This window comes from Malus sylvestris, chromosome 7 (genome assembly GCF_916048215.2).
Source record: "Malus sylvestris chromosome 7, drMalSylv7.2, whole genome shotgun sequence".
In the NCBI taxonomy this organism is placed as follows: domain Eukaryota; kingdom Viridiplantae; phylum Streptophyta; class Magnoliopsida; order Rosales; family Rosaceae; genus Malus; species Malus sylvestris.
The window spans coordinates 14,541,320-14,613,408 of record NC_062266.1 but is presented as its reverse complement, the minus strand read 5'-3'; the positions used below and the strand labels follow the sequence as shown (position 1 = coordinate 14,613,408).

At 37.4% G+C, this 72,089-nt stretch overlaps 4 protein-coding genes and 1 long non-coding RNA gene across 7 annotated transcripts; 1 reads left to right on the top strand and 4 right to left on the bottom strand.

Annotated features, from left to right (window-relative positions):
• Positions 1–1,983: 1,983 nt before the first annotated feature.
• Positions 1,984–3,921, bottom strand: LOC126629320 (uncharacterized). The gene is made up of 2 exons (XM_050299336.1): positions 3,849–3,921; positions 1,984–2,759 (listed from the first exon to the last, which is right to left on the bottom strand). Exons 1-2 carry the CDS (start codon positions 3,906–3,908, stop codon positions 2,166–2,168), a joined length of 654 nt encoding a protein of 217 aa, XP_050155293.1. The 5' UTR covers positions 3,909–3,921; the 3' UTR covers positions 1,984–2,165.
• Positions 3,922–7,840: 3,919 nt separating this feature from the next.
• On the bottom strand, positions 7,841–14,841 carry LOC126629323 (uncharacterized). 3 transcript variants are annotated; one of them, XR_007625724.1, is made up of 6 exons: positions 14,014–14,839; positions 10,670–10,762; positions 10,407–10,544; positions 9,426–10,280; positions 9,235–9,307; positions 7,841–9,126 (listed from the first exon to the last, which is right to left on the bottom strand). It is a non-coding gene; the product is annotated as an uncharacterized LOC126629323 (long non-coding RNA). The 3 variants fall into 3 exon arrangements; XR_007625725.1 differs by having other exon boundaries at positions 9,548–10,280; positions 14,014–14,837; XR_007625723.1 differs by having other exon boundaries at positions 9,235–10,280; positions 14,014–14,841.
• A 32,777-nt stretch (positions 14,842–47,618) lies between these two features.
• On the bottom strand, positions 47,619–51,627 carry LOC126630532 (probable leucine-rich repeat receptor-like protein kinase At5g63930). Its single transcript, XM_050300648.1, has 4 exons — positions 50,800–51,627; positions 49,429–49,689; positions 48,448–49,332; positions 47,619–48,223 (listed from the first exon to the last, which is right to left on the bottom strand). The coding sequence occupies exons 1-4, from the start codon at positions 51,221–51,223 to the stop codon at positions 47,745–47,747; spliced, it is 2,049 nt and encodes a 682-aa protein (XP_050156605.1). The 5' UTR covers positions 51,224–51,627; the 3' UTR covers positions 47,619–47,744.
• A 10,437-nt stretch (positions 51,628–62,064) lies between these two features.
• LOC126629970 (40S ribosomal protein S13) lies at positions 62,065–64,616 on the top strand. Its single transcript, XM_050300141.1, has 5 exons — positions 62,065–62,223; positions 62,329–62,401; positions 63,273–63,411; positions 63,506–63,692; positions 64,394–64,616. Exons 1-5 carry the CDS (start codon positions 62,201–62,203, stop codon positions 64,425–64,427), a joined length of 456 nt encoding a protein of 151 aa, XP_050156098.1. The 5' UTR covers positions 62,065–62,200; the 3' UTR covers positions 64,428–64,616.
• A 2,509-nt stretch (positions 64,617–67,125) lies between these two features.
• LOC126630122 (uncharacterized) lies at positions 67,126–67,509 on the bottom strand. The gene has a single exon (XM_050300266.1). The coding sequence runs from the start codon at positions 67,507–67,509 to the stop codon at positions 67,126–67,128; it is 384 nt and encodes a 127-aa protein (XP_050156223.1).
• Positions 67,510–72,089: the final 4,580 nt, after the last annotated feature.

Genomic DNA, 72,089 nt, shown 5'->3' with positions numbered 1-72,089 from the left:
AACGGGAAACAGTTTGCCGTTAGGGGCAAAACTGGAATCTCATTCATTGGACTAATCTTATTGGGCTGGTTTGATGTTGGGTTTTGTCAAAGCCATTAAATAAACTTATTACCTAATTTTTGTTAAGATGTAATGTTTTAAAGTCTTTTTCATAAGTTTTCCTTATAATAACACAAAGTAGCATTTATTAGCGACCGTATGGAACTACAAAATCTTGGTTGAGAACAATAGATTATTAAGGGAATGCTATTATTAACTAAGATACTAAGTTGCATATATAATTAATACCAAGCATTGTTGCATGCATATAGGTTGCAACCAAGGGTGGAGCCAGGAGATTTTATTTATTTATTTTTTTTGGTGGGTTAGCTAAAATTAGTACCATAAAATTATATGATTATTTTTTTTATATATAAAATTATATAATAATCAATATAAAATAACAACAATAGAACATGCACAATTCTTGAAATCATAACCCTAACCGACAACTTCAAGGATCATATAAATATTTAACCTATTAAATAAATCAAGAATAAGTAAATAAAACGATTTTGGTACATTCATGGGAAAATCGTAACAAAAAGTAAGGAATTGCGGAGATAGGGATTTAATTGTGAACTAAAAAAAAATTATTTTTCTTATATTGAGTATGAAGTACAGAGAATATAACTAATTTATTTTTTTTTTAACATAAAAAGTATTATTTATTACCTATCCTCTACTAAATATACATGAAATAATAACATGTATTGGAATAGAGTGAGCTATATAGGCTACATGCATTAACATAAGCCATTAAGCATGAGCTTGAAAAAAAGATAGTGCTATTCACACACCCTTAAAAAAAAGTTGTCATCAATCTTCATCATTTCATTCGATCCGAAGGTCGAAAACTGATAGGGATGTATAAGAAATAATAATGGGTGTGTAGATAGCACTACACAGTCTACACTTACAAAAAACATCCCTGGGCTACAGTTCACCTTAGCCTTGTGAGTGGCTCCGCCCGTGGTTGCAACTTAGTCAAATCTTTCAACCAACTTGTAAATTGGTACAATTTCTATAAGATAACTGTTATTGACACTCCAAAAATCTGATTCTACAGGCCTCACAAGTGTATTTTTCTTTCTAAATATAGTAAGTTTAGAATGCAAAATGAAAATTTTGGAATGCCAATAACAACTCTCATTCCATAAATGATCAGCATGCAAGTTGGATGAGGCGAAATTAACATTCTGCTCTTGCAATATCTTGAGGCACGCGATACAAAGTGTACTTTAATGTTTTTTGTTAATTTTCCCGCAATATGTGTACACCAACGTCTAAAATATCGATATTATCTCGATATTTTCATCGAAATTTCCGTGTTTTTGGACTACCGATATTTCCGATATCATCGATATTTTAGACATTGATAGGAACTCTATGTGGTACTAAGTCACTCATGTATCTTACCATGCAATGTATAAAGTGTAAAATATTGTACTAATTCATTATATATAAATGATTATGGTGTGTTTAAACTTCTTTTATTAATTACTACATATTTTTTACACTCACAATGTTTGTTAGCTCGCTATATAATCAACTTAAATCAGTTAAATCCATCATGCAATGCATTTCCTTCCAATTTTTTGTGATAAACTAAAAGATAATTGACTAAATAAACATCATGCAAAGTTTCAATAAAAATTTCCAAGTTTTTCTTACAGTTCCTTGATTTTTATTCAATTTTTATCGATATCGATAATATCCCGATATTTCCATCGAAATTTCCGTGTTTTTGGACTACCGATATTTCCGATATCATCGATATTTTAGACCTTGGTGTACACCTATGTGTGAGGCATATCTCTTTAATCACGTGATATGTATACACTGTACATAATTATCATGAAATATATATACTTCCGATTACACTTCAAACTTTCCCGTGTTTGAGGCATACTCTCGTTGAACAAATAGCATTTGGATTATTAATTTGAATTAGTATTTAGTCTCTTGTTTCGTTTCTTTTCTTTTTCTTCTTATGAAAGAACATATACATATATGACTTTGATATGATAATACATATGTTCAACTTATTACATTTATACACAAACTAGCTGGCTAGTGATCATCTCTATCTAGACATCTCTTTTAAAAATCTTAGCATGAAACTCTCACTCCCAAAACAAGTGCTCCTCCCCTGATCGATGATCAATATGCTTGATCCAACGGCTAGGACCCTTCTTATTTGACTCCACAACATTTCCACCTCCAGCTCCATAGCCTATATGAGCAATATCCAACCCCTTCCCAACAGGCAAAAACACTGTCCTCACAACTCGTGTCCCCTTCTCAACCGCACCATGCCATTTGAACCCAGAAACGTTCCTTTGACACGCATTTTTGCATGCAAATACTGCCCCTTTAGGACTCACCTTAGCCCTCATCAAAACCCTAGAAAAGTCCCTCCCCTTGCAATCCACCACCAGAAAATCCACACCTGCCCCTGTTGCCGCCTCAGCCTCCCCGACCACCACCTCTGGCATAACCCCCGCGTTTCTTGTGGCATTTACGTACTCCGATCTTGAAATTTCGTCTGGGACTATGCACACATGCCGTCCGCGCGTGTGGCGGGCTGCCATGGCGAGGCCGATACTCGTGGCTATTGGATCACCCTGGGACCACGACTCCACGATTAGCTTCGCATCCCAGTCGGCTGCCATGGCAGACAGAAGCTCCGGAACCCCAGATTGTCTCAACTTCTCACACTGAAAGATTCATAAACAAGAAAGTAAAGTAATTAATTAATAAGGTATTCATCAATTCCCCCTGAACTTGTGACCATTGGCCAATTTCCCCCCTCAACTTTAATTTTGGTTAATTTCCCCCCTCAACTCTCATAATTAGTCAATTTCCCCCCTCAACTTTAATTTGGCCAATTTCCCCCCTCAACTCTCATAATTAGCCAATTTGCACCCTACTGTTAATTTTTTTTAATTTTCCATCTATTCTTTTTTTTTTCTTTAAATTTTTCTAATAACTTCCAACAAAGTACTAAAATTAACATAAACTCACTTGCATAATATAGGGTAAAATGTACAAAAACATAATACAATTAGTATGTGATATGGGTTGATTATAAGAAAAAGTTATGAATCGGATTTAAAGCATATAGAAGAAGAAATAATAATCCTAAACTCATGGATCAGACCTATTTCAATAAAATGGGTTATTCTTAATAAGGAGTCGAAAATTATGAATTGACTAGCCATTTTTGCACTAAAGCTCGATTCTCCGCAATTTACTTGAACTTAACTTTCACTTTTATAAAGAAAATTGTATTCACATACAAAAATGTGCACATCAATCCTTTTCGTTATCAATTTTGTATAGTAAAAAATCAAATAAAATTACTCCATACTGATTTATTATGATTAATAATATTATCTATGATAAATTGTAAAATTCTAAATTTTAATCTATTTGTAATAGGATAAAGACATAGGAAAATGATTAACATACATCTTATTTAGTTTCTTACACACACTTGTTTAATTATGATCAAATTAAAAAATTAACAGTAGGGTGCAAATTGACTAATTATGAGAGTTGATGGGGGAAATTGGCCACATTAAAGTTGAGGGGGGAAATTGACTAATTATGAGAGTTGAGGGGGGAAATTGGCCAAAATTAAAGTTGAGGGGGGAAATTGGCCAATAGTCACAAGTTCATGGGGGAAATTGATGAATACCTCTTAATTAATAATATTAATGAGATGAAAATTATACAATAATAACATAATCACAAGATCTTGTTGATAATTAGGCTTTTGGTTAAGATTGTAGATATTTACTTACTGATTTTACAGTGTCTATGTAAGCCTTTGAAGCAGTTTCTGGAGACCAAATGAGCTTCATTTCCTCTCTCTCTCTCTCTGTGTGGATGGTTTTAGAGAGAGAATGATGATAGGAGGAGGGAGACTAAATTCTAATGGGAATACATAGGGAATATATAGTCAAGGTGTTTGAGTTATATAAGTAAAATGGTTTTGTCTACAAAGCTAAGCGTTGACATTTGAGCACATATGCATGGCATTAAATACAAATGAACTGTTGTAGAGAGTCATCAGGACGTGTATTCATCTTTAGCCCACCAAGACTATAAATTCTTTTGTTTTTTGGTCGAAGAAAGTAGAAATTCATTGATAATCACTTTAGCAAAAAGTTGGTATCAGCTGATGCTCTTATCTCTTTCTCTCTCCCCTTCCCGCACGCTATACGGCATGACAGTCATGTGTCAAGTGCCACCGTTTGAGTTGACAATTGTACGGTATTAGTTAACAACGTCTCTTAATTAATTATATATGCATTGTGTAATAACATAACATTAATTAGTAAGAAATTTAGTGTCAAAATTTTTCAAAGAGATTTCAAAATTGCCATATTGACATACAACAGTAAAAAAAAAAGCCAAATCGAATAAATGATCCATGTGGTCATAAAGTATTCAAAAGATAGCCTCTGTGCTAAAAAAAACTCGGATTTAAATCCCTGTTGTGCACTCCGTTCGTAAATTTAGTCCAAAAGTGATTTTCCGTTAACTATATGTTAATATATGGGTAAAATTGTACTAAGTTGTAAATAACAAGATGCCTTTTAACTACACTAGATATGATTGCAGTGGTTTGAACTCTTTGATTAAACAGATCATGGAGATGGACCACATCAAGCTATCAGAGGAGGCACGGGCATATAAGAAGTGCCTTGAAGATATGAATGAAATGAGGTTTACCATTCATTCCACTTGTAAGTTAGACACGCTAAACGCTTTCCAGGTGACGACATTTTTGAATTTCAAGATAAGATATTCGTTTTTCTTTATCTGATCCTGGCTGTTTTATTTTTGCAATAGTAAATCAGCAAGTAAATTTTCATAATGATCTGAAGACTAAGTTTATTGAAGGGGCCAAAGAATGGAAAGAGCTCTACAACAAGGTGTTAGAGTTGAAAGGTTAGGAATTTGCTATTTTTGAATTGAAGAGGGCCAAGAGTGTATGAGACAGAAGGGCGTTTCTGACATTAATTTTTCTCCCTTGTAGGAAACATACAGGTCTTTTGCTGGTGCAAGCCTCTAAATACTGATGAAGTTGCAGCAGGAGCTTCAATGGCTATTGATTTTGAATCTACTAAAGATGGTGAGCTCACTGTCAAATCAAATGGGGTCACCAGAAAGACCTTCAAGTTTAATGCTGTATTTGGCCCTCAAGCAGAACAAGGTATGCAGACAATGATAGATGAGCTTTTTCTTTGGACAATATAAAGACGAGGAAGAAGAAGGTCCACACGTCAAAGTACAATTTTACCCATATATTAACAGATAGTAAACGGAAAAATCACTTTTGGACTAAATTTGCTAACGAAGTACACCACAGGGGTTTAAATCCGAGTTTTTTTTAGCACAGGGGCTATCTTTCAAATACCTTATGACCACAGGGATCATTTATCCGATTTGGCCTTTAAAAAATGGCAATAAACTCTCTCCAATTGAGCCTTCAATTTTTTACATGGCGCTGAGTCAATTGAAGGCAAAACATTTTGCTGTCAAATTTTGTTAAATGAGTTTTTAATAAATGAATAATAGGTTTTTCCAGTATTTGATTGGTTGCTTCAATCATTTGATCCCACAAAAAGATAAAAAATTTATTAAATGACATTATTATTTAACATATCTAATGGAGCAAAATATTGTACAAAATGTTAAATTGCCACATAAGCCATCAAATATAATTTTAATGTTTAAAATTTGACATCTCCTTTGAAGATATTCTAACTTAATCTGCACATACTAGTGGGTGTAGGGTTATATTTCAATATAAATCTTCTTTTTTTTTTTTTTTTGTAATTTTTTCACTACTCAACCAACTTGCTATGATATTAGGTTAAAATTTGAGATATTGTTCTTAATTTAACCACTTAAAAAATTCGGCAAGTGTAAAAATTTATAAAAATGGCCTCGATGCATGTAAAAGTGAAACCGTTAAATATCAAATCATTTATAGTTTTATCAAATTTTTAATGTGAGATTCTTAATTATATGTCATTCAAGATGCATAAATCAAAAGGAGTACTAGTTCTAATCAGGGATAAGCTTAACTACGGCTAGATTGCTTTGGGCGGCATAAACATGCATTATAATTAGATATTTGTACTTCTTTAAGCAAGCAAGTTGCAACAACTGAGGATTTATATACAAGTTTTCTTAGGTTTTATCCGCAAGTACCATCGATATTTAAAGTTTTCTTAATAAAGGTCAAAATATACATGCATTTGTTTAGGTCAACGAAGGAGTTAATCATGGAAAATGATTTGTTAATATATAAACATATAGCATATGCTAACTATAGCTAGTTACACGAATAAATAATCTCAAGCTTCCAAGTAGCCCATCAAATTTGAATTGTTTCGACATTTCTTGAGCAATCATCCATTTATTATATATGTTAATTTCACCCTATATTTAAACATCATTAACCTTAAAAACTTTTTTTGTTACTCTTTTGTATAACCGGTATATAGACAAACTAAGTAATTCAAGCACCCCTTTTATATAGGTATTAAGGTGGAGAAGAATTCGAGTTCCATTAGTTAAGAATTTTTTATTGATCATATAATTTTGGATGATATTAAGTTCCATTAGATAAGAATTCGAGTTCAGATATTTTGAGGTGTAAGTCTAATCATAAAATATAATTATACGTAAATAATTATAATTACTTGTTTACCCTTATTATATATGTTTCTTTTTTCTTTCCTTTTACTAATTAAGGATAAATAGCTAATGAAACATGGACATATAAGATAACTTCACATAGGGCATAATATAATTAAGGAATTTGTTTGTTACAATTCGAATCTTTGAAATAAAAAGTCCATTGGTATGTTTTCATCTAATGAGATCACGAACGATTGTTATAATCAAGATCCCTTGTCTCACACTGCTAATTGATTTGTTTTGTGAAACAACAGTACTACCGTGCTTGTTGTTTAAGAAGAAGTATACCTCAAATTATCATCCAGACATATCATATATATATGTGTGTGTGTATAGATATATTTCGTCGATATATACGTATAGAGTAAATACATGTCACATCCCATATGTAATTAATTAGATAGATATTCTTACTTCTACGAGAGAGATGTAGAAAATATACAATCGGTTTGCCTTTTGTGATCATACCATGACTAAGCCTAATTGTTTTAGATTATTAATTTTGATGCAACTGCGATTTTTTAATACATAACAACGCAACTTGCTTGATAAAAAATTAAAATTAAAAAAAAAAAAACAAGGCAACTTGCATAAATTTGTCGAGGGGGACAGATTCATCTCATAAGTCAGGACTTTCAACTTGCCATAGAAAAAAACTGTGCGACGACGAAGAATATTTTTTTTTTATCCAAATATAGTGTTGAAGATAACAAAATCATTGATATGTATAAAATTGGTGATGTAAATGATAAGATGGTATATGTTATTTTATCTTAAGTTTAGTACATACTAGAAAGTTGATCTGCGTGTTGCTGCGGGATTAAAAATTGTATAAATAAATATGTTTGAAAAAATTGTAAACTGGAATTTAGTGTAATGAACAGATGTCTAAGTTTACAATGACATTTAAATTTGAACCAATAAATATGTAAAATGGAAAATTGAAAATCCATTTAGGTATATTTATGCTTAGAACCAATAAGGCGTGACCGGTCGATCATCTCAATAAAGTAAACAACTTGATTTCATCAAGAAATATTTTTGTTTTGTTACTTTATAAAGAGAATTTGTTCCGAAAGATCGAAAGCAAACGGATTCAACTTTGAAATCCCATAGTATAAGTAGATTAAAGAAACAATTTCTCCAATTACATTTAATAAATAGTCAAAAACAATATAATTGCAAATGTAAAGGCACGTGATCTAATGGTCAAAAACCATGTCAACCACTTAGATGTCAAAAAATAAAAAGCATATGGAGCTGAGGACTTACTTGAGTTGAGAGTTTAGTTAATGTGAGTTGATGCTCTCACTTTCATCAACATAATAAAGTCTGCATTTGATGCAATTTTAGTACATGGAAACACCTGGCATCAACAAAAGAAAAATAAATAAAGAATAAAGAAATTCAAATTAAAGTTTTAGAACAATTTATAGACAAAATGAGAATGTAGGTATTAAAATTAGGAAAAATTTATGGACAAACATGAGTTAAATTACTATAACAACAATATTAAGACAGTGAAGATGGAAATTGATGTACTATTTGACAAAATGAAATGAAGTGATGATCAAAGATGAGGAAGGCATGCTGAAAAGTAGAAATTGTGTCTCATATGCCTTTAAAATGATTGACAAATTCTAATTGACTTATCACAAAATGAGTACAATCGAGATTGAAGAATGTAATCAAATTTGATGACCCCAACTGAAGCAAAATTAATGAACAACATGCAAAATGCATTAAAAAGTTGAGAATATGCTGCAATAAGGCATTAAGTTTGTATTTACCTGTAGCACGATGCTGTAGCATTAGAAATTGAATATTCTAACTTGCAACCGATTGATGGGAAAATTATTATGGGATTGTAAAGAGAGTGTAATATCTTGAAATAAAAGTAACTGGAAAGTAAGTTAAGAGATTGTATCGTTGAATCAAACTGAAAACACCGGAATGTGATTAGGTATTCCTTTTCAAAGTTTCATATCATTGTTTACATGTTTTATAGTAGAATTTAGTTAAATAGTTTCAATATGAGCAATAGTTGAAATCATCTAAATGATAACATCATCAATTAGCAGTTAGTTTCATAGCATTTCTATTGTAAAAATGTAAAAATAAAATGAAATGGTGTATAAAGATGGATCAGATACCCCTAGTTTGGTGTCTCTGTATAATCAAAATTTAGTATGAAAAGTTAATTAGAAATGTGTTAAAATGGAAGTAAAAAAGATTGAAACTTGCCTAATGTGATGGGTACAATTTTACCATTTGTTTGTGGAAAATATACTGCTGTGACATGCCATATGTTGATCTTGCCTTGTTGGAAGTAATATTAGTCGTTGATTGCCAGGTAGCATAAATCTATACAATATTTATAATTTATGAGACAAATTATTATGTCAAAGTTGTGTGCTAAAAATAATTTATACTTCTATATTGAAGCAAGTTATGATTTTAATTTGTATATACCTTGGTGGAGTCATTCTGTGGATCAGTTTCTTATATTCATCATCCATGCTATGTGAAAAACTAATTCCAAGTTCTGCAGAAAGTTACAAAGAAATGAAATATAAAATTGGAGCGAAGATTCAATTATGCAAATTTACACTTCTACACACATAATATTCAAATAAAGAAAATTTGAATAAAAAGGCACTAACATTCCAACGCCCATTGTTTGGATGAAATGAAATTCTCATAAATTCGTGGCAAATCCTCGATGACATACTCCTAAAAGATGAACAACATATAATTTTAAACAAAAAAAGGGTACAAAAACTACCTTTACAAATTGATTGAGGTGGATGATCGCAACATTTTTTCTTCCCTTTATCCTCGTACTCTTTACCCACGTTCATGCATGTACAATGCTCAAACACAACCCAAATTAATTCAAATGAAATATGCACAACCCAAGAGAAATTAATTAATTCAAATAATTATTCACTTCCTCATAACCCAAATTAATTCAAACGAAATCTGCACAACCCAAAGTAAGAGATCAAACGAAATATGCACAACCCAAATGAAGAGATCAAACTCTAATTCCATCAAAAAGCCATTATTCCTAATGCCATCTTTCTTTTTGGCACCCTATCCATTATGTCAGCAACAGATACAGAAACAAATAAGTCCATAAAACATAAATTAACCCAAGAAGTATATGTACACAACACAAATCAACCCAATAAGCGAACTTTATTTAAATAGACGAAAATGAGTAATAAGTCATTGAACCCTTACTTCACCATTCTAAGCTTTTACATATCTCTCTATGTATATATGAGGGTAGACATTCAACCCTCACTTCTTTCTTTTTTGAGAGTTTTGTATACTAATTAGAGAAACCAAGGAATTCGAAGCTTTTCCATACCTCGGCTTATATTTTGAGGGAATTTAATGTGTTCTTGGAAATTGGTAAAAGTGAATGTGGAGGAATAAGGGAAGAGTCCACTATCTCTCAAGCTCTTCCCTTTGAATTGTTGTAAAAGAAACTCTTACATCCACCATTCCCCCTATTCCAATTCAAAAAATTTAAATTAAAAATTTTAAGAAGAAACTCAACAGAAAATCACTAAATAGTTCAATAAATTTGGAATCTTTGTTATTTTCCTGGAAAAAATAAAAGGTGGAAACTTTACCTGAGGAACTGAAAGCCAAGCTGTGATGAGAGCAAGGCATATGGTGTTGCAAATGCTATAAAGGGACAGAATCAGAACTGATAGGATTGAATAAATCAGTTGGAAAACTCATGATGTGATCAACATATTCATTGCCAACTTGCATCCACACAAAAACCATACAAAAAAATCGCCAATTAGATTCGATAGCATACCACAATGTCATGACACAAAATTAACTGTAATCACGAAATTAGCGACCTGAAATCTGCCAGACAACTCACCAGGAAACCAAACTTTTTCTGGGTTTAAATTTTCTTCCAATCTGAAACAGATTCATCGAAAACATAACCTCCAGGGCAAAGACTATAATCGACCTACAAAAGTTCGCTTAACATTGAATAGGGATAGTAAGGTTGTAAACAATATATATGGTGTCACATCTCGGCCCGGGGCGAACCACTTCCCGGGCCCGCTCCACCACCGTAGCACGATATTGTCCGCTTTGGGCCCCGACCATGCCCTCACGGTTTTGTTTTTGAGAACTCACGAGCAACTTCCCAGTGGGTCACCCATCATGGGAGTGCTCTGGCCTTCTTCTCGCTTAACTTTGAAGTTCCTATGGAACCTGAAGCCAGTGAGCTCCCAAAAAGCCTCGTGCTAGGTAGGGATGGGAATATACATTTAAGGATCACTCCCCTGGGCGATGTGGGATGTTACAATCCACCCCCCTTAGGGGCCCGACGTCCTCGTCGGCACACTTCTGGCCAGGGATTGGCTCTGATACCAATTGTCACATCCCGGCCCGGGGCGGACCACTTCCCGGGCCCGCTCCACCACCGTAGCACGATATTGTCCGCTTTGGGCCCCGACCATGCCCTCACGGTTTTGTTTCTGGGAACTCACGAGCAACTTCCCAATGGGTCACCCATCATGGGAGTGCTCTGGCCTTCTTCTCGCTTAACTTCGAAGTTCCTATGGAACCCGAAGCCAGTGAGCTCTCAAAAGGCCTCGTGCTAGGTAGGGATGGGAATATACATTTAAGGATCACTCCCCTGGGCGATGTGGGATGTTACAATCCACCCCCCTTAGGGGCCCGACGTCCTCGTCGGCACACTTCTGGCCAGGGATTGGCTCTGATACCAATTGTCACATCTGATATGATATTAACTAGCACTCAAATTAACCCTCTTTTTATCAATTGTAGTAAGTATGTAAGTAGGGATCGTTCTAGGCCGGGGATTAGGAGGGATTGCTAAATCACTTGAAAACTGACTCAAAAACGTAAAAACAAAGTTTAAAACACTAAACTAGACTCAAAGAATGTAAAACTATAACTTAAAACACCAAAACAAACCAAAAGACTCAAAATAACAAAAAAAAACACTTAAAACTGCCTTAAAACCACTTTCTGGGCAGTTTTGAACTCTAAACAAGATTTTGACGAAAATAGGTTTTAACTTGACTCAAAACACTTAAAAACACAAACTAACACACTCTCTAACTAATTTGACACTTGAAAACAAAGGGGGATTTGGTTTTTACGAAATTGAAAACAAAACATAAACTTGTAAATCAAAACAGATTTTAAAACGAATTTGATTGAATTGAATGGATAGAAAGCTAGCTAAGGGGTTCATCTCCACACATGTTATACTTGCATTCAAAACGATTTCCAATTGCTTTTCAATAACCCATGAATTCTCAATTAGAAGTAATCAAATCATATAGCAAGCATAAACATGGTTTCGAATCCCCCCTAGCCAAGGGGGGTTTAGTTCCTCATACTCGCAAAGCAAAGATACATAAATTTAGAAATTAAAATCCAAAGAAAGAAAACACCTAGAACGCTCCAACTTGGCAGCAAGCGCATCCAAGAATTCTCCTTCCTCATTGCTACGGCAGAGAACTTTAGAACAAGTTTTGGGTGGTATTTATGGTGTAGAATGGATGGGGAATGGTATGGAAAGGTGTAGGGTTGATGGGTGGTGCGGCTAGGGATGATTTTGGGCAGAAAATATGGAATATGGTGGTGGAAAGGTGCGGCAAAGAGAGCCTCTTTGTTTCTGACGTGAATGATGTATATGGGAGGTGATATCTCCAGCCAAAAGGGTTTAATGAGTATATATAGGCACTTCAAAACCCTAGCAATCAGATTAGGGTTTCTAGAAGCCCAACTCCACCAGAAATTAGGTTAAAACAATCAGATTTTTAGTGGGAATAAGGCCTAGGGTTAGGGTTTAGAGATGGGCCTTCTAGAATGCCTTGCAAGGCAAGGAAATCAGATATTCTAGAGGCCTAGGTGCGGCTAGGGTTAGGGTTTACAAGGAATTAGGGTTTAGGTCATCTAAAAGCCCAAAGCCAAGAATAGAAACTCTCGAAAATGGAAACCTCCAAGAATAGAAACTTCCAACTTTAGAAACTTTGGTTTCCAAATCTGAATTCTTTGTTCTTCACTTTCATTTCTTCATTTCTTAAGCTCCTCTGACCTTCAAACTCGTCCATTCCTTATGCTCCATTAGCATACACTCCATTCCAGCTCAATTTTGCTCTAAAATGCTCCATTTTGCACTTCTTTGCATAATTCGTCTCTAAACCTGAAATTGCACGAAAATGACTTTAAACACTAAAATAACTAAAGAAAAACAACATAAATGCTTAAGAACAAGACAACTAAGTCGCATAAATATGCTCCTTTCAACATCCCGGCCCGGGGCGGACCACTTCTCGGGCCCGCTCCACCACCATAGCACGATATTGTCCGCTTTGGGCCCCGACCATGCCCTCACGGTTTTGTTTCTGGGAACTCACGAGCAACTTCCCAGTGGGTCACCCATCATGGGAGTGCTCTGGCCTTCTTCTCGCTTAACTTCGAAGTTCCTATGGAACCCGAAGCCAGTGAGCTCTCAAAAGACCTCGTGCTAGGTAAGGATGGGAATATACATTTAAGGATCACTCCCATGGGCGATGTGGGATGTTACAATCCACCCCCCTTAGGGGCCCGACGTCCTCGTCGGCACACTTCTGGCCAGGGATTGGCTCTGATACCAATTGTCACATCCCGGCCCGGGGCGGACCACTTCCCAGGCACGCTCCACCACCGTAGCACGATATTGTCCGCTTTGGGCCCCGACCATGCCCTCACGGTTTTGTTTCTGGGAACTCACGAGCAACTTCCCAGTGGATCACCCATCATGAGAGTGCTCTGGCCTTCTTCTCGCTTAACTTCAAAGTTCCTATGGAACCCGAAGCCAGTGAGCTCCCAAAAGGCCTCGTGCTAGGTAGGGATGAGAATATACATTTAAGGATCACTCCCCTGGGCAATGTGGGATATTACATATGGGTTGTAAACACTGTATACATATATAATAAAGACACAACATGAACATTCACGATATTTACTTGTAAAATCTAGTAAGCAGAAGGAACACAGGATACTTCAGCAATGGATAAGGATACTTCCTCATTTTGTCAGATTACTTTGAAACTTTCTTAGAATATATTCATTATCTCGTTATTTTCATGATGAAGATAGTATTTTCACTAAATCTAGCATATTTTTATGTTATATAATCCCAAGTTTGAATTCTCAAAATGATTCTAAACGTGACATTGAAATCAAACTGACCAAAGTCTAAATAGAATTGAGCATAACATCTCTTCTTGTTCTTGATCATTGTTGTTCCTAATGTGGTCCATCCGACTTCCCAGAATTATCGTCCGAAAAGGGTTTCACCAGGCATTGGTGAACTGAACTTTTGTCCCTTTCACTAATTTAGTACGCAAAGAAAATATTGGAAGGGAAACAAAATCCAACAAATAAAAAAATGGTCAGTGAAACAATACAAATATTCATAAAAATTAAAAATTTCTGCAAGGGGCATCCCAGAATATAAATGCACATTAAACCCATTTCCTAGTTCTCTTAATTGAAGCGAACCCAGAAACAAAATAACGAAAAAAATGAAAAAAAAAATTCTCGACATCCATACACCTCAAAGCCCAGAACAAAAAAAGAAGAATTCTTGTGTGGGTTTGGAGCTCTTCACTTATAGGTGTTACAATATTGGTGTTGCGTCTTTTCTAGACGGTCAATTCGTCGTCGTTTCCATTAGTAACAATAGGAGGTGAAGCTGCTGGTTTGGGTGAAGAAGGCACTGATCTTTGATTGCATTGCATGAATGCGTCGGATTGGATTTGAATTGATCTGAGTTCATTACCCTTCCATCGTTCTTTGGTTCAGAGAAAACAAAATGAAGGAAAAAAGTAGAGAAGTGGAGAAACGCTGTCGAAAAGTGAGAACGAACACAGATAACTCAAAGAAGAAAAAACCAGGGAGAGAACTTGATCTGGGTTCGTGTTTTCAGCAAGAGAGCTAGTGGTTTCCGGAAGCAAATGGAAATGAATTGGACTTCTGTCATCCCCACGATTACCAACACGTGTACACCTACAACACGAAAATGAAATTATACAAACCAAGCAGGGGCAAATCCGCCATTTCACTGTTGATGAACAGTGCGCTCTCTCACATGATGAACATTGATTTTTTACTGGCCTTTAGTATATGTATAATATATAGAGTGACGGTAATGTTTTTGTCCTTTTAGTTTGATATTTATGCTTAGTAGTTTTTAGAACGCACTAGAGTTTGTTGGTTTTGGTTTTTCTCTATAGAAAAGTTACTTCATTTTAGTTTTCGTCTTGGTGTGCTGAATTTCTTTTAGATCTATGTGTAAATAAGAGGTGGAGTTGTTTGATTTGCTGGATCTACTTCTTGGTGTTCTGGGGTCATGGCAATGATTAAAAGATGTGGTTAGATCCATGATAATCGTATTCCATGTCCCCATATGTTTTGAGAGTTTTTCTACTCACATGACCGCCATGTAACACGAGATGTAGCAATTTTATTGATTCTTGTTAACTTGCAGTTCTAGTTGAGCTCAACTTCCGATGAAGTTCTTGAAATTTACTTATTGTATTGTGATTGGTCATGCTTTTGTAAACACGAATTTTCCTGCGATGAATACAAAATAATATTTTGTATTAATGATTTTGGGGTTACAATCTCTTCTACAAATTTAGCCTCTGATTCAATTTTCGTAAAGTGTTGATTTGTGGATGGGCTGTTAATCCAAAGGGGCTGTCGGGGCTTGATCTTTAGGATGAACAGTGGTGTACAGATCTTCAAGGGCTTTTGGGCTTGATCTTGAAGAACGATGGATGAATTTATTGATGTTGTTGATCCAAAGGGCCGTCAGGGGGCTTGATCTTAATGAACGAGTGATGAACGATGAACACTTTCTTCAAGGGTCGTCGGGGCTGGATCTTAAATTGGTGGAAGTTCTTCAAGGGCCGTTGGGGCTTGATCTTGAAGGAGGATTTGACGAAGAACGAAGAGAGCTTTCTTGATCCTTCGGGATTTGCTTGGGAGCCTTAGAGTTTCAAAGCTTCAAGGTTTTGGTGTCATGTGAATTGGTGAGTGAAAATGAATGTCTTGGCTTCCTATTTATAGAATTCCAAAACTTGATTTTTGGATTTAAACAATTAGATGAAATAAATCATTTCTACCAGGTATTGACATGTGTCCTATTTGATGACTTTTCTGATTTATTTTGATTTTTCGTTGAGTCACACGCTACGTGTAAAATTCATGTGACACGTGAGCGTTGAAATTTTAATTATTGGTCAACATTTATTTTACCAAAATTTTGATGTCTACAAATGCCCCCACTTCAAGGCGCGTCGTATACATGTGCTTGTCACTTGTAGAAGATGTGTTTTAAGTCCCTTAATGTAGATGTCGATCCAAGGGCCGTCGAGGCTTGATCTGGAATTGGGCTGGAAATTTCTTTGAGGGCCACCATGGCTTGATCTTGAATTGGGCTGAAAGTTTTCTTCAAGTGCCATTGAGGCTTGTTCTTGAATTTTGTTTGAAATTTCTTCAATGGCTGTCGAGGCTTGATCTTGAATGAAATTGGACCACAAGGAGCTTCACGTGGTAGATGATCTTTGGCTTTGGTAGTGGATAAATCGATACGTATTTTGTTGCGCTTGTTGACTTTCCACAACTTTGATTTTGAACTGGGTTGGGGGGTTTCTTCTGCCAGACTTGCACCAAATGTCTGAATTTACTCCTTTTATCTGGAGTTGAATTTGGTTCAAGGATGGTGGACACTTGATCTTGAATCGGACTTGTGATTTCTTCAAGGGTCGTCGAGGCTTGATCTTGAATTTAAATGGGACCACGAGCGGCTTCACCTGGCATGTGAGATTCGGCTTTGTTGGGGATGAATCAGCACGTGCAGTTGTTGCGTTTGTTGATTATCCATAATCTTGATGTTTCGTTGTTTCTTGTCTTATATGTTCTCTAGGCAGATGTGGATGAGTACTCGAAAGCGATGCTAGGTAAGCAATTAGGAAAGGGGTTCCAGGCAGTCGGTTCCTGACTGGAAGCTTCATTCCAAATGCTGGTAATTGCTCTCATTCTCATTGTTTAGCAGGTAAGAACAAGGACAAAGAAAAGGATAGGGGAAAGCATGATATGAGATACTTTTGCTTTTGGACAAGCAGGGGTGATTTGATGGCGTTGCACGACGAGGCTTTGCTCTTTGGCGATGGTACCAGCGAAAAGCTATTAAAGCTTCTTAAGCTCTTAGAGTAACGATGCTAGGCTTGGATTTAACTTAGACTCATCTGTCTGAATTATGCAGTTATGCGGGGAAGGGCGTCGTGCTACAATGATTTGTTCCAGCTCATCGTGCTGTATTCTTCTCTGCTTGTTTCTTTCGCATAGCTGAAGTGGTGCTCAACCTTTTTCCTTTAAATGGTCGTTCAGAGCATCACCCCTCAGCGACTCATTCATGCTTGGCAGCTTCAGTGTAAAGACGAGCACTCGAGAGCAATGCTAGGTAAGCAACCAGGCAAAGGTTTCGGGCAATCAGTTCCAGATCGGAAGTTTGATTTCAGGTTCCGACTGATTGCTTTCTTTCTCCTTGTCTCGCAGGGAAGAGCAAAAGTAAAGGAAAAGACAGGGAAAAAGCATGATATGAGATACCTTTGCTTTCGACCCTGATGATATGAGATATTTTTACTTTTGAAGAAGTAGCGGATGAATCAGCACACGTATTTGTTGCGCTTGTATCCACATGCTTCGATGCATCATTTTCACTTGCCTCATCTGTTCTCCATGCATCTGGTAGCTTCTTTGGAAGTGTATCAACAGTCGAAGATGAGTACTTGAGAGCAGTGTTAGGTAAGCGATCAGGGAAGGGGTTTCAGGCAGTCGGTTCCAAATCAGAAGGTTGATTCCAATTACCAGCTGATTGTTCTCTTTCTCATTGTCCTGCAGGGAAGAACAAGAATGAAGAAAAGGACAGGGAGAAAGCATGTTATGAGATACTCTTGCTTTCGACCCTGATGATATGAAATATTTTTGCTCTGGTGTGACTTGGTTAAAGAGGTATTTTTAGGGAGAAAGAACATTGAGTATGTTGAGATGTTTGGTTGTAGATGTATTATTGGCAAGGAAGAAGAGTCAGGCATTTTGGATGTGTGTCTTAGCATAGAGGATGAAGGTCAACATATATAGGGATTTCCCAATAGTAAGTGGTGGTGCGGATGCGGCCTTGTCACCCATGCTTGTCGGCAAAAGTGTGGTAGTTAGAATAGTGCACTTCACACGTTTTCAACTCTGTCAAAGGTCTTTGATAAAGTTGCACGTGCTATCCGACAAGCTTAGGTTGCGTCTGAAAAGTGTTGACAGACTTTATGCAGAAAATCTGGCTTTTTTGAAATTCGAAGAGTGATGTCTCTTCGATTTTTTTTCAATAGGAGGCTGTGTTGCCTCTCCTTTTAAAGAGGTGTCAATCGTATTCAAAATGCACACTTTGAAGATTGCTTGCTTGTGAAAATTGTCTCTGGTGTAATTCTGAGATTTTACTCCATCCAACCCTTTCTTTTACCATTTTTGAAAATGGCTTACCCATTTAACATATGCTTGGATTTGAGTCTCAGGGGTGATACAGGTACGCCGCGTTAGGGTAATATATGGCGCCCGTCCTTCTTATCTTCTAATGGCCCTCTTACGGTTGAAGACTCCGTGATGAGGGATGCAATAACGACTACGGTAGTAACTAGGAACCCCCTCACTCCTAAAGATAATAGGTTGATTTCAAGACGATCCGATGAGTTGGCTATCCAAGACTCTCTGGCTTTCAGTGTTCAGTGCGCGGGCTCTGTGTCCAATATAGGCCAATGCCTACTTGCTCGAACTTGCCAAGTTGAATCATTGATGGTCGAGGTGGCAAATCTTAGACAAGAGGATTAAACAGTTCAAGCGTGAGAATAGAGATTTGCACATGCTTGCAAATAATTATTCAACGAGCATGAAGAGAAAGCTTAATCAGCTGCAGGATTCCGAAGGTCGAATTCAAAATGACCATCAGAGGTTTGTGGCTATACTCCAGAGGCACTTTTTGCCTTCATCATCTGGGGTTCAACCAAGTATTGAGGTTCCGAATAATCAACCTCTGGTGCCTCTTCTTCCTGGAGTTTCGCCAAGTACTATGGCGTCACGTGAGCAACCTTTGTGAAGGCTTCCCTTTCTTTCCTTTTCTTTTTTTTTATTTTTATTTTTTACATATTTGTAATTTCTAGAGATATCAATAGACGAGCTTTATTTCATTCAGTGTATTGTGCTAAATACCATAAAGCATATATTTCGCTAAGATATGGTACTTCCTTTTTTTTTAATTATATTTATATATATTAGATGGTGCCTAATGCACCATTCCCCCCATTTTTGTTTCTACCTTTCAATCATTTTGTCGCCACCACCTCTTTTTTTTTTTTTCTTTTTGACTTTCCAATAGTAGCATGCACTTGTGAATGGCTTAAAGATGGCACAGCTGGATTCCTCAGTGGGTGCTTGAATTTGCATAGGATATCATTCCTCTTTAGAAAAATGTGAGTTCCACCTTTGAATTGGCATGCGGGAACTCACGTCAAATGTGTTGATGGGTCACTTTTGAACATGTGTCTTTGTCCTGCAACTTAATTCCACTTAGAACCCTTCACATGGTGATGTGCACCATTCCTGAAACTTATATATATATATATATATATATATATATATATTTTTTTTTTTTTTTCTTTTTTTTTTTCGGCCAACACCTTCCTTTTCCATTCTATATATCCCTACATGGTGCAAGGAGAAATGCATAGGAGCTTAGAGCAGTGGGAAGCTAGGCACGGAGCAAGGATCCAAGTAGGTGTGAGTTGACAAACTTTGGTTTTGTTAATCACATTCAAAGGCAGCAGTCATGGCGAAGCTGCAGAAGTAGCTGGAGCTTGAGGCAGAGTGTAAGGCGCCGAGCTTCACGACCGGCTAGTCGTTTGACAGCAGTCATTGAAGCTCTTCGCTGATTTTGATCATGGTGGCCAGAATGATGAGCTTGAAGTGGTGCAAGGCATCAAGCTTCACGACAGGCTAGTCATTTGACAGCGGTTACTGAAGTTCTTTGCCAATTTTGATCATGGTGGCCAGAATGATGAGCTCGAGGTTATTGGCAGCGGCAAGGAGGGGAGGATGCAGAGCTGGTAAGCTTGAAGATATAGCACATCCGTGATGAGGTTGATGAACGAAGGAAGGCCTAAGAGTTGAGAGCGTCATCTGCGAGTCCAGTGATCGCAGCCTACTCCTTTATCTCGGCTAACAACAGCGAAAGACAGTCCCCAGGCATCCAAGATGTGGTGCAGCGACATCAACCCAAGTTACAACCTCAAGCCGATGCCATGGCACTTTGTCTCTGAGACCACCTGTGCAGCCACATCGTACATCTTCGCCAGTTGGGGCACGTTCACAACGTTTTTGATGGTCAAATGTTGACCAAGCTTCTTCGTGTATATTTGTTCTTCAGCTGCAGAACCAAGTTCACGTGGCTACTCTTGCTAGGTATGATGGGCAGAAGGCACAGCGACAGTTATGTGGAGAACAACGTCAGCGATGAGAAGAGTTATGGCGTTGGCGTGGCAAACCTAGAGCTGCTCGTTGGGGAAGAAGCCGGACTGCTGCTACTGTCGTCCTTGTCGCTTGCAGACGGTGAGAACTTGGGAGAGCTGGAGTCGAGCTTGAAGGTGGAGTCAACGAGGCGGAAGACGCGGCAGTCACACCCCACGACGTTGTCGGGGGAGTTGAAGAGGTGATTGCTCCGGCGCAGGGGAGTTGAATACCCACTTTAACATGTATACATTTTTTTTTTTTTGGATAGAGAATATATTTTTTTCTAATACATAATAACATATGTATTTCTTTTTTTTCTATTTTTTTTTGTAATAAAATTGACTTTCTTTAATAAAACATTTATTTTTTATTTTGATGTGACTGAACTCGGAGTTGAATGTTCGAGTTGCCTATGTACCCTTCAAAGAAGAGATCAAGTCATAACGTAGATCAAATACATTTTTTTTTTTGTGCCATACGCAGTTTATGCTCTTACGGGCCAGGAGCGTGGTGCGCTTGTTTTAGGGGTAGTAGCGCTTCAAGAATCTGCCATTGATAGGGCCGATCTTCAAGCCATCTTCTGCCATGATTAAGTAGGCACCATTGTTGTAGACTTCTTGTATTACGTAAGGTCCATCCCACTTTGACATGAACTTGCTTTTTGTTTTGTGAGTTGTGATGATAGGCCTACGCAATGCAAGGACGAGATCTCCCACTTGAAAAGAATGAGGGTGAACTTTCTTGTTGAAAGCCTTGGAGAGTTTTGCTTGGTAACACTCCAAGTGTTGCTGAGCTTCAAGCCTTCTCTCATCCAGCGCTTCCAGCTCTTGAAGGCATAACTTTGCATTCTCTTCATCAGTCAAGCCTTCTTGTATAGTCATCCTTAATGAGGGGATTTGACTTTCGAGTGGTAGAACAACTTCCACGCCATATACGAGAGAATAAGGCATAGTTTGGGTAGGAGTCTTATGTGTCGTCCTATATGCCCAAAGTGCTTTGCTTATTCTTTCGTGCCAGTCTCTCTTTGTTTGGCCGATCACCTTCTTTAGGAGGTTGCACAATATTTTGTTGAATGCTTCTGCAAGACCGTTGGTCGGAGCATGATACATGGAAGACTTGTGCTGCTTGAACTTGTATTTCTCGTAGAGATCGTCCACGAGTTGGTTGGAGAACTGTTTTTCGTTGTCAGTGATAATGTAGCGAGGCATACCATATCGGTGGATGATATACTTCTTGACAAAACGGACTACAATTTCCTTTTTGACTTCCCTTAGGGGTATGGCTTCAGCCCACTTGGAGAAGTAATATGTTGTAGCTAGGATGTAAGCTTCTCCTGTAGATGACTTTGGCGTAATTGGTCATACGACTTCCAATCCCCATGCATCGAATGGCCATGAAGCAGCTATAGGGTGTAATGGTTCAGGCGATTGATGTATGAAGTTGGCGTGGAATTGGCAGACTTGGCATCTTTTGGCATGTTCCAGGCAGTCTTTCACCATGCTTGTCTAGTAGTAACCCATTCTTTTGAGCTGGAAATGTAGCTTTGGTACATACTGATGCGCCCCGCATACGCCTGCGTGTGCTTCTTCTATGGCTTAATTGGCTTCTTCCTCACCTAGGCATCTCATAAGTACTCCTTCAAAAGAGCATCGGTAGAGTGTTCCTTTGTAGTAGAGAAAGCGAGGTGCTCGTCGACGTATTTCGGAGCGGTGTCTAAGATCATCTGGAAGTTTTCCATGCTCCAAGTAGTCGATCAGCGGCTGTCTCCACTCTTCAGGTTCGATTGGAAGTACTGAGATGACATTTGTATCATCCAATAACATTTCAGTGACGAGCAGGATCACCCATCTTTGGTAAACTAGCATATCTATAGCTTCGTCTTCTCCTAATGTCATACACGAGGCTAGGTTGGCGAGAGCGTATGCCATTTGATTTTCTTTTCTTGGCACATGTTCTAGTGTCACAGTCTTGAACTTTTGTAGCAATTAAGTTGCCAGCCGGAAGTATGGGATGAGATCATATTTCCTCACCTCATATTCAGTTAAGAGTTTGATTATGAGCTTGGAGTCGCCAAATACCTCAAAGATTGTGATTCCCATGTTGATCGCCATTTGGAGCCCGATGATCAGTGCTTGGTACTCAGCGACGTTGTTGGAGCATAGTTTGCTTAGTTGGAAGGAATAAGGTAGTATTTGCCTTTGTCGCGACATGAATACTACTCCTGCCCTCGCTCTGTCTGCTCGTGCGGATCCGTCGAAGAACATCATCCATGTCGGGAAGATGTCGATGTAGAACACCTCCTCGTCAAGCAAGTCGTCTGAGATTTTCCAATCGATTGGGATTGGATGATCAGCAAGGAAGTCTGCTAACGTTTGTCCCTTGACCGCTTTAGCTGGGATGTAGATGATCTCGTATTGATTGAGAAGCAACGCCCATTTAGCTAATCGCCCAGTCAAAATTGGTTTAGACATGACGTATTTGACCGGGTCAGCTTTAGCAACTAAGTGGATGGTGTAAACATGCATGTAATGTCTAAGCTTCTGAATGGCAAACACTAAGGCGAATGACATCTTTTCTATTGGGGAGTAGTTCAACTCAGCGCCGGTGAGAGTTCGGCTGAGGTAGTAAAATGCTCATTCTTTCTGGGATTCATTCTCTTGTGCCAAAAATGCTCAAACTGAACTTTCATGGGCGTCAATGTGCAATATGAGTGGCTTCCCGGGCACATGCGCCCCTGGGACAGGTGGACTTGATAAATACTTTTTTATGCTTTCAAAAGCATTATGGCATGCTTCGTCCCATATGAACGGAACATCCTTCTTCATGAGTCGACTGAACGGTTGACAATGCCCTGCAAGGTTGGAGATGAAACGTCTGATGAAGGCTAGCCATCCTTGTAGACTTTTTAGCTCGTGTAGGTTTCTTGGCTCAAGCATGCTTTGAATGACCTTGATCTTTGATTGGTCCACTTCAATGCCACGATGCTTGACAATGAAGTCGAGGAACTTTCCAGAGGTGACGCCAAATGCACACTTTAACGGGTTCATCTTGAGGTTGTATTTTCGTAACCTTTCGAACATTATTTGCAAATCCTTCAAGTGATCTGATCTTTTCTTTGTCTTGACCACCACATTGTCTACGTAACATTCTACGTTTTTGTGTAGCATGTCATTGAAGATTTTCTGCATTGTGCGTTGATATGTAGCTCCAGCGTTCTTCAGACTAAAGGGCATCACATTGTAGCAGTATATACCTTTTGGAGTGCGGAAGGCTGTTAGTTCCTCATCTTCGAGAGCCATGTGAATTTGATTGTATCCAGAAAAGCCGTCCATGAATGATAGTGCCTCGTGGCCAGTAGTTGCATCCACCATGATTTCGATGATTGGCAAGGGGAAGTCGTCCTTCGGGCAAGCATCGCTGAGGTCCCAAAAGTCAACGTAAACACGTATTTGTCCAGATTTCTTAAGGACAATGACGATGTTAGAGATCCACTTGGGGTATTGCACCTCTCGAATAAAGCCTGCTTCGATTAGCTTGTCAATCTCGGCCTCAATTTGTGGGATGAGCTCGGATCGATAGTTTCTTTGAGTTTACTTTATCGGTCGCGTTCCAGGCTTGAGTGCAAGATGATGCACAGCGATGATGGGGTCAAGGCCGGGCATTTCTTTGTAGGTCTAAGCAAAGACGTCTTTGTACTCAAATAGCAGCTAGTAATACTTCTCCCTCTCGTCTACACTTAATAGTGCACTTACAAAGATAAGTTTTGGTTCCTCGCTTATGCCTAAGTTGAGTTCTTTGAGATCATCAACCATGGCTTGCCCCCCATCTTCGAGTTGTGGTGGCGCAACAGTGACATCTTCCTCGGGAATTTCATCTTATTTGCCTTCTCGGATCATGATATGGAAGACATCTTGGACCTCTTCTTCAATGTTGTCCTCTCGAGCTTATTGGCATGAAGATTGTCCAGTGTGGATGATGATGCGCCTTCTTACTTTCAGTGGTCCATTTGTGTTAACCTCTAAGATTGCTTGGCGCTTCATCCTTGAAGGAATTGAGCTTCAAACGTCGCTTTTTTCTGCTAACCCGTTGAGCTTTTCTTCATTTGGCGTTGTCTCACTCTTTCTAGAATGCTTCTTATTGTCTTCAAGTCTTTCCAAAGCTGACCGTCGCGGATGAGAGCTAGTTTCGTTGCTTTGTTTCTTAAGTTTTGACAACCTTTCGAAAACAAAGCTTTGGGATGTTGGCACGTTAAGCCTCTTGAAGATAGAGGTTTGTTCTTGACCACCAATGCGATTAAATGCCGAAATTCTGGGCTTTGAACGATTCATCCTATCGAAGACTAACGTCCGAGAGGTGGATTTAGGTTCCTCTTGATCTTGTTCAATGCTCGCATTGATGAGTTGAGTGCTAGCATTTTTTGCTTTGCTTGAAATCTTCACGGGTGCATTTGGTGTGAAGCCAAGTCTAGCTTTGTTGTTGTCAACTCCGTAACCATGCTTCTTCAACTTCTTTTGAGTCTCGGTGAGGTCACGTTCTTTGTCGTTAATGGTGTTTGAAACCTTCTTTCCAGGATTCGAAGAAGAAGTGAAGTCGTACCCGGCCTTCGACATGAGTTTGTGGGCGTTTGGATCGAAACCTTCTTCGGTCCTCTTGGTTGGAAGAAAGCTTGGCTCCACCCCCTTTGGCAGAGCTTTTATGAAGCCTTGTGGTAGTCTTGCAACCTTAGCGTCGCCTAGCTGTGTCAGAGGCAAAACTGTATTCGTCTTGAGCAACTTTACATTATCCTTGTGCCGCTGTGCATCGGCTTTGCTTGCTCCAGTTTTGAACGGGGATTGACCATTCTTTCTTCTCGACATCTGGATATATCGGAAGACGAGTGTGTTTGGCCCATTTGAGGGCGTCCTACTCCCTTTGGTTGTTGCAGGTTTAGCAGGCTCGTCATCGTTTTTGCTTGAAGATGGCATGGCTTGTCCTTCTTGCTTCTTGGGTATGGTTTGCCACTTCTGCTTTTTAGGTGCTGCTTTGCCCGTGGATTTGATCTCTTCCAGAAGAGCTTCGAGCACCATGTCTTCATCCATGTAGAACTTGGCATCTGCGAAGTGTGATTCGGCTTCGATGAATGGCTTGGTATCACCTTGGATCACTTTTACTCCTTCTCGGTAGAATTTTAAGCATTGGTGGATGGTGGATAGTACTACTCCATTTGCGTGGATCCAAGGCCTTCCTAAGAGCAAGCTGTATAAAGTTCTTGCATCAATCAAGTGGAATATCGTGCTTGACTTGAGTTCGCCAATGGTCATCTCCACTCAGATCATGCCCATCGCTTTTTGTCCTCCTTGGTTAAAACCTTGGATTATTAGACGGCTTAGGGATAGTTCATCCACCTTGATGCCGATTGTGGTCATTGTTGACTTTGGCATGATGTTTATGGTCGATCCCTAAACCCTAAACCCTAAAACAACCATCCATAAGCATGCGATTAACTTTATGCTCCCTTACGTACCCAGAGATGAAGAAATGATGGTTGTGAGGCTTGGATCCTAGCAGCAAGTCTTCGTCAGTGAAATGGATTATGTCATGGGCAGCACAACAAGTGGCATACTCATGTGGTCGAAGTTTCAAGCCTTCGTCCTTGTTTTCTTGCACTTCGTGGTTGTCGGGACTTGCAGATTTGAAGATAGAGATGAGAGGTAGAGATTGTCCCACTAGGCGTGCCAAATTTGTAAACACGAATTTTCCTGCGATGAATGAAACAAGAACACGTGTACAAAATAATATTTTGTATTAATGATTTTGGGGTTACAATCTCTTCTACAAATTTAGCCTCTGATTCAATCTTCGTAAGGTGTTGATTTGTGGATGGGTTGTTGATCCAAAAGGGTCGTCGAGGCTTGATCTTTAGGATGAACAGTGGTGTACGGATCTTCAAGGACTTTTGGGCTTGATCTTGAAGAACGATGGATGAATTTATTGATGTTGTTGATCCAAAGGGCCGTCAGGGGGCTTGATCTTAGGATGAACAGGTGATGAACGATGAACACTTTCTTCAAGGGTCATCGGGGCTGGATCTTGAATTGGTGGAAGTTCTTCAAGGGTCGTTGGGGCTTGATCTTGAATGAGGATTTGACGAAGAACGAAGAGAGTTTTCTTGATCCTTCGGGATTTGCTTGGGAGCTTTAGAGTTTCAAAGCTTCAAGGTTTCGGTGTCATGTGAATTGGTGAATGAAAATGAATGCCTTGGCTTCCTATTTATAGAATTCCAAAACTTGATTTTTGGATTTAAATAATCAGATGAAATAAATACTTTCTACCAGATGTTGACACGTGTCCTATTTGATGACTTTTCTGATTTATTTTGATTTTTCGTTGAGTCACACGCTACATATAAAATTTATGTGACACATGAGCATTGAAATTTTAATTATTGGTCAACATTTATTTTACCGAAATTTCGATGTCTACAACTTTATTGTAATTGCAAGAACCATTATGGGACTGAATTCTAAATATGTATTTTCTAATGTATTTGTTCACTTAATGCAATATCATACTTTCTTGGAAGAAAGTAAAATGTAGAAATATATATATGAACCATTTCAAAAATGGTCTAAGTGTACGGCATCGAGATTCTAGGTCATGAGTACATATATACTTATCTGTAGAGTGTAAAGCTAGCTAGATTGAACTGAATTGTCAACCATCTATGTTTATTAGAAAGTAAGTAGCGACACGTCTAAGAAAACATATAGAAACCACTTAAAAACAAAATTAGCTTGTTTAGATTATACATTGTCTGTAATCTAATTAGATCTGCACATTAAGTTTATCAAATGCTTAAGGGATTGAAGTCATAAGAGATTGGGATAGACTAGACTTGTAAAGCTATCAAGGAATGTATTTGATTGGATATAAAGCTGGAAGTAATCTTGGTATGAATAGATTTAACTATTCTGGTATGATAACTTTGGTTTGTGGTGATAAGGTTATTTGTTTATACAATTTGATTAGGATTACATGATGGGAAGTAACCTAATCAAATACCACCACTAAGGATATATAATAGAGGTCCCTGCATTCACACTGATTACGCAAAACAGAGAGAACAAGCCCCATTGTTTGTTAATTACATACAATAGTGTTGAGTGTAGAAGAGCTCTAGTTTTTCTGCTGCAATGGCTTCACAAGGTTAATGGTTAATTGTATTTGTGATTTGCTTATTTCCGCTATTAACTATATTACATGGTCTTGCTGGGATATTTGTGCTGGGGGATTCTGAAGTTGTCAACTAATTAAATATAGGTTTAAGTATAGTAAATGGCACTTCACTGATATGCAAGTGTGCAGCTAATTAATATACTACTGGAAATACATATAAGAATCGAAACGAAGTGAGTTCAGCATGTTTTCTTGTGTTTGTCCCGGCTCCCGGCTCCTGCCTTGTAAGTCAATTGAGTTGGAAAATTGCAACTGAAAGTTGTATATATGGATAACTAGAGGTAAGCACAGGCCGATTCGGTTCATTTTCCTTTTAAAATTGAGAATCGGACTGAAAAATATTAATAAGTTCGATTTACGATAGATGGATTTTATGTGCGAGCGGTTCTATACTTTGTGTACGATGTTCTATTTATAGAAGGGTCTGGCTTGATTTTTAAGTGGAAAAACTGAGAAATGAACCGATCTAGACCAAAGCTATAGTTATTCACCGGTTTGTTGGTTGAATGTCCACCCCAATCACTTGTGATGAAAGCTTTATTACCATGTTAAACAATACTGTGTATAGCCACTAAATACTATATTATTCTTCACTTGTAAGTGAGAGATTTTAGGTTCGATTCTCACCAAAGACGAATTTGAATCACCTTATTGTTAGCCCATTATGAGGCTAAACCCATCCCTTCCCTCTTAGTGAGGATAATATCATTTGTTATTCAAAAAAATAAAAAAAATAAAAACACTATGTATATACCCTAAAAACTGAAGCTGTGAACAATTAGAACAAACAAATGCATATCATTATATAGAACGTTCTAGATAATGTGCGTGTTGTATGGCCAAAAAAACACAGTAAGCCAATAATTAGGTTTGAATCTCGTGAATGGCGAATTCGATACCGAATTATGTGGTTTAACCGAACTCCCTCCTTCCGTTAGTATAAAATATATCATTATGCCACAAACAACAACAACAACAAAGCCTTATCCCACTAAGTAGGGTCGGCTATATAAATTTTAGAACGTCATTGTACTCGGTTTTGTGTCATGTCTTCTATTAGATTCAAGTAGTCAAATAAATCGTTGTACCAAAAAAAAAAAATTAATTAAGGCATCCATCCCGCACCCATATATATACCACTTTTTCTTACTCTCTCTAAAATAATACCAGTTCATTCGTCATGGCAACAGAACAGACAAGTTGTTGCCTTCGCCTGCATCATGCTTGAAAGCAAAAGGATCAAATCCCATTCTTCTATTTGGTTTGGTTCACCCAGCTGATAGCATGCATATGTTTTTGCTTGATTGACCAACCCAACCCAGTATCAAATTTCAGTGCTCCACATCCGAGGCCCTTCTTTTTAATTTAAACTATAATTCACCAATAATATATATGGAAACTTTAGCGAAAAGCTCATGGTACTGTTCATTTTAATGGAAAACCCCATTTTAAAACTAAAAAGTCAATCCTGGTACTATTCACTTTACCCTTTATTTTTTCATTTTCGTTAAAACTCAAAATTTTCAAGTCATTTTCATTAGTTTTCCTTAATATTAATATCTATCCGAAATATTTAGTTCATGTCACCTTTAAGACCTAAAACATTGTTTTTTTATTTTCACTTTTCTTTCCAATTTTTTTAGTGTAAATTTAGGCTCCTAATTGTTGAATAATTGTTTTGCTCTTTTAGGCTCGTTCTTTTCATTAATATCTTTTGAAATTATTTATGTATAGATTATCTTAAATAATTTTATGAACATTTAAACATATGAAAATTCGCCCGAGGTAACCCTCTACAACACACATCAACATCTGTCTATACACACCAAACACATTCCAAGCATGAGACAACTTAAAGAGGTTCATTTTTAGGGTTTGGATATAAATTTAGGATGTTTGATCAATTTCTTTTAGACCTCTCCATCGATGATCGGAGATGATCTTATATTTTGTTTTACAACGTGGAAGGAAAAATTCGACCATGGGTCTCTTTAAAACCCTAATTTGCAACTCCAATTCTTATCAAATGAACCAAGCATATGCAATTCAGGTCAGTTATGAAAGTAAGATGGTCATATATAATTTGCAAAACGGTATGAAATAGTAGCATTCCTCTAAGAATGAACCAACTGCTCATACACAGGAAGGAACATAAGGGACATTGCATGTGCTTATAAGATGTTAGGCTACTCCCCATATTGCCAATTGGTTTTATAGTGGAATTTCAACTTTCTTCATGGTATCAGCAGGTTTTTTGGCGTGTGAAGCCCGCCCCAACAGCTATACGTGCTCCATGTCACCCTATTTGTATTGTTCACATGCTAGGCTTTAAAAATTGTCACACGTGAGGGGGCGTATTCAGAGTATTAATCTCACATCGAGAAAATGCAAGACATTGCATGCGCTTATAAGAGGTTTGGCTACTTCCTATATATTCAATTAGTTTTATAATGGAACATAAACTTTGTTGATGCACAAAATCAGCGAAGACTTTGGTACAACAGAAAGTGTCAGGTTTTATGACCTTCGCTTGGTTGCTTTGGTCACTAGTGAGGATAAGTACGTAAATGAATAGAGACAGAGAAGCAAACACAGGATGTACGTGGTTCACCCAGATTGGCTACGTCCACGGAGTAGAGGAGTTCTTATTAGTAGTGAAGGGCTTACACAAGTACAAAGGATCAAGCTCTCAATTTAGTGAGTTCTTGTGAATGATTTAACACAAATGGCATTAGGCAATATTGTGGGGGAATGACCCCTATTTATAGAAAAACTTGTAGCTTTGTCACATTGACATGTGTCATGTTATGATTGGTTCTTGATGTTGACACGTGCTGCGCTCTGATTGGCTTCTAATCTTGACACGTGTCGAGTAGTGATTGGCCTCCTGGTCGGAGGGGAACTCTTCTGGGTCCTTGACAGTATAGCGTTGGCCGGTGCTCGGTAGTTTCGGGATTGGTCAAGTATGGTACAAACAGTGCTCCCCTAAGTTCCCGAGTGAGGGAAACTCCTCGGTTGGGGACTTGCAAGATCCAATCCCTTGAGTAATCACGAAACTTCTAAGTACCGAAGTGTGGTCTGATCTTCATCTGCCCTTCTCTGGAAGTACCTTTCCTCCATCCGGGAATGGTGTATTTAGCTGATGTTGACGCACAAGGTAATGTATCAATTTCACTTGAAGCTTAGTTGTAGTTTCGGGCTTAGTCAAGTGTGATACAAACCCTATAGTAGGAGTCCCCCAAGTCGCCGAGCTAGGAGATCTGCCGAAAGAGGTGACAGACAAGGTAAGCAGTCAAACTTCCAAGTAAGCAACCCAGGATCAGAGGTTTGACTTCGGCTTCCGGTTGATTGTTCTCATTCTCCTTGTCTCTCATTCAACTGCCAGGATAAGGAGAAGCAAATGGATAAGAGATGATATGAGATACTTTTGGACTTTGACTCTCATTCTCCTTGTCTCTCATTCTCCTTGTCTCTCATTCTCCTTGTCTCTCATCATACCATTGGACTTTGACCAGAATGTGATGTTGCATGAGCTGTCATGGAGGTGTTAGCATTAGTATTCTAAAAATCAGCCTAGGCAGCGCCTAGGCGCTAGACGGTGACCGACTGCTCCAATTAACTGTTAATGAGTTGCAAAATCGGAAAATGTATTAGGCGGACGCCTAGGTGAGATTAGACGGGTCTAGGCGGAGCTATACGGGTCTGGGCGGGGCTGGGCGGAAGCTAGGCGAGCGTATGAGAAGACGTCGGGATCTGAAAATATTTCTGGAAAAATGATGTTGCAAGCACGAGGAAGAAGAAGAAGATGAACGGGTGGGGACCATCATATCAACTTTCAATTTAAAGTTTAAACCGACGGGTGGGTGAATTCTTTATGGTCCCACCATGTCCTCTCTTTTGATTGCACGGGTCTTGGTTCCAATAAACTCCCTTTACCAATTTTTTATTCTTTTATTTCTTTTAAGACCATTTACATAAACCAGTTTTTCATTAGTTTTCCTAAATATCTATTGTTTTATTATTCTTTTTTCTTTTAAGACCATTTACATTAGTATGTATTTAAACCCAAACATTGCATATATTATTTTAAAAGAAAAGACATATTATTTATTTATTATATAGTAAATTTAATTAATTTATCATTATTTTATTATCTTATCCATGGATTTCATACAAGTATAATTTTTTGTAACTGTCAATATGCACTTATTTACAAGATATACAATAAATTTACCTAAATCCGCCTAGGTGCCCGCTTAGACCCCGCCTAGCCGCCTAGGCGCTAGGCGCTAGCCCGCCGTCCGACTAGCGCCTAGTGTTTTTTAGAACTTTGGTTAGCATTTGTTCAATCTTTATACAAAAATGAGTAGAAACCGAAGATTCCAAATTCCCTCACCTTTGGGTAGATTGGATTTGGAAGAGCCAGCCATTTTTTCATTTTTATTTTTTTTATTTTTAAGAAACGATATTATCTAGTTTAAGAGGAAGAGAAGTAGATTTAGCCTCATAATGAGAAAGTAATAATGTGATTCAAATTCGCCTTTGACTAGAATCAAACTTAAGACCTTTCATTTACATGTGAAAAAAAAAATACTACTAAATTATAGTACTAAGTGACATCAGCCATTTAAATATTCATTTCATTGTAAGGATGTGATATCCACACATCTCATTTTACTTCTCACGCACCTTTTTAATTTTCGGTCGTCGGATCGGATGAATTGAAGAAGATCAACCGACAGAAATTATCAAGGGGTGTGTGAGAAGTAAAATAAGGTGTGTGGATAGCATACCCCTTCATTGTATGTTTCTTCAGACTGACGACAAGAAGCATTCACAGGCATCCCTTAGCCAAAATTAAATTTGGACCTATGTGTTGCGTGTATCTCAGTCTCACAGATAAATAATAAAATATTCGCATATAACGGAAGAGAACTTTCAACTTTCTAGTCCAATGAAATAAATCCAACATACTATTTTCTCCATTTTTGGCCACCCAATTCTGATCTGTAGAGCTTTCCCAAATGAGAAGCTTTATATGAAGTTGGAAAAGTGGTGGATATAATTCAATTTAGAGTTTCGAAGAATATTTAGGGCTTTAAAAAAGAATTTCTATCAATGAGAGGCTATATACCTTTCGGGCTCTATATGGAACTATATATTTGTTTATGTTGTAATTTGATTACGCCAGTGAATTTATTTTTGTCTTAATTTTTCTAAAGTTAATCATTTTAAACGTGTTATGTTAAATTTTTCTTATGAACTTTGCAACCTAAAAAATTCAAATTCTTACAAAGTTAGATTTCATCACTTAAGCATTGTTAGATTAGATTCTCTAATCTCAATCTCATATGTTGGTTTGTTTCTACGAAATCAGACATGATAAGATTTGATTTCATAACAACTATGATATTCGATTGTTTATACTTTCAAATAACAAAATTGTAATGCCCTTGCAATTCAAGTATGTTGTTTAGTTGTGTTTTCGGTTTAAGTCTCTAAACAACCAATATTAAATTTCATCACTTTTTTATGAACTTTTCAATCTAGAAAATTAAACACAAAGCACAATATTTTTTTTCTTAATCAGTAACAAAAAAAATGGTTATTTATTTATGTTTTCTTAATCAAACAAACGGTTAAAAAATAAATCCTTAAAATCATGTCTTGGAATTTAAAAAGAGAATTTATCACATATAGCCAAAATTTACTCTCTAATTTCATAAATGTTAGTTTTAATAAAAAAACTATCAAATATATCTAAATTTTCACTAGAATAAACCTCAATACCCTCGAAATTAATAACAACCCTAACCCTAATTCTAAACATTGTTAGATAAAATTATGGCAATTCCACCTGTTTATGAATGAACCTAAATTCATTTCCAAGAAAACTTGGTATTGTCACCTCACGGTCTCATCCCCACCTCCCAATCATTCAGAAATGCTCTTTTGTTTTTTTTTTTTTTTTCATTTTGGTTTTGCAATAAAACTTAAAAGTTGTTTGTTTACATGCAATTGTGATAGGCTTTTGACAAAAGGTAAAGCTCCTGATGATCAGTGAACAGATGGCAACATGCCAGACCGTCCTTCAACTTTGCCAATATATTTTCCTTCGATTTGTTAGGTTTTCATGGCATACCAAAAGTATAACAACAAAAATTAATTATTATTTTAATTTTTTTAATTGAACATTTCAAATAAATATGAAGGAGAAGGATAAGCAGAGGCTAGAAGGGGAGAGGGTTGCAGCAGTGGGTGGTCCAGTGACAAGTACGCTTTCTTATTGTGAGTTTGAATGAAAAGGAACTCCAACAATTTTATGTAACATCTCACATCGCACATGGGAGTGGATCATGTAAGCCTTATATGTATATTCTCATCTCTACCTAGTACGAGGCATTTTGGGAGCTCGCTAGCTTCAGATTCCGTAGGAACTTCGAAGTTAAGCGAGTTCGCGCGAGAGCAATCCCAGGATGGGTGACCCACTGGGAAGTTCTCGTGTGAGTTCCCAGAAACAAAACTGTGAGGGCGTGGTCGGGGCCTAAAGCGGACAATATCGTAATACAGCGGAGTCGAGCCCGGGATGTGGTAGGGGCCCGAGCCGGGATGTGACAATTTGGTATCAGAGCCACTCTGTTGTGTGGTGCGAGTGTGCCGACGAGGACGTCGGGCCCCTGAGGGGGGTGGATTGTAACATCTCACATCGCCCAAGGGAGTGGATCCTGTAAGTGTTATATGTATATTCTCATCTCTACCTAGCACGAGGCCTTTTGGGAGCTCACTGGCTTCGGGCGACCCACTGGGAAGTTCTCGTGTGAGTTCCCACTCGGAAGTTCACGTGTGAGTTCCCACTCGGAAGTTCACGTGTGAGTTCCCACTAGGAAGTTCTCGTGTGAGTTCCCATAAACAAAACCGTGAGGGCGTGGTCGAGGCCCAAAACGGACAATATCGTGCTACAGCGGAGTCAAGCCCGGGATGTTGTGGGGGCCCTGGCAGGGATGTGACATTTTAGGTGTAGTGTAATTTGATTTTAATTTTTAGGGCAGTTTGGTCTATTTAAGCATTTTTTTTTGCTATAATTAATAGTTTTTAATAAAATTGACATTTATGAAATTAGAGAGTAAATATTGGTTATATATATGAGAAATTCCCATTAAAAATATGGTCCACCCATTTCTAAACTAAAAACAAAAAAAAAAAACAAGGTTGGGCCCTCAGTTTGGTGTCGTCCCTGCCATATAGGGTTAGGTGTAACTTAATTTTTGCTATTCAAGGAATGAAGTTGCTAGCCCATGTGGTGTATGTAGCTCTATTTTTCGGCCTATTAAGGATGAAATTTTTCACTAGAGCTATAAATGTATGAAATTTTTCACTAGAGCTATAAATGTATGAAATTTTTTACTAAAGCTATAAATGTAGTAGCCTCAAGGAGATTAAAGGCCCTATTGAGGATGCTCTTAGGATTGAAATATCATACTCGCGGCTATGTTACAACACGCCAATTCTAATCTAAATTAAAAGGGTTAGAATGAAATCATAAAAAAAAAATACATACTTGAATTTATTATATCTCCAAATGAAAAGATTAAGCATAACTTCGTTCAGAATTATAGCTTATTTTTTTAATAAACGTTGTCAAGCCATGTTTGTCACAGCCCGTCCCGAACTTCTATTATCGATGATGTAAAATGACGGAATTGTCCTCGGATGTTAATTGATGTGTGTGAATTATTATTGGGTTAAATTGTTTTAGATTGGTCACCCAATTAGAACTAAGACTTTTCTTAGTTTTGATTGGTGGCTTTTGGACCACACACACACACACCCATCTTTTCTCTCTCTCATTCCCGTGCTCTCTCTCTCAAACTCTCACTCTCTCTCTCCCTTCTTCATACGGACCAACCCAGAAACTCTCTCAAACCTTGTAGATCAAAGGTTTTAAGATCACCATTGTGTTCGTGAGGACCATACGAGTTCAAATGTACCATTTTCAGGTAAGGAAACCTTCAATTTCACGTGGAAACCCTAGCACCGATTTTGTCAATGTTCATGCATACGTGAAATCTTGTGTTTCAGGGAATTTGAAGCTTATAGGAAGCTTAAGGAGGTCCTCACAAGTATCGGGGTACTTTGTTCGAAGGAATTGGACGTCGGAGGGTTGAGATCGACATATATCTAGGTAAGCCGAACTATCGAGCTTTCTCGGGGAAAACCTACTAGATTTTAAGCCTTGAAACTTATATGACGTGATTCTACATGTTATTAGCTTCATTTTGGTACCAATTTTGTGGAAAATGGTGAAGAAATGAAAGAGAATAAGCGATTTAAAGTTTTACCCAGAAATAGGCGAAGTCATCGGCGATCGGCGACTCGCCGGAGAAGAAAGGAGTATATTCCGTCAAGGTAGACGGAATATGCTAACGCCGTCAGTCATCTTTAACTGTTACCATTGGGTTTTAATGGAATATTCCCTAGAATAATCCTGACAGTGTTGACTAACGCCGTCAGTATGCTTGTCACGTGGCCGCGCGTGGGGGCGCGTAGGGCCGTGCCCTTGCCGGCGCGTGAGGGGTTCAAAAATTATTCTAAAAATTTGGGGATGATCCTGAGGTTGTGTAGGTCACTGTGGTATATTCATATACCCAATTTGAGCTACGTATGAGAAGTTATTAGCTAGTTTTGTGTATGTGCTCTAAAATAACGTTTTTATAGTTAATTCGCATATAGGTGAGACTTATCCCGAGGACGAGCGCATTCAAGGGCGACTCGGGGGCTACGACCCTTCGACATACCAGCGAGTGGGCTTTTGGTTTTCAGTATATATTTATATACTTGATATTTTCCCAGAAATATCTGTTTCAATGAAAGTATGTCGTAAATGCCATGCATATAAGTATAATTCGTATATGAATTGGTATATGATGCTTTATATATATAAATGTGGTGTTGTGGATGCTCAGGTAAGCTCAGGTGAGTTATGTTTGGTTATGTGAATTGTCAATGATGTGATATATGATTGAATAATGTTGAGCTCATAAAACTGCACCTAGGGTGATTGTGATTTAGCCAGAGTTATGGCACATGCCTGTTTATTATGTCACCTCTTGCACCATATGCTCATATTGGATCCAATTTAGGTGCACAGTCTTGTCGTACAGACCTTATTTATGGTTCCGACTTGTAGGTGACTAGCGATTTATCGCCCAGCTATTATGTGAGAGTAGTATTGAGCATAATTATATTACACCTATTATTGTCGTACAGACATTTTCCTTTGGTTCCGACTCTTGTGCAGTATGTTGCCGTATAGGTCATTGTAGTGACTCCGGCTAGATTGAATTTTGAGCTATGAATTCAGCCGTACAGACTACCACAGGGGTTCCGGCTAACATGTTATATTTCTATGAAATTATTCTTACCTGAATTGCTTACTCTGTTATATCTTGGCATGGCATACATATGAATATGATTATGTGAAGCATGATTTGAATTTATATTTACAAATATATTTATGTATGTGCTTATATCTTGATTCTGGAAAACATTATACATGTTTTACAACGAGGGGTTAGATATATTGATAAAAGAAATAGTTTTGTAAAACATTTGTTTTTGCCCACTCACGTTTTCTGTTTTGCGCCCCTCCAAGTTTTAGTAGTGCACTCTAGTAGTTTCGGTTTTTAATTATTCATATAATTCTTATCTTCGTTGCTTCTGCACTGTGCACATGGCTACGTCACCCTCACGTGACGGCCAGCATGCCTTGATCTCGGTCGGGGTGTGTCAGTTTGGTATCAGAGCCTAGGTTTAACAGTCCTGTATAGTTCTTGAATATTCTAATCCTTGTGATGTCTTATGTCAGAACTATGCTGCCTCGTCGAGAGCCCCGTCACTCAGCTAAGCCTAGTTTCCTTAATATTGCTCAATTAGGGGAAGCTATAGTTACTGCCATTCAGTCTGCATTCCGTCCTCCCTAAAGGACACCTCTTGAGACTGTGTATAACTTGAAATTGAATCATTTCATATGAAATGAAGGACATGAGGGAGCGGAAAAATGGCTTAATCATATCGAGAAAACCTTTCTTGTGATGCAGAGTCAAAGGAATCTTCCTCCTAATAGGTGGGTCGAGACGACTACCTGGTTTTTGGGAGAGTAGCCTGCATCCTGGTGGAGACAGGAGTCTTACCAGTTGACCCCAGCGAAGATTGCAGACTGGGGAGTATTTAAAGAGTTGTTTAGGAAAAGGTTCATTCCTCCTGAGTACATTGATCGTAAGAAACAAGAGTTTACTCATCTGAAGTAAGGAAAGATGTCAGCTAATGAGTATTACAGGATGTTTACTGATTTGTCGAGATATGATCCGGAGGTTGCTGCTAATCCGGTTGAGATGCTTCGTTGCTTCAGATTGGGTACTAAGAAGAAATGGCGTTCCATAGCGACATCGACTCTCTGTGCCACTTACCAGGAGTTTTATGAGGTTTTACTACGGATTGAGGACTCAGAGAACATGCCCAGTGAAAGTGAGGATGAGGAAGGAAAGAATGGGAACCAGATGCGAGATGATAAGGGAAAAGGGCAAGCATTTCAGGGACCTTGTAAGACCCAGAATTTTAAAAGAAGTGGTGGCAGTTCCAACTCTTCTAGTGGAGGTTTGAGTTCCAATATGCAGATGAGAGGTGGTAGATTTACTAGAGGCCCTAGATTTCAGAGACAGAGAGACTTTGGTGGTTCAAGTGGTTCAGGTGCTCCTTTATACCGCAGGTGTAATAATAGGCATTTTGGGGAGTGTAGGAGAGGCAGTAGTGGATGCTATACTTGTGGACAGATGGGTCATAGGGCTGCTCAATGCCTTCAGAATCAGCAGAGACCCCAGCAACATTCCTTCCCACCACCTGCACCGACCCAGCAAGCTTCAAGATCTAGTGGTTATGCCATATTGGATGAGAATGTGTCTATCATTATCAGGGGCGACGCCGCTCCTTACACCTCAGGACAGCATCAGTACTCTCAGGATCCTCAATATCAGAGTGGGTACCCTCAGTATCAAGGAGGTTCTATGTCGTACCAGCCACATTCAGCCGATAGATCTCAGTGGTACCAAGGGGGACAGCCCCAGCAGGGAGAGATTGTTGCTAGCAGTGCAAGATCTTCGAGGCAGTCTGGTCAGCCTAGACAAGGACGTGGTGTTCATGCTAACAGAGGTCGTGGTGGACGATAACAGAATCAGAGACGTATCCATAACATGACATTACAACAATCCTGATGTAATCATGGGTACGTTAAATATTCTTGGTCATTTTGCTAGAGTATTGATTGCTTGTGGTGCTACGCATTCTGTTATCTCGCATACATTTGCTCAAGTGACACAACCTCATCCTACACCTCTAGGATATAATTTAGAGTTTTCTATGCCTAGAGGGGATCGATGTTTTGTGGATCGGGTATATCCAGGATGTCCAGTGATAGTAGAGGATGTTGTTATGCTGGCTAATCTTATGCCATTGGATATTATGGATTTTGATGTGATTTTGGGCACTGATTGGTCTATAATCGTGCCAAGATAGATTGTTATGGAAAGACAGTAACATTTCATCGTCCTGGATTACCTGAAGTTACATTTGTAGGAGAGCCTAGTGGGGTGAGGCATGGTGTTATTTCAGCCATGAAAGCCAAGAGATTGTTGTCGAAAGGTTATCAAGGATATTTGGCTCATGTGGTGTTGAATGATGATGCTCCTAGTAGTGTGGAGGATGTAAGTGTGGTCAGATATTTTCCGGATGTATTCCCTGAGGATTTGCCTGGATTGCCGCCAGATAGAGATGTGGAGTTTGTTATTGATCTGCTTCCAGGTACGAATCTTATATCTTTGACTCCTTATAGAATGGCTCATGCTGAATTAAGGGAATTGAAAGTTCAGTTGCAAGAGTAGTGGATAAAGGTTTTATTCAGCCTAGTACTTCACCTTGGGGAGCTCCAGTTTTATTTGTGAGAAAGAAAGATGGAACTTTGAGGCTGTGCATTGATTACAGGCAATTGAATCAGGTAACCATTAAGAACCGTTATCCGTTACCTCGTATAGATGATTTATTTGATCAACTCAGAGGCGCCTGTGTATTTTCTAAGATTGACTTGAGGTCGGGTTACTACCAGTTTAAGATTAAAAATGAAGATGTCCCTAAAACCGCATTCAGGACTCGATATGGTCATTATGAGTTTCTTGTGATGCCATTCGGGTTAACTAATGCACCACCAACTTTTATGGATTTGATGAATCGAGTATTCCAGCCATATTTGGACAGGTTTGTTATTGTCTTCATTGACGATATGCTGGTATACTCTAAGTCTAAGGTTGAGCATGCTAGACATTTGAAATTGGTGTTGAGCAGTTTGAGGGAACACCAGCTATATGCTAAGTTTAGCAAATGTGAATTTTGGTTGAATCAAGTGGCATTTTTGGGACATGTCATTTCTGCTCAAGGCATACAAGTGGATTCTCAGAAAGTGGCAGCTGTGGAGAATTGGGAGCAACCTCGAACCGTCACCGAGGTACGAAGTTTTCTTGGCCTAACAGGCTATTATAGACGGTTCGTTAAGGATTTTTCAATGATTTCTTTGCCATTGACGAGGTTGACTCGAAAGGATGTTAAGTTTGAGTGGGATAATAATTATGAGCAAAGTTTTCAGCAGTTGAAGTATTATCTCACTCATGCACCTGTTCTAGCACTTCCAGATGATAGCGGTAATTATGAGGTTTATAGTGATGCTTCTTTGAATGGTTTGGGTTGTGTATTGATGCAACATGGTAGGGTGATTGCTTATGCTTCGAGACAGTTGAAACCTCATGAAAAGAATTACCCTATGCATGATTTGGAGTTAGCGGCTATCATCTTTGCTTTGAAGATTTGGAGACATTATCTTTATGGTGAGATATGTAAGATCTTCACAGATCATAAGAGTCTTTAGTATCTGTTTACTCAGAGAGATCTTAATCTTCGACAGCGGAGGTGGATTGAGTTACTTAGTGACTATGATTACACGATTAAGTATCATCCTGGTCGTGCAAATGCAGTGACGGATGCGCTTAGTAGGAAGACTCCAGCTAGACTTAATGCCATTTATGATCGTCATGTTCCTCTTCTAGCAAATTTGAGATCCACTGGAGTGGAGTTAGGAGTGGAAGATCGAGAAGAAGCCTTGCTTGCTAATTTTCAAGTTAGGCCAATTTTAATTGATCGTGTGCTCGAGGCTCAGATGAATGATGAAGAGACCCAAGAAATAATGCAAGCAAGGAATCAAGGCAAAAAGAAAGATTTCAGGATTCGAGAAACTGATGGTATGCTTATGCAGTAAAGCAGAATGTATGTGCCAAATAATGCAGAGTTAAAGAAAGAAATTTTGGATGAAGCACATATTTCGGCATATGCGATGCATCCATGAGGTACTAAGATGTATCATACCATTTGGCCATTTTATTATTGGCGTGGTATGAAAAGAGAAATTGCTGAATATGTGAGTAGGTGTACCATTTGTCAACATGTTAAAGTTGAAAGGAAGAAGTCGTTTGGGTTAATGCAGCCACTCCCGTTCCACAGTGGAAATGGGAAAATATTACTATGGATTTTGTGTACAAGCTTCCTCGTACACAGAATGGTTATGACGGCATTTGGGTGATAGTTGATCGGCTTACTAAATCAGCACATTTCATTCCAGTGAGGGAGAAGTATTCATTAAGCCCATTGGCTAAGTTATTCATATCACAAATTGTGAAGTACCATGGCGTTCCAGTTACTATTATCTCGGATCGGGATCCTAGATTTACTTCCAAGTCTGGGTAGCATTTCAGGAAGCTCTTGGTACGAGATTCCTTTATAGTACGGCATATCACCCTCAGATAGATGGACAATCTGATAGGACTATTCAGACATTAGAGGATATGTTGAGATCTTCAGTGCTGCAGTTTAGAGATAGTTGGCATGATTGTTTGGATTTGATGGAGTTCGCCTACAACAACAGTTATCATTCGAGTATTGGTATGGCACCATTTGAGGCACTTTACGAGAAATCTTACCGTACGCCTCTATGTTGGTCAGAGGTTGGCGAAAGAGTTTTAGTGGGCCCTGAGATTGTAGATGAGACTACTCAAAATGTTCAGGTAATTAAGTCTAACCTGAAAGCGGCCCAGGATCGACAAAAGAGCTTAGCAGACAAGCATGTCACTGATCGGAAGTATAATGTAGGTGATTGGGTATTTCTGAAGCTATCACCTTGGAAAGGTGTTGTATAACTTGGAAAGAAAGCAAAGTTGAGTCCTAGGTACATTGGACCATATATGATCATCAAGCGAGTCGGTGAGGTTGCTTACAAGCTTGGGTTGGCTCCAGAGTTGTCCAAAGTGCACGATGTGTTTCATGTTTCGATGCTTCGACATTATGTTTTAGATCCTTCACATGTGATTCCTCCTCAACCTTTGGAAATTAATCAGGATTTGACTTATGATGAGGAACCAGTGACTCTGCTGGATTGGAAGGATAAGGAACTAAGGAATAAGACAGTGTGTTTGGTAAAAGTGTTATGGAGAAATCATTCAGTGGAAGAAACTACTTGGGAGACAGAGGATCGGATGAGAAAGATGTACCCACGCTTGTTTTATGATTATTAGTGGATGTAGTGATTGTATGTAATTTCGAGGAAGAAATTTTATAAGGTGGGGAGATTGTCACAGCCCGTCCCGAACTTCTATTATCGATGATGTAAAATGACGAAATTGTCCTCGGACGTTAATTGATGTGTGTGAATTATTATTGGGTTAAATTGTTTTAGATTGGTGACCCAATTAGAACTAAGAATTTTCTTAGTTTTGATTGGTGGCTTTTAGACCACACACACACACCCATCTTTTCTCTCTCTCTTTCCCATGCTCTTTCTCTCTCAGACTCTCACTCTCTCTCTCCCTTCTTCGTACGAACCAACCCAGAAACCCTCTCAAACCTTGTAGATCAAAGGTTTTAAGATCACCATTGTGTTCATGAGGACCATACGAGTTCAAATGTACCATTTTCAGGTAAGGAAACCTTCAATTTCACGTGGAAACCCTAGCACCGATTTTGTCACTGTTCATGCATATGTGAAATCTTGTGTTTCAGGGAATTTGAAGCTTATAGGAAGCTTAAGGAGGTCCTCACGAGTCTCGGGGTACTTCGTTGGAAGGAATTGGACGTCGGAGGGCTGAGATCGACGTATATCTAGGTAAGCCGAACTATCGAGCTTTCTCGGGGAAAACCTAGTAGATTTTAAGCCTTGAAACTTATATAACGTGATTCTACAAGTTATTAGCTTCATTTTGGTACCAATTTTGTGGAAAATGGTGAAGAAATGAAAGAGAATAAGCGATTTAAAGTTTTACCCAGAAACCGGCGAAGTCACCGGCGACCGGCGACTCGCCGGAGAAGAAAGGAGTGTATTCCGTCAAGGTTGACAAAATATGCTAACGTCGTCAGTCATCTTTAACTGTTACCGTTGGGTTTTAATGGAATTTTCCTGACCGCATTGATTGACGCCGTCAGTATGCTTGTCACGTGGCCGCGCATGGGGGCACGTAGGGCCGTGCCCTTGCCGGCGCGTGGCGGCGAGTGAAGGGTCCAAAAATTATTCTAAAAATTTGGGGATGATCCTGAGGTTGTGTAGGTCACTGTGGTAGATTCATATACCCAATTTGAGCTACGTATGAGAAGTTATTAGCTAGTTTTGTGTATGTGCTCTAAAATAACGTTTTTATAGTTAATTCGCATATAGGTGAGACTTATCTCGAGGACGAGCGCGTTCAAGGGCGACTCGGGGGCTACGACCCTTCGACATACCAGCGAGTGGGCTTTTGGTTTTCAGTATATATTTATTGATGCGAAATATATAAGCACACAAATTAAACCCTCTTTTTATCAATTGTAGTAAAGTATGTAAGTAGGGATCGTTCTAGGCCGGGGATTAGGAAGGATTTCTAAATCACTTGGAAACTGACTTGAAAACGTAAAAACAAAGTTTAAAACACTAACTAGACTCAAAGAATGCAAAACTATACTTTAAAACACTAAAACAAACCAAAAGACTCAAAACAGCCCCTAAACACTCAAAACTACCTTAAACACACAATCTGGGCAGTTTTGGGACTCTAACACAAACTTGGACGAATTTTGGTTTTCTAATGAACTAAAACACTTAAAAACATAATCTAAGACAAGTTCTAATTAATACGACTCAAAGAAATAAAATGGGGTTGACTTTGGACGAAAATAATTAAATTAAGACAAGAACAAAGTAAACAAATTCTTAGACAAATTTAAGTGAATCAAAACATATTGTAAAATGAATTTGAATGAAACTTATGGATGGAAGGCTAGCTAGGAGGTTCTTCTCCACACATGTCACACTTGCATACAAAACGATTTCCAGTTGCTTTTCGATAAGCTATGAATACTCAACGCCCCAAATTAACCGTGAATTGCACTAATTAACCCTCAGTTTTTCCACAAGTTATTGGGTTGGATGATTGCATACGACAACCCAAAACATTCCCTACAAGTTCCCTACATGAATTGCATAATAGAGATACAAGCAAGAATCATTAAGTTCTATGAAAAACATAAGCATTGACGAGGCACTCGTTACTATGATTTGCATGAAACTTATGCCAAGAATTTACTTAACGTGATTGTGACTAGCAACCTTCACTACTTGTGAATATAAGTTCATAACGATTAGGTGAAACTCCCTTATATTCTAGCGTTAAATTCATGCATGAAAATTAAGCGTGCACTCTCAACCAACATACACAAATCATTTTTTTCTACGATCGGATAAGTAAATTGAATTCACAACTTATGAATCACAACTGGATGTAATCAAATCATATTGCAAGTATGAACATGGTTTCGAATCACCCCCTAACTAAAAGGGATTTAGTTCCTCATACTCACAAAGCAAAGATACATAAAATTAGACATTAAAATCAAAGGAAAGAAAACACCTAAAATGCTCCAACTTGGGTAGCAAGTGCATCCAAGAATTCTCCTTTGCTTGCTTGCGGCAGATTGCTTTGTGGACGGATTTTTGGGTAGTTTTATGATGTAGAATGGATGGGGAATGGTATGGAAAGGTTTAGGGTAAGTGTGGAGGAGTGTTTGAGGGTTGGAGGGTGGTGGAGAACTAGGCAAAGAGGGTGGAAGAAGGTGGAGTGGCTGTTATGTTTTCTAGGCACTAGAATGGTGTTTTTGGGGTGTTTTGCTACCTAGAGGTTGTATGGACGAATTTTCTGTGATGAATGATGAATATGAGAGTGTGAACCCTTTGCCAAGGGGTGTAAACATGTATATATAGGCCCCAAAAACCTTAGAGAATCAGGTTAGGCTAGGGAGAATGCACGGCAAAGAGTGTATGTGGTGTGCAATGGTCCAAGGGTGAAAAATGAAGTGATGATGCAAAGTGTGAAGGGTAAAATGGAGTGGTCTTGTAGCTAGGGAGCATGAATGATTGTGTACATTGCATAGAGATGGAAAGGGAGGTGAAAATGTGTCAATAAATGGGTCAAAGGTGCAGCAACATGTGGTACACAAGGCATGGGATTCCAAATGTGAATGATGGAGCATCAATTGGTGCATGTTATGGTTGTGAAAGTTGTATAAAATTTTGTGGGTGAAGGGAACAAGAGGTATCAAGCAATTAAGTGTAATAATTAAATGAATTGAAGCATGAAATCAGAAATTATGTAGGGGACAAGAGTGATCAAGCATGGCATAGGAATCCAAAGGGAATTCTATGTTGTTTTGCATGGCAATGAAGGCAAGTTGGGGTGACAAATTTTTGGGCTGAGTTCTTCATCTTTTGGACCATAATTCTTCACATTCTTGGCCTCTTTAGTTCTCAAATTCGTCCATCCACTTTGGCCCAAATATGTGACATGCATTCCAAGCTCCATTTTGCTCCAAAATGCTCCAAAATGCATCTTCTTGCCTACTTTGTCCATAAAATCTGAAAACACACGAAAATGACTTTAAACATTAAAATAACTAAGGAAACACGACATAAATGCACAAGAACAAGCCAACTAAGTCGCATAAATATGCTCCTATCATTTATATACTTGATATTTTCCTAGAAATATGTGTTTAAATGAAAGTATGCCGTAAATGCCATGCATATAAGTATAATTCGTATATGAATTGGTATATGATGCTTTATATATATAAATGTGGTGTTGTGGATGCTCAGGTAAGCTCAGGTGAGTTATGTTTGGTTATGTGAATTGTCAATGATGTGATATATGATTGAATAATGTTGAGATCATAAAACTGCACCTAAGGTGATTGTGATTTAGCCAGAGTTATGGCACAGGCCTGTTTATTATGTCACCTCCCACACCATATGCTCATATTGGATCCAATTTAGGTGCACAGTCTTGTCGTACAAACCTTATTTATGGTTCCAACTCGTAGGTGACTAGCGATTTATCACCCAGCTATTATGTGAGAGTAGTATTGAACATAATTATATTACACCCATTATTGTCGTACAGACCTTTTCCTTTGGTTCCGACTCTTGTGCAGTATGTTGCCATATAGGTCATTGTAGTGACTCCGGCTAGATTGACTTTTGAGCTATGAATTCAATCGTATAGACTACCACAGGGGTTCCGGCTAACATGTTATATTTCTATGAAATTATTCTTACCTGAATTGCTTACTCTGTTATATCTTTGCATGGCATACATATGAATATGATTATGTGAAGCATGGTTTGAATTTATATTTACATATATATTTATGTATATGCTTATATCTTGATTCTGGGAAAAATTATACATGTTTTACAGCGAGGGGTTAGATATGTTGATAAAAGAAATAGTTTTGTAAAACATTTGTTTTTTCCCACTCACGTTTTCTGTTTTGCGCCCCTCCAAGTTTGAGGTAAGTTTGCAGTTGCTGGGTGCGAGGACTTCGGCGGTTCTAACCTATCTAAATAATTGTAGGACATCTTATGGTACTGTATAATTAATACTTGTCCTACTGGACTGCACCTAGAATTTATATGCTCTGATTAGGAGTGTTTACTTTTGTATCTTACTCCAAATACTTCATGTTTAGTAGTGCACTCTAGTAGTTTCGGTTTTTAATTATTCATATAATTCTTATCTTCGTTGCTTCCGCACTGTGCACATGGCTACGTCACCCTCACGTGACGGCCAACATGCCTTGATCTCGGTCGGGGTGTGTCAATGTTTATATACCATCCCCAATCGAGAAAGCTAAACATAGTCTCCTCAATAATAAAAACTATTAGTTTTAAATTTATTGGTAAATTTAATTAAACTACTACTTATACCATATTAAATAAGATCATCTGGAAATGATTTTTGAAGTGAATAAAATGAGAAAAATTAAATTTAAATGAAGTAAGATAGTATGTAAAATGAGGTAAAAAAATTTGCATAATGTCAAACTGCCAAATAAGTCGATCAGATCCAAATAAGAGCAGGTCCGTGATCATAAAATGCATAGGACTCGTCTATATTGATCATTATGTGTAAAAATCAAATTAAAATGAGGTCTACTTCAGATAATAATCGAAGTTTCTCCGCACTGGTCTAGGAACCCTTCTCTGCAACCTAACTTAAATTTCTGCATTTTTTAGACCCACCAAAAGTTGTCCGTTCACTCTGAAATTTTGACACGATCTTTCTTGACATTTTAGCTACCAACCCTAAAAATTTCAACATCAAACGATCCCACTAGCTATAGTTTTGAGATTTTACAGATGTAAGTTGCTTTCCTAAAGTTGGGTTGCAACATGTTTAAATTTAAGTAGACGGTGTTATAGATTATTGTAATTCTCAGGAATGAGAGTTCAAACTTGGATGCAAGGGGACATTCACAGCGCCTCGACCAATTGGCCTAATCCACATCTGTGAACATGTTTAATTAGTTCTGCTATGGACTGACTGTTTTCTCCTAAATGGCACAAAATCTGAAAAAAGGCAGTTTGTAAATATCAGAGGTGGCATGCAAATATTCAATACTAGGAGTTAAGTTTGCTTCCATTTACAATTTTACAGAGTTGAGTTTTAGAAGGAAACATTGCAAAACAACAGCTTCTAAGTGCAATTGAACTCGCTTAGCTCTTTGACCACATTTTCTATTGGTGGCCTGTAAATGGGAGACTCGTGCGTGCAAAGAAGAGCAAGTTTTCCAAGTTTACTTGCCTCTGATTCCGAAAACTTTCCCTCCAGGTTTGCATCAATAAAATCTTCAAATCTGCCGGCCTCAGCACCTTGGCGAGTCACCTGGGTGATTTTACGTTTTCCACAAAGGAGTTGAAACACAATCATACCAAATGCATAAATGTCACTCTTTGAAGTGAAACGACCAATGGTGGTGTACTCGGGAGCCAGGTACCCCATGGCAGCACTGGCTTTGAGCATGGAGAAGACAATATCATCTGCTAGGAGTTTGTGCAAACCTGAATCCGATAGTAAGGGGTTATAGTGGGAGTCAATAAGCACCTTCTCAGCTGATATGGTCTGATGAACTATAGCAGGTTTATTGTCTGCATTTCCATGCAAATATCCAATACCTGCCTCCAAAATATATCAAATATTCAGCATATCCCAAAAATTAGAAGGGAATAATACTATGCCAAACTTTAGCATATGCCAAGTAAATTTCACTACACACTATATAGATGTCAAATTCACTAATTGTACATGTGTTGGCGGTCTCCAAAGTATTACAAGAACGAAAAAAGCAAAATAAAGAAAGAACATTGACAGTAGCTTTATTGGCAAGATATACACTGACCTTTAGCGATCCCATTGATTATAGATACTCTGGTTGACCATTCAAGAGCCTCAGCACTGCCATCCTTAATGTCGAGATACTGTAACAGACTTTCATTCGGGATAAAATCATAGATAAGAAACCACTCTCCCCTGCCTTTTGAGCAGCAAAAGCCTCTCAACCTAACAAGATTCTCATGTTTTAATGATGTCAATATCTTCAACCCCTTCAAAAATTCAGCTTCGTCGGGCTTACAGCTTGTCTTGCTAATGCAGTTTATAGTAACAACTGATCCGTCTCTTAGGATCCCCTTATAGATGGCAGAAAATTTACCCTTGCGCAACAGATTGACTTCCAAAAAGCTTTGAGTTGCACGCTCCACTTCTTCTAAATTTATCATAAAACTCTCAAGAACTTCTTGAGAGTACCCACTGCTGCCTTTAGCCAATGGATCCCACCCGTTAGAATACTCCAGATTGATGAGAGGAGACACACTCTTCTTGTAAACTGCCTTTGCTTGGCCAGTACTAAGCCTGCTATCAGAAGAGTCAAAAGTGCTCCCAATCTTCTGCTTTTGTCGACGACACCAGGAGAACAAGAAGAGCCCAGATACAGCTAAAGCAACAACAGCTCCGATCACCCCAAAGACAAAACCAATTTCTGGGGAGTTTGATGCTTCTGAACACTGGGTTTGGCTACAATTGGAATGAATATTTGCTGTCTCGGGGATTTCTTTTGCAGTAGATGAGTCTGGAAGACCTTTTCCAGAAAAGTTACTAGGTTCAAATGGTTGTGGCATGTTTGGGTTCCGAGTAGTAGCTGTGCACGGTTCTAAACCAGAAAACCCAACCCCACATAAGTTCGGGTTGTTTTCGTATTGGAATCCTTCATTAAGTCTCTTTAGAGCTGTATTTTCATCCGAAAATGCAAAAGGGTCAAATTATAATTCTTACAGAGAAAACCAAAGAAAGAAAACAAGGAACAAGTGTAGCACCATATTACCTGGAGGTATATTTCCTGAGAGAGTGTTGCTTCGAACGTCAAGGACTTCTAGCATAGAAGCATCAGCTAATTTTGCTGGAATAGGACCAAAAAAGCTATTAAAGCTCAAATCCAACCTTGTTAGCGTCCCCAACTCACCCAAACTTGCAGGAATTGCCCCCGTTAACTCATTGGATTGCACTGCAAGAACACTAAGTCTTTTAAGCTGCCCTAATTCTGTAGGTATTCCCCCAGTCAACTTGTTGTAACACAACTGCAAAACTGCAAAGTCCACACAAAGAGAAACTCAGGTTGAAATAATATGTTTAACCACCAATTTACCAATAGCCCTGAGACTTTGATGCTATTCAAACTATAGAATCATTTCGAATAAAGATTCGTTGGACAAAGCAATTCATTTATTCAAAGAGGTCTCGGAAAAATAGCATCTGTAGATTCTCTTAGCAGTATCAAACTACAGATAACAGTCTTTCAGAAATAGGAATAAATTCGAAAATACTTAGATCAAGGGGAAACGAGAGCGGGAATTTGAACTAGAGATCTTCGTATTAGAAAATGTATGACTAATAGAGTAGCATAGCCATAGCACCAAATAAATAAAAACTATTTCTTGCCCTCCCTCCATTTTTTAGCTAGATCGCTGGACTGTTTAAGTTCATTTCTTGTATACAGAAAAGTCATTAAAGTTAACGAGACCTCCAAAGTTTATTGCACATTATATCATCTAGGAAAAAATTTAAATTACAACTTACAAAATTATAGCTTTTAACTACATCCAGTTTTTACTTTACTTTAATCTAAGAAGCTGAACTTTGATAGAATTGACCGGGTAAATGTAAATGAGAAACCAGATCAAACCTAAACCAGTATAAAAAAATATAAGAAATAGAAATTGATCAATGCACCAATTTCAACCAATAAATTTCAGGGATTCAAAAAAAACCCAGAAATCCATACGCAATAATTCGGTGTGCAAAAGCTTTCAATGCACCCACTTTTCACCGCATGAGATGCAAAGCAGAAAAGCCTTCAGTGCCTCTTTATGCATTTATCAAAAAGCTTTACGTTTTCTTTACAAAAAAAGGGCAGAACAAGAAATTCTTGGACATTTAATCCCACACAAGCACTCTTGCACTTCGAATCTCACTCATCGTAATTGGAGTATAGTTTAGAATATCGCTTGTTAAAATACATAAATAACACTACTAATGTGAACATTCAATCTCACACAAGCACCCTTGTGGCCAAGTTCGAATCTCACTCTCCGTAAATAATAGTAGTTTAAAATATCGTCTTGTCAACAAAAATGTGAACATTCAATCTCAAATAAGCACAAAATTTCAAATTTTCAACAAAAAACCAAAAACCCACCTTGCAAATTGGGCATTTTACCAATCTCACGAGGAATTTCACCAGACAGATTGTTCACATTGAGGTACAAATCGGCGAGCTGGTTCAAAGCAGCAATCTGCTTTGGGATCTTCCCAGTCAAAGCATTGAAGTGAAGGTACAGCCCAGTGAGGTTCTTCAGGCCGCCAACAGCTGGGGGAATCTGGCCCCAAAGACCCTTCCCTTGCAGAGAGATATTAGTCACACGGCCCTGCTCGTTGCAAGCCACGCCTTCAAAAGCGCCGCCGCAGGGGTCCGCGTGCGGCGTCCATGACGTCAAGAACTGGTTTTGTGGGTCCAGAGAGGCCTTCATTGCAATGAGAGCAGGGAGCTCGGTGAGCGAGGAGATAGAGAGGGGGAGGAGGAGGAGGAGGGGGAGGAGAAGGGAGAGAAGGAAATAATGCATGTTTAGAGGAAGTATGGAGATTTTAGTGGGTGAGTGGGAAATTTTGAAACTTTTTCAGTTTTTGGTTTCTGGGTTTTGCTGGGTTTTTGAGGAGTTGAAGTGGAATGGGTGGTTTAGGCTCTGTATATAGCCTGAGAAGATAAACATGTGCTGTTTGGTTAGTGGGAAAATGAGAGAAAATGGTTGGGAAAGTGCGGGGATTTCTTAGGTTTTGTTTCGAGTGTGCGGAAAAATGTGGGATTTTGGAACATGGAGGTGAGAGTGAAAGGATTGTTGGATTTTTTAATTTTTTTCCTTGGTTTTCCGAATGGAGACAGACAGTGGGGTTTGGTTTGAAAGCAGAGGATTCGAATCTGAGTGGACTCCGCAGGTGAAAACAACACTATCTGCAGTACTTACGACTTAGGTTACGTGTGAGAATGATTTGCTTGCTGCATGCATTGTTTGAGAGTTTTTTTTTATGGGAACTTTAACGAAAAGTATCCGGTACTGTTCACTTTAACGAAAAACCACATTTTTACACTAAAAAGTCAATCCTGGTACTATTCACTTTACCCTTTATTTTGTCTTTATCATTAAAACTCAAAGTTTTCAAGCTCTTTTCATTAGTTTTCCTTTTTTTTATAGTTCATTTGGAAGCTAAGTATATGGAAATTTGGGACCCTCCACCTAATGCTATATTTACTATTTATTTGTTTTATTTCTCTAAACTCATCTCTAACTCATGGGATAAAAGCTTAAAATATAAGCTTTAAATGCCTCCCAAACCAATACCTCCAATCATTGGGCTAAAATAAATGCTGAGGAGAAAATATATCCCTAGGCTAGATTCCCCCTAGGATTTAAGTCTGACTTAAATTATTATGAACCAGCCAAGTTGCCATATTTCAAACATTTTTTTATTTTTTACTTATAATCTAACGACTGTGATCAAATGAGATCAAATCTAACGATAAAAATAAAAAATTTAACAACCAAAATTAAATATAATGTCTAAAATTATTTAAGAAAATTATTTAAATCAAATTCAACTTGAAACTTTATAAATACGTATGTATTTATATGATTTTTAATTACTTATCAAAATTTAAATATTTTTAGATTAAAATGTCCATAAAAATATATTAGGATGATCTAGATAAATTTTCTTTTCAAAAAAGTTACCGAAAAAAAAATTAGGCTAAAATCATATTCAATAATCTCGGGCTAAAATTTTAAGTTATAAGACCAAACCCAACCCTAGGCTAGAGGCCAAATTACCCCATTTATCCCCCCCCCCCTCCAAAACCCAACCCAATCCCCAAATCTTTGGGCTAAATGCTAAAAGCTAATCCCAAGCCAAATTCCCTCCAAGATTTAGCCCACATGCGTGTGGACTCGCCCAAGCCCAGACCAATCTCGGCCCAGTCACGCGCTCAACTCGCCCCACGCGGGTTGACGCCTTCAGTGCTCGACAAGGTGGGGCCCACTATCAAGGGAGATGTTGGCCACCATCATGAGCCCAACGGCTCTTTTGTTCATCTGACGGCTGACATTTTTGGACCGTTGGTTGATCCAACGGTCCAGATTCAAATTTTTTTTTATTAAAATGTTATTTTAAAATACATTGAATCCAACGGCTGAGATCGAATATAAACAAATCTAACGGTAAAAAAAAATATCTAACGGCCCAAATTTAAATCCAACGGCTAAAATAATTAAAAAAAAAAATATATATATATATATATAACTCAAAATTCACCAAAAAAACTCTATGAATACCTATGTATTTGTTCAAACATCCACATAAAACTCACATTTCTCCTACAATTCTTCCAATTTTTCTTTCTACCATTTCTTCCCATTTCCAAATTTTTTAAGATGCCAAGAGAGCATATTAGAGGTCGTAATTAGACCTGTGAGGAAGATGTTGCTTTATGCTTGGCATGGGTTTCTGTTAGCGAAGATGGTGCAGTTGGCATGAATCAAAATAAAAAGGTTTTGTGGGATAAAATCATTGAAAAGCTTCATGAAAACTGCGACGACGGCGGGAGGGACGATGATGGTGTTTACGATCGGTGGAAGACTATCAACAAAGCATGCACTTTATGGAAGGGAAGCTTGGAGAGAGCCGTGGTTGGCATGGCTAGTGGAAGAAGCGCCGCGGAAATTGTGAGTTTTTTTGTTGATATTTTATTTGTCATGTACATAATATTATTTTGCAACTAATTGTTTTTATCTATTTTTTGCATAGGGTGACAAAGGAATGGAAATTTACAAGACAAGAGTAACACCAAAAAAATCAAGTTTTTAAGTTGCAACATGCTTGGGACGTCCTCAAGGATTTTCCGAGGTGGGGAACCGATGCAGACCAACAATGGGGAAAATTATTTCAATGTGAAGCCGCACCAACAAATGTCGTTGATGAAGGTGTCAATGAAGGTGTCGATGAAATGACCCCAACTCCTTCTTTTGCAAGGCCCCCGGGAAGAGATAAACAAAAGGAGGGAAAGAGAAAAGGGAAGTCCCAAGATCCAATGAGTGGACACATTGTGTTTCACATGTGTTCTATGTGTTTCACATGTGTTTTGTATGTGTTTCATGTGTGTCATGTGTTTCACATGTGTTCTGTGTGTGTTTCATCTCTATCATGTGTTTTGTATGTCCTTCACATGTGTATGTGCTTCACATGTGGTTTGTACGTGCTTCACATGTGTTCTGTGTGTGTCTTGTGTGTTTTATGTATTTTGTGTTTATACATCTCTATCATGATTTTAATATTCTTCCATAGTGTTTCATGAGTTTCATGTATTGATTTAGTGATTTTTCAATATTTATCGGAATTTAAATATTTTTAAATTAAAATGTTCATAAAATTAATTTACGATATAGTCTACATTATTTTTTTTTAAAGTAAATTTAAGAAAAAAATTAGCCTAAATTCATTCTTTAATAATTTGGGTCTAAAATTTAGGCCAAAATGGTTGATGAAGCAGAAAAGTTGTTTCTAGGCTAAAAGCTAAATTTTCTGGGTTAAAAATTTTGGTTTTTAGTCCAAGGGTTTGAGGAGAAAAACAGTTTCTGAGTTATGGCTTAAAATTTTATGGCTTAAATTTTTAAGTTTTATCCCAAGGGTTGGAGATGGTCTAATAGAGGTAGGGTCCATCAACGCATGTGAGTCTCATCTCTATTAGAGAGATTATACAAATAGATAGTAAGAGTAGCATTTTTTAATTTTAAATTAATGAGTCTTGCAATTTTCTTCACTATATGGGTCCTATTAACACATTTTATTCAAGTAGTTCATTATTGTTTTTCTTTGCTCTTTCAATAGTGCTCTAATTTACATGAAAGAGAATTTGAACTCAGATGCATGGGGATTGCAGCATGCACTCTGATAGGCAACTAACCTAATGTATTTATGCAAAAGAAAATGTATTAGGACTTTCTTGTTTAACCTTCTCGCCTTCTTTTAGTATAGTTTAGAGAAGAAATGTAGTTTGTATTGTATTTTACAACAACAACAACAACAAAAAAAAATCTGTTTGAGTTGAGAAAAAATGTGTACGAAACTCTTTCAATTGATGAATTCATGATCCATGATTCACATTTATTTATTTGAGAAACTTACTATGGCCACATTTCTTTTGCCTTTTTCTTCTGCCTTTAAATTGTAGGCAAAACATGTAAATGTGCTATCTATGTATCCATAAATACCGTATTCAAACTCCCTCTAAAACAAGTTTAAGTAGGACTTTGTAATATTTCTTTTTTATTGTATTCTAATGAATTAAGGTTACAACATAAATTTTAAAACAAAACTACGTTTAAGTGTCAACTGTTTTGTAGAACGTCTAAATAGCGATCCTCATTAAACAAAACAGGGTTAAAGTTGGCAATCAAGCAATGCCAAATGCCTATTTTAATGTGCATCTGTGAATAATTTTGTGTGCTTCTTAGAATACTAATTTTCTCTTAAAAAACTATAATAAGATCTGTTCGATTACTCTTGCAAAATACACTTGAGGAACATAAATCTTTTGCAACAATAGCTTAACTTGATGCACAAACAAACATTATGAAAATAATGTGGTTAGTGAAAATTAGAAATAATAATTGGGAATAAGAAAAAATCTTATGTGAAAAAGAAATTTAAAAGAAAGCAATCATGCCATCCCTTTTAAAGGATTTACATCCCATCCAGATCCTCTTTGTGATCTAGGATCCTCGCATTTTATCCGTTTATTGTGCATCGTGCTGTCACCGAGTCTTTTTAATTGAAATTAAATACAAACAGTATCCAACAAAAATTAGATGCACGATGTACAATAAACAAATAAAATATAAGGACCCTATGTATTTTAAAAAAGAAGATCCAGAAAGTATCCTCATCCCCGTTTAAAATGGACCATGGTACAACTTTAAAGACAATGGTGGGATTAGGGGAAAAGGCTAAAAGCTTAAAAGGTAAAAGCAAAGAAAGTATGGCACAAACAAGCATGGCAATACTTTGAATTCACTGTAGTCTCTGTCAATTAAGAAAGGGAGTGAAGCGAGGCGAGCTGATAAATATCCGATATTGTTTCTCTCCGCTGGTTCTCACTATGCTCCACTGTTTTCATTATTCATTCCAACACATGTGACCGGTGTCCTTGGATAATGTTGTCACTCTTTGATATGTGTTGACAAACTACTGGTTTATATCACGCATCCGAACCATGATGTCTTGTTTATACTACATTAAATTTGTCAAATTATCAGAGAGATAGACCAAAGATCCACTTCCAAAGGTCCATTTCTAATCACATCGATATTTTCCCCAACTTATTAATGATCACTTGCACAATCTGACAGGTATAAAGTTTTATCATAAAACCTCTCAGTATTAGTTGGAGTGAAATTATGATATTTAAACTCTTCTTTTTTCAAAAATACGGTCGATGTGGGATATTTCAACACACTCCCTCACTTGAAAGTTGGAACCCAATTTGTGAGTCACATGTGGGAGATCCACACATCGACAACCACATGGAGCCAAGAGAACTCTCCATACACGCGAGGCTAAGGGAACCCACCTATCACGTGGCAGTACATGCTAAGTACCCACACATCGACAACTGCTTAGAGCCAAGGGAACTCATCCTACAGTCGGGGTCAAGGGGACCCACCCATCACGTGGCACTATTGGTCCACTCTCCGGCTCTGATACCATGTCAAATTATCAGAGAGACAGGCCAAATGTCCACTTCCAACCACACTGATAATGTCCCCAACTTGTTAATTACCACTTGCACATTCGTTATGTGTGAGGTTTTATCACAAAAAAGGCTTCAGTGTTAGTTGGAGTGAAGTTATGATATTTAAACTCTTTTTTTTTTTTTTTTTTTGAAATACAATCGATGTGGGAAATTTCAACAAAATTGAGTTAAAACAAGTTGCCTGTTATGGAATAATTTTTCTCTTAAAGTTATACTCTCTTGGTTTGGTTATCAAACTTATATTGGTTGTGAGGTAAATACCCAGTACTAACTATGTGCTTTGAATATCAATCTCTCAAAGCTCATGCAAATCCAAACCCAAGTACATAGATAATGGAGAATTCAAAAGACTTATTTATCAAAATGCTCTCAAATAATACATTAAGCATCACTTTACCCTATACTTTGTAACTAATTCGTCAACTTTGTCCGTCCCTCATTAACTATTAAGTACGGATCATACTCAATAGTCATCTATATCATTGATATTATGTCGATATCGTGGAGCAAAAGATAATAGTTAAAGTCTTCCATAAAAAAAGAGATAATAGTTAATAGACAAAGTTGATATATTTGTAATGTATGATATGAAATGAAAACTCATCTACAACTGCAAAAGTAGAGATAAACATTGTAAAAGTGACTAAGATATGATAATGTACGTTGTACTCATTAAAAGACAAATCTAACTAAACATTAGCTTGGAAATGTTGAAGATGCTCGTAAACAGTTAACCCAGAACGTTGGAAATATGGATCTAGCTATAACTCAGTAATTGAAGTTCTAATACAGTAATACTTGAGGGCTTCTGCCAATGTTCCTCCTGTCCAATTCAAGTAGAACCTTGTATTCCTGCAGCTTGATAAACTTTTTTCTCTTTCCTTTTCTTTTTCCCCATATACGCATAAATACATGATATATATCAAAACTGATACTGGATGTGACATCTGATCAGTGGTCAATGATACACAGGTTACATTAACATATTTACACAAACAGATATATATAGACCTATGGACCCATTAATTGTTCTCTACAGCTTCATGCATGTGAACTCCCTTTTTCACCTGTGCATGCCATGCACATGCAATACTCTTGCTACATAAATGAACATGTGAACTTAAACATTATTATTCCTTGTCTTTTATCTCCACCTCCAAGGGTAAAAAGTCGATTTCGCAAATATTTTTCAGGTTGCATTTTATAGACTGTTCATTCAAAATATTAGCCAAATTAGAAATATTTGAGACATCTAATTGAGTTTAAAAAAATTAAGAACACTTTGTTCTTTAAAATATATTGAAATTTCATCAAGATAATTAAATAGGCAAATGATTTCATATTGAATTGAATTTTTGCAAGAATGCATAATCTATGAATCAAGATTTACAAAATAAATGATTTGAATTGTTGAAGTTCAATGTAAAGTGAATCTCACAACTAATCTATTTTTACCTAAAATGAGAATTCTTTTGAATAAAGGACCTGTATATATATATATATATATATATATATATAGAGTTATGGACCCATTGTTCTTTACAGCTTCATGCATGTGAACTCTCTTTTTCATTTACATGTCATGCATGCAAAACTTTGCTACACAAATGCACAACATGTGAACTTAAACATTATTATTCCTTGTCTTTTTATCTCCAGCTCCTAGGGTAAAGATTCAGTCAATTTCGCGCAGCTTCTTGTTAAGACACTTTTAATGAGTGTATATATATATATATATATATATAATATAGAATGAGGACAGATTTACTCACAGACAGTCACTCAGTCACCAGTCACCAATTCTGTTCTTTGTTTTGACCTTTCAATCATGTTGTTGTACTTTTACCATATGCTTGGTAAAACATCAATACGGATCCTCGTCGAATCCTTTTTGCAAGGATTTAGAATTTATGAATTATATTCGTTCATTGTATATCATGCAGTCATTATTTTAAATTTTTTATTTAAAATAAAATACAAATAGTATCTCATAACAAACTGACCGTACAATATACCATAAACAGACACGATTCACAAATCTCCATGATCCTCACAACAAGGATCAAGAGAGGATCCTGTTGGGTAAAACACATCCCTCACATTTTGATTTTTGGGATGTGGATTTTAGGAATTCTTACCTTTTATCTGTTCATCGTACATCATGAGGTCAATTTTCGTTAGATACTATTTATGTTTAATTTGAAATTAAAAAATTTGAAATAATTTGCAACCACACAATGTACAATAAATGAATAAGATGTGAAAATCTTTAAAATTCTTCGAATGGAATCCAAATACGATTTTTGAGCACCACAGATAATTGCAACTACCCAACTAGATAATGCCTTTCACCACAAATTAAGAAAAAAGTAAAAAAATCAGTTATAATTAAAGAATGAGGATCCTCTCAGGATCCTCTTTATGAAGATCTCGAAGATCATCCAATCACATCCATTCATCGTATATCGTGCGGTTAATTTTCGTCATGTATTATTTATATTTAATTATAAATAAAAAGATATACAATGATTTATGATAGAATGATATACGATGAACAAATGTAATTAAATTATTCTCAAAATCCTCATAAAAAGAATCCAAAGAAATCCTCATTCATAATTAAATATTTATGCATAATATGTGACATATTGTCATATATTGGTTACTAGAGCTGGCTCGTGATCGATCCATAGCTTTTCCTAGGCCACCTACTTCAATCGTAGGCTAACCTAAAATATCCCAATACTAAGAAAGTACACGCACATCAACCTTTTGAGCTTTCCTAAATTTAATTGACTCTGGTTAATCTGTACCTAATACTCTAGATCAAATTATGACATTGATTCTCCTACGTTGAGGAGATCATAGCGGATATGAGCGTTGATACTTGGGTGAACAAACCCCCATCTTTGCTGGTTCATATCCTTAACAAAGATGGTTTGTCATGCACTCCATTTGTATAGTGTTTTAATAGGTGTTTATGGGAGATGATTATGCTTTGTTACATTGTCTTTATCTTTATAACCCGTTTTCATCCTGTGTATTTTGAGGAGTGGTTGGTTTCTCTCCTCTGTTAGTCCAATTGTGGACTTTCTTTGTAAAATTGGCTTTTTGCCCTGGTTAATAATATAGCCACTTTAACAAAAAAAAATAAAAAATCCTCTGGATCAGAAATAAATATCTATACCTAGTACTAAAGGTTGAACTTGTCTATCTATCAGTTACAGCTAACAGTGTTCGCACTAGATATATGGTGTAAATTTGCGTATATAATAGAAGAGTGAGATTCTTTTTCACGATTATATTGAGGCAACATATAACCTATAATTTTTGTATTTGTTTGACAAACGAAAATGATTAATTGACATATATAGAATGGTTTGATTCTCTTCCACAACAAATCATGTACCAAGTCACATGCAGGCAGGGTCGGGTGATTTAACAACATTTTTAGCGTTAGGGAAGATTTTGATCATATTATTATATCTTGAAAGTGACAAAATATTGAAATGGTAGTGATCTCTGCTCGTTCATGCTCATACAGTAAATATGCAAAAGGAAGAATGAGACGTGCGCACCTAGGGAAGATTTTTTATTTTTTATTTGGAAACTAGGGAAGATTTTGATCAAATAAAATCTTTAAAGTCACAAAAGATTGAAAGATGTTTTGAGGCCTTTTTTTTTTTAAAGTAAGACAATAGCGTTAATGAGTTAGATAGTTAATTATTAGGTAGTGGAGAATCGGTGAGCATCGAACTCACACAATTGTGCACAGACAAGATTGCTTTCCACATTGGAGTAAAGTGTCATATGCAAATCTTAAAGCCTTTCTAATTTGGTACCTAAATATATATATATATATATATTAAATAAATTAGTGGAATTAGAAAATTTTCCAATCCATATTTACCAACCGTCTTCACACCATTATCAATTTAAGGCACATCATATTTGATTAAGAGATTAAAGATTTTTTTTTTAATTTTTCTTCTTTTTTGCCAAGAATACATTGAATAAGAAAAATTTCAACACATATAAAAAAGGGTTTGGCAAAAATATGAGACATGGTTTAGCCATTCAGTACTTCGGTCTGATGGTATTCATTTTCATTTGTAAGTGAGAGGTCTTAGGTTCGAATTTTGTAGAGGACGGATTCAATACCATAGGTTGCCCTTTGTGTGGCTTAGCTGAGCTCTCATTCCTCTTAGTATAAAAATATATCATTGTACTTAAGAAAATTAAATAAGACATGGTTTAAAATAAAGCACAAGACACATGCTTTATTCGTCTTGCCTATCGGCCCATTATGGATAAATCCCCCTGAGCCTGGGCAACAAATCCTATATGTAGGCATCCAAAACTTCCCTAAAGAGTCTTTAAACTAAGTGATAGAGGGCAACCCAATTATGAATTTGCAGCGTGAATGTGCGACTCTATATTGAAACTTTAATGAGTCTTTTTTTTATCGATAATGGCCAAAATTTAAAACTCAATTTCATAAATGTTATTTTTTATAAAATCTTTCAACAAAAACAAAAAATCCACTTAAATAGACTTAAATACTCTCAAAAATTAAAACCAAATAAACATAAACTAAAGAACTCTAGGTTAGCCAAGAACCATAAGCAATAAGATTTGCACAGCCCTCAGCCACATCATTGTTCCCAACTTCCTTGTCGTACCCACCACCAACAAAAATTGCTGCCAACAATGAAGGTACCATTAAAAGCCTTTCTCATGGGTACAAGACCGTGGGAGCAATCACTATTTTTCTCCAACTGTCTTCATCCTTGGCTCAACCATATGGCACTACAAGATCCATATTTGTTCAATGAATTGGCCAGATAAAGGCCCAATGCTTTCGAAGCGGCGTCTCGAGCAACCGAGCTTCAACACTAGTAGCAATAATGGGGATCGATCTTGTGGCAGGAGGTAAGAGTAAGAAGATGAAGCGCACTGGGCCTAGGTCCGATGATATCTATCTCAAGCTTCTCGCCCAGCTGTATTGTTTTGTTGTCCGGAGGACTAGAAGCAAGTCGAATGCAGTCATTCTTAAATGCTTGTTCATGAGGAAAGTCAACAAGACACCACTTTCTCTCTCGAGGTTGATTAAGTATATGCAAGGAAAGGACAACAAGATTGCTGTGGTTGTGGGGACTGTTACCGATGACATTAGGGTTTATGAAGTTCCATAATTGAGGTTACAACACTTCTATGTAGATAGTTTTGGACTTTGAGGGTATTTAGGTCTATTCATGTGAGTTTTTTTTGCTATATTTGAAAGTTTTTATAAAAAGTGATATTCATAAAATTGGATGTTAAATTTTGGCTATTAATGATAAATACTCAACTTTAATGGTGAAATAATAATTTTTATAATAAAAAATATTACGAAAAATATTGTGTTCAAAGTTTTGACGTGTTTGCCAAATGTTTATTGTCTTATGTTGGCCCAAGGGCCCAACAAATAGAATCACAACGAAAGTAAGCCCAATGATTTAATATAGTTAGCCCACGGGCCGAAGTAATACGGTTAGGTCGTAAACACCAATAAAGAAAACCCAAGGACTGAACAGCAATAAACAAAAAGTCTTATAAACCCTAGCCACCTCCTTGCTTTATATTCGTTGTTACAAATTCCAAATTAGGGTTTCTGGTCGACCAACAGAAAGAAAGAGAGTGAGGGGGGCGGCAGAGCTAAAGTCACCAGAAGCGGCACAGACTCTACAAGCCGGCAATCATGGGGCGTATGCACAGCAGAGGGTTCGTTCTCTTCTTATTTTCTAAACAAGGCTCCGTGAGCCGTCGATTTAACTGGGATTTGATCCATTTTTCTTGGTGGTTTTTGTGTTTTATGGTGTTTTGCAGAAAGGGTATTTCAGCTTCAGCTTTGCCGTACAAGAGGACCCCACCTAGCTGGTTGAAGATCTCAACCCAGGATGTGCGAAAACCCCGACTCTTTAACTCTTGAATGAATTTGAGTTGTTTTGGGTTTTGTTTGGTTGATGAGAAAATGGGTTGCCTTTAGATTTGTTTGGCTGATGAGAAAATGGACTAAAGTTTGAATAGTTAGCTCAATTTTGTTCCCCATTGTTGGAAAATCTATGTTGATACCCAATTGGTCTTTGATTGTAAAAGATGTAAAATGAGTTTATGATTTCATTTATGGGTATTTTTTTAATATTAATTTTGGCAACCAGGCAGTATTTAATTGGTTAATCTGTTTTTCTGTGTTCTGTTTCTGTTGATTGATTGATGAAGAAATGTAGTGAGAAAAAAATAGATTTTGATATCATAATGTTGGTCTAAAAATAAAAGCTGAACAATTTTTATTGTTAACTAGTGTATACCTTTGTTTAGCTGACCTCACTTAGTGGGATAAAGCTTTGTTGTTGTTGTAGTATATACTTTTGTTTCTTATAGTCTGCTACTGCATTGTGATGTAGTTAACTTATATTATCTGTGTTTATGTATCGCTTATCTAACATTGAGAACCGTAGTAACTGTTCCTTTTGTTTGGTTGTAGTTCCATGGTTTTTTCAATTGTATAGTAATCTTCGAGTGTATTTTCTGCCCATGGTCACTTAATCAATTTTGTTTGGCCTCTTAATACACAATAAACGGTGACACAACTCTGTGTCTGCTTCATGCCTTTTCCCATTTAATCTGCGTTGCTGAATAGAAATTTGGTTATTTTTTGAACTACTGATTGTTCAAGGGAAATAATTTCTTACTGCAGTAGACCTAAAACTTAAATTTGTGTCTTGTGCATTTTGGCTTAATTGCTTATCTGGTTGTTTTTTGCCTTTTAGGTTGAGGAGAACATCTGCAAGTTTGCGAAAAAGGGTCTGACACCCTCTCAAATTGGTGTTATTCTTCGTGATTCTCACGGTATTGCTCAGGTGAAGAGTGTCACTGGAAGCAAGATCTTGCGTATTCTGAAGGCTCATGGTGCGTATCTTGAATTTATTTTCATGATAACATATATTTTTGTAGGAAAGAAATTTTGAAAATGATATCTTATATTTTCTTTTGGTGTGGGTAGGTCTTGCTCCTGAAATTCCTGAGGATCTTTACCATCTGATCAAGAAGGCTGTTTCAATCAGGAAGCATTTGGAGAGGAATAGGAAGGACAAGGATTCTAAATTTAGACTGATTCTGGTTGAGAGCAGAATCCATCGCCTTGCTCGTTACTACAAGAAGACAAAGAAGCTTCCACCAGTCTGGAAGTAGTAAGTACCTTTTCATTTTAGGATAAATTTTTCCTTTGTCACAGAAAATTTAATTAATCATAGGTTTCAGTAATCTTTGCACAGTAAGTTAAGGCTGCGTAGGTTAGACGTTCCTTCCCCCCCCCCCAACCCAAAAAAAAGACGCATGACTCTCACTTGGCTTGGGGTTGCCCTTTTTAGGATTTAGTAATCTCTCTTGAAGATGCGTACACGGTTCATTGCACTCAAACACTTCAAATAATTATCAGAGTAGTTGAGTTTGGAAGAAGTTAAATAGTGGGTAGTGCTTTTTGAATCTTACTAGTTCCCATTGACTTAGCTCTCTTGAACAAATTGTGTGTTGTATTGCATATGGGTAATTTGTTTTCTGCGTTTCCTACATATTCAAAATTGGAAAAACTTTTTATACGTGGGAATCTAATATTGGTTCCCATGATGAATGAAATGTGTGAGTCATGTCAAATAGCATTGTTTTGGTTTTCCTTCTGGTTCATATTTATGCTTGTTATAGCGTGGCATATGTATCATTGTTAGGCTGAAGCGGACCTTTCTATGAAATCGTTTTCGTTTCCTGACTTCTCTACTATAAGTTTAATCCCAACTGTCATTTCTTATGCGTTTAGCGTTGCCTGAACATGTCTTCCGCAATGAAATTGTAGTGGCTACCTTGAATGTTTATATCTTTCTTCTCTTGTTTGCAGCGAATCTACCACCGCCAGCACTCTCGTGGCTTAGGAAGGACGTGATTGGCAACAGTTTTCGGTGCTCCTCTATATGTACTTTTAGGAGAGTAGTACTTGAGTTTTAATGTCGTATTTTCTTTTATTTGCTTCAAGTTGGGGAACTTAATATCTTGTGGAACACTCGTTCGTTGTTGATTTGCCTTTTGGATATTATGTCGAACTATTTAGGATTTGTTTGGTACTCTACTTGAATCTAACTTTTTAAACTCAAAGCAATTTTCAAGATTTAGGCCTTAAAAACTTGTTTGGTAGGATTATTTTAAAAATCTAAACTCAAAACTAATTAAAAAATATAGTCTATTATCTAAAAACATTAAAAGTAAGTTTTTAGAGTTTTTAAACTCAAAAACTCTTTTTTTCATCTCCATTCTCCCCTCTCACTCAATCTCTATTTTCTTCTTTCTCTCTCCTCTTATGTTATTTATTTTTTTGACTTTTTTCGTTTCTCTTTCAATCCGCTTTCTTCAATATCTTGGTTTTTGATCTCATTCATTCCTTGTTATCTTGTTCGATCCTCTTTGTTCTTTCTTTCCTTTAATAATCTTTTACTTTCTTTTCTCCTTTCTCCTCTTTTTTCCTCTCCTGCGACCTCCTATTTTTAGATCTTTTTATCTAATTTAAATCGTAAGATTTAAAAATGTTAAATCGCAAGCCAATCAAGTTTTTGAGTATTGAAGAAAATTATTTTCAAGAAATGTTTTTAAGAAATGTTGAGAAATGATAAGTTTTTTTAAATAGGATACTAAACAAGCTTTTAAGTTTTCCCTTTATTTATGTGCATTTTTGTTTAGGGAGCACCCCTAATTTCTATAACCCAATTTAAAAAAAAAATAATTTCACTCCTTTTATTTCTTCACAGTTCACAGCCCTTCAGTTTTGGTCATTTGATTTAATAAATTAAACATAAAGAACGGATAAAATTTAACAAGGGGGTGTGATAAGTTATTAAGAGTCCACATCTAGGGTGCGTTTACGAATCTGTAATCAAATTGAGAGGAATTAAATTGAGGAGGAATTGGATTGAGGAAGAATTAAAATGAGGTGAATTCAAAATCAGATTTCTGTTGAAGATGTTTACTAAACTGTCTGGAATTAGATTGAGAATGATGCAGATTCCATAATAGCTGTTTACTAATTTAGCTGAATTGGAATAAAAAACAATTTGATTACTAAAATACCCTTGTACATAAACAAAATTTTAATTTTTTAATTTTATTCAATTAGTTTGTATATATAAAACTAATACAATTATTTACCCTAAAAAATTAAGAAATATTTATTAATTAAACTACTCAAACTTGTGTGCTTCAATAAACATTGGCAAAATGGTTCAGATCAAACTGAAGCGCGATAATTACCTATCGTGGAAGTCTTGCCAGTCGGAGTCTGGTTTGACGACAATCCCGGTCTGTGATGGTGGTGGCGTTGGGGAAGTTTTGCTGGTCCAAGATCAGAAATAGAGGGACAGAAACAGGTTAAAGGGAGGAGAAGATAAGGGTGTTTTGGGTAGAAAAACCTGATTCCGGATGAAGGCTTTGTCCCGAAATCCGAATACTAGCTAATGTTCGGTAGTCTGATTCCGGGAATATCAGGAATTGGAATGCTGATTTTGAGTGGACCCCGCGTAAATTTTTATTCCCAAACGGATAGTAGACGCCGGAGTCTATTGGAACGAGTGCAACTCCCATTCCCCTTGTTCCATTCCGGTTTCGTAAACATGCCACTAAATTCTTACGGCTGAAGGAAGTCACTGCTAAGAACATGCATGCAATTGCCATTATCCAAGGGGACAATAAGAAAGAGAAATTTAGAGAAATGCCCTTTTAGTAGACCCGAGAAGACTTGCTCTCAATTTTAAAATTCTTGGATCATCTCCTTAGAGAAGTCAAAACATTCACATCAACAATAACATTAATAAAAGATATTGCTAATGTTTTTTAACGAAATGTTAATTCCTATATGGCATAATGGCAGCAGAGGGGTTGCTAATTCTTTATTTTTTAAATCAATGAATTGCTTCGTGAATAGACATCCTACAATGCTTTGTGAACATGCTACAATATTTTGTGTTTCAACATAAATTCTACAATGCTTCGTGGACAAAAATATTCTTAGAGGTGATGATTATTTAGTTGGATTTTTATTTCTTCTATTTTCGTTTTTGTTGGATTATTTGTATTAGTATTCTGTTGTTAGAATTATTTATATATATAAAACTTAAAATAATAAAACAAATTAAGAAAAGAAAATATGTAATAAAATAATAATTTAATTTGACATATTAATTGGAGAGCGAAACTTTAAGAGATGTCAAATTGTCACATAGGAATTTGACATCTCATTTGGAGATGATCTTAGAACACTACCCCCTTTTTACATGTCAAAGGACTTAATTAACTTTTTAAGATTTAGGCCCACATTTTTTTTACCAAAAACTGCTTTACTTTAAAGTTAAGTAGTAAAAAAGTGTTTGGTAAAAGTAAAATATCCTGCTTATTTTAAACGCAATGACCTCCAGATAACAGCTTTTAAAAGCAGCCTGCATGTACCATTAAAAGCTGTTTTAATAAAAAGCTGAGTTGTGCCTTTAATAAATGTTTTCAATTATTATAACACCTTTGTCATTTTTTTTGAAAATAGCATATTTACAGTTCCACCCACATTTTATCTCTTAGAGAATAAAGTGATCGTTACCACCTCCGACTACCATTGTTGCCACAGTCACCACCATAACCACTACCTCCACTATTGTGACCACAACAACAACCGCCTTCTACCACCATTGTCACCATCATCATCACCATTACTGCAAACGCCGCCACCTCTGTCACCACAACCATAACCGCAACCACAATTTTCATTACCACCATTGTCACCACCATCATTGTCGCCATCCCCACCACCAATGCCACCACCACAACCACAACAACCACCATTACCACCGCAACCACAATTACCATTACCACAATTGTCACCACCATCATTGTCGCCATCCTCACCACCAATACCACCACTAATACCACCACCACAACCACAACTGCCACCATTGGCGGTACCATCGCCTCTACTCCCATTGTTACCTTTGCACCCCAATATCACATCCCACTATTGGCATCACCACCGTACCTTCACCATTGCTGCTACCATCACCACCACTGCAACACACCACCACTACCACCATTTTCCCCGCCACTATTGTCGTCGCCCCCACTGCTACTACTATGTCCATTTTGTCATTGTATACAATTGTGTCATTTTTGCATTAAAATTTATCAAAAACTTTTACACTGCTTTTCAATCTCACAACACTTTTAAATAAAGTTAACCAAACACTCATCTATTTTACTTTATAGCTGATTATTCTTAAAACACATTAGGAGCATATTTTTTTTAAAACACAACAATCCCAAATTGACCCTTAATAGCCTTTAACTCTTATTTGAATACTAGGAACCATCGCAATCTTGTCTTTCTCCACTCACAACGACAATCAAACCAAAGAAAAGGCAAATTCCGACATCGTACTTCGTGTATTGACAAACGCCTTGTTGTATTTCTTTTTCACAGATTATTGGCTTGCTAATGAATTATGCAACTGCCTGTCAACACAAAAAAGAAAGATTTAGCAAGAAAACTAAGTAAAAGTAGTGACACATATTAGAAGCCAACACACATAAACTCCATCAAAGAATACAACAACAATAACAACAAAGCCTTATTCCACTAAGTGACGTCGGCTCTATGAATCCTAGAATGCTACTATGCTCAGTTCTGCATCAAGTTTTTCTTAGCTCAAAGTATGTCTTTTGTTAAAGTCTCTTTTCAAATCTTCCTAGGTCTTCCTCTACCATTTTTGCCTTGAGCATTTGTCTCATAATCCCATTTTCTAACCGGACCATCTATAGGTCTTTGTTTCACATGTCCAAACTACATTAACCGACCTTCTCTCATCTTATCTTTACCTTACCTCGGATATCCTTGTCCTTAATCCTATCATTTCTTTTGTGCTCACACATCCAATGAATCATTCTTGTACATGTTAATGCTTAACCGCCCAACATTCCATGTCGTAAAGCATTGTTTTCCTTATTGCCGTTCTATAAATTTCCCCTTGAGTTTTAGTGGCAACGACTGTCCCACAATACACTTAATGCACTCATTCACTTCATCCATCCATCTTGTATTCTGTAGTTTAGATCTCTATCCAATTCTCCGTTCTTTTGTGAGATAGATCCAAAATAACTAAAGCGTTCACTCTTTGGTATTTTTTTAGAACTTTAATCCTCAACCCTATCTCATTTGGGCCCCAATTCCCACTGGACTTGTACTTCATATACTCTATATTTAACCTAATTAGGTGAAGACTTTTATATTACAACACTTCCTGCCATATGTTAAGCTTCACATTTACTCTCTCATGTGTTTCATGTATCAGTACTATATCATCTACAAAAAGTATACACTAAGGGACTTCTCCAAGCTCCGCTGCCCATGAAAAGGAGAAAAGTCAAAGGTGTTAAAAATATGATTAATAACCAAATCTTCTGTTAAAGCTTTCACAATCAAATTTAATAAAGGATACTATGAGATAATCTTAATATATGATTAATTAAATAATATCTTATGGTAATTCTCTTCTGCATCCAACAAATTATGCACGTCGACAAATGGCATGACAATGCTAAACATGTGGTCAGCTATCCCTCTATAAATACGTCATTCTACACCAATTTCTGTCAAGATTTTGCTAAGCAATTAATCACTAAACTTTCTTTCTTTCTCTTTCTCTTTCTCTTTATCTCTCTCTCTCTTTCTCTCTCTCTCTCTCTCTCTCTCTCTCTCTCTCTATCTCTCTCTCTATCTTTCTTTCTTTCTTTCTCTCTCTTTCTCTCCCTCCCTCTCTATCTCTCTTTTCGGAGAAACTAACTTAGGCATCAGAGATCCATGAACCAAACCTCCTACTCCATTGGCTCGTAGCTTTGGTCATTGATCATAGTGTGTTTAATTGTTTTGTAGGTACAAATTCGTCAAGATTGAATTCTAGGGGTGGGTAAACAGGTCCTTAGGCCCGCAGGTAGAAGAAGGTACTAGTGATTTAGGGCGGGTCTATATTATTTTCTATACAAACGAGGTGGAGAGGGTCAGGTCTAAGTAAACAGCAGGGTGGGACGGTTCCAATTTTTTGAAGATAAGGGCCCTTGACCTGGGCTGTATCCAATAAACATATACCGCTCAAATCTCACAAAACACACATCTCACTCGAGTCTAACCTCACTCAGTCACTTTCTTGAAAACTCTCCCACACTTAGACTGAATCTTTTCTCTTCATTCATCCCTCTCGTATCTCGATCTCTCTCCTAGAGTCTAGACCAACTTTCATCCCTCTCGATTCTCAGTCTATCTCTGTCGAACTTATAAGGACGAACGACGAAGTCAGTTTCTCTCTTTGTTGAACTTGAGGGGACGTGTGACGAATCAGTCTTATCTCTGTCGAATTTGAGAGAGATTCTTTTTAGAGCTCCAAAGATTTTTCGAAACTCTAAATTGACTATATCCGCCACTTTTTCAGTGCCCTATAGAGCCCCTCATTTGGGGGATGCTCTAAGCATTTTACATTTATCCCCTTTTAAAGTTTTCCATTATTCAAACTTATTTGCTATTGGGTGTCGCAGGTAGGGGTGGGCACGGTGTGATTCCACCCCTAAACCATAATCGGAACTGAGAAATATCAATGGTTCGGTTCGGTGCGGTTCCTTTTAAATTTATTACTAGAACCGTATGGTTCGGTTTACATCGGTTCCGATTTGGTTCTTGCCGGTTTATGGTTCCGAATACTAAATTATTTGAACACCAAATCATCATGCATTCAAATACATCTTCTAAAACTGATTATATAAAAATGCATACAACACATCTTTTTTAATGCAAATGTCTTTGGTAGTGGGACCAAGTCAACAAAAAGAGACAACTACAAGAAATATATATTGGTTAGTCAGTCAACAAACAAAAAAATGAAGAAGCAAACTGCAGGTTTATTTCAAACAGAGAGCAAGCAGCAGCTCCCGTACACAATCAGCAGTTTATGTACATAATCAAACAACTTATTTCAGAGAGCAAGCAGAATCAAACAACTTATTTCAGAGATGAAGCATGGGCTTCCTCAGTCTTAAAAGTTTGAAGAAGCAAACTGCTGTTGGAAATATGCCCTGAAAATCAATCTTTGGAAGAAACCTTTCAGGACAATAAATGGATGTATAGATGACTCTTATACATCAAATGGCAAAGATACTATTTAGGACTATCTTTATAAACGATATATGTCCTAAATGGTGAATCCATGGACAATGGATCGATTGAAGAAGTAATCTAATGAAGTTAGACTACAGAGACCTTCTTCACATAACCATCATGTCCAAAAGGTTCCTGGTCATAGGATTGTCGGAGGGATACTGACAATGCATAGACCGGTACATACTATGTCCGCTTCAATTAGAAGGATGGAAAGTCTCATCCCATTCGTGTAGTGACACTAAGACAAGTATGTAGGTGCTCATTAAGGGAATGAGTTCACTGAACACAATCGAACGAGAGTACTTGCATGGAGGTCTACTCACATGTCAAGCAAGTAACTCTAATAGTTGGAATAATGTAAGTAGTCCTTTGACCTGAGGCATCATCATTGTCTTGTGGTTAAGTACTTGATCTTTGATTATGTCAAAGTCACTCCATCCGCGGGTGTCCATGGCATAGTCGGGGTTAAGCCACTTAGTCATGAAGGCAAGTGAATGCGCAACAAGGAATCTCTAATCTTCGTTAAGAGATGATGAATACTCTAAGATATGATTCTGGAATCTTCGGCCGAAGTATCGAGCGTAATAAAGGAAAGCGTTCCTATACGACTCAATTGAATCATATAAGAAGGAATAATCACATTAGGGGTTTGACATAATATATCCATATCCTAGTGATGTGATTGAGAGTATTGTTTTAGAGAAGGATCGAATTACATTGTAATTCCAACTGAATAGGTTCTCCGAACAACTTCTACATTAGCTTGGGTAGCCATGATATATGGTTAGATGTCACTCATGGCTTGTGAGTTCTTCTAGATGATTAAATGTAGTCGTCAAAGAAGAAGGTGAATTAAAAGTAAGTTTTAATTCACTAAGTGATTGGATTAAATATAATCAATTGGATTGGTGCCAATCACCTCACTGCCTTGCTAATTAGAACCTAAAACGATTGTTCACCAATACACTCTTGTAGTGAGTAACTAATGGATGATGGAAATAATTAATTGGATTAATTAAGTGTTGTGATTAATTAGAAAGTCTAAAGAAATCATAAAAGCGATATAAGATCGTTTTGGGCTTAAAGAAACGTTCGGGTTTAATTGGGCCCATTGGGCTTTTATTCAAGCATTGGATGACTTGAAATAAATAAAAGCCCAAAGCCCAAACAACACAAAGGGGCCGGCCAAAGGAGGGAGAGAAAGGTCAAATGTTGATTTGTTTCTTTTTGGCTATAAAAGGAACTTTATAGCAAATGTTTCATTAGGATTTTTTGAAGTGTTAAAAGAACAAAAGAGAAAAAGAAAAATATCTCTCCAACACTCAAAGGGCCGGCCACCATAGGGGGATTTAGCTAATCATCT

What these genes read in the sequence shown, in the direction of transcription:
- LOC126630122 (XM_050300266.1), bottom strand. Translation starts at nt 67,509, where the DNA reads ATGGGAGTAGAGGCGATGGTACCGCCAATGGTGGCAGTTGTGGTTGTG.
- LOC126629320 (XM_050299336.1), bottom strand. Translation starts at nt 3,908, where the DNA reads ATGAAGCTCATTTGGTCTCCAGAAACTGCTTCAAAGGCTTACATAGAC. An exon ending in ACATAGACACTGTAAAATCA is followed by an intron (nt 2,760 to 3,848) that starts GTAAGTAAATAT and finishes TGAATCTTTCAG; the next exon opens with TGTGAGAAGTTGAGACAATC.
- LOC126629970 (XM_050300141.1), top strand. Translation starts at nt 62,201, where the DNA reads ATGGGGCGTATGCACAGCAGAGG. An exon ending in TGAAGATCTCAACCCAGGAT is followed by an intron (nt 62,402 to 63,272) that starts GTGCGAAAACCC and finishes TTTGCCTTTTAG; the next exon opens with GTTGAGGAGAACATCTGCAA. An exon ending in CTTCCACCAGTCTGGAAGTA is followed by an intron (nt 63,693 to 64,393) that starts GTAAGTACCTTT and finishes TCTTGTTTGCAG; the next exon opens with CGAATCTACCACCGCCAGCA.
- LOC126630532 (XM_050300648.1), bottom strand. Translation starts at nt 51,223, where the DNA reads ATGCATTATTTCCTTCTCTCCCTTCTCCTCCCCCTCCTCCTCCTCCTC. An exon ending in TAAAATGCCCAATTTGCAAG is followed by an intron (nt 49,690 to 50,799) that starts GTGGGTTTTTGG and finishes TGGACTTTGCAG; the next exon opens with TTTTGCAGTTGTGTTACAAC. An exon ending in AATCAATGGGATCGCTAAAG is followed by an intron (nt 48,224 to 48,447) that starts GTCAGTGTATAT and finishes TTTTGGAGGCAG; the next exon opens with GTATTGGATATTTGCATGGA.